Raw genomic sequence first — 68926 nt, 5'->3', positions numbered from 1 at the left:
CCAAAAACGAATGTGGCGACTTTTATCTCAGAATACGCCAATCTGTCATAACCCTTTAACTTCAATGGAACCAAATGTTATGGCCTGAAAGTCAGCTAAATATTTTGATAATACCCTAAAACTGAAGATTTGATTCAAATGGAAGGGTCCCAAAATGAGTTTTTATCAAAATAGGCCAAAAACGAATGTACGACTTTTAAATCAGAATACGCCAAATCTGTCATAGCCCTATAACTTCAATGGAACCATATGTTAGGGCCTGAAAGTCAAGTAAATATTTTGAATAAAGCTAAAAGTGAAGTTTTAATTCAATTTGAAGGGTCGCAAAATGATCTTTTATCAAAATAGGCCAAAAACGAATGTGGCAACTTTTAAAGCAGAATACGCCAAATCTGTCATAGCCCTATAACTTCAATGGAACCATATGTTAGGGCCTGAAAGTGAACTAAATATTTTGAAAGTAAGCTAAAAGTGAAGTTTTAATTCAATTTGAAGGTTCAAAAAATGATCTTTTAAGAAAATAGGCCAAAAACGAATGTGGCGACTTTTATCTCAGAATGCGCTAAATCTGTCATAACCCTTTAACTTCAATGGAACCAAATGTTAGGGCCTGAAAGTCAACTAAATATTTTGATAATACCCTAAAACTGAAGATTTGATTCAAATCGAAGGGTCCCAAAATGAGCTTTTATCAAAATAGGCCAAAAACGGATGCGGCGACTTTTATCTCAGAATACGCCAAATCTGTCATAACCCTTTAACTTCAATGGACCTAAATATTAGAGCCTGAAAGTCAGCTAAATATTTTGATAATACCCTAAAACTGAAGATTTGATTCACTTTGAAGGATCACAAAATGATCTTTTATCAAAATAGGCCAAAAACGAATGTGGCGACTTTTATCTTAGAATACGCCATATCTGTCATAGCCCTTAAATTTCAATGGAGCCAAATGTTTGGGCTTGAAAGTCAACTAAATATTTTGATAATACCCTAAAAGTCTGAAGTTTTAATTGAAATTGAAGGGTCCAAAAATGATCTTTTAAGAAAATAGGCCAAAAACGAATGTGGCGACTTTTATCTCAGAATACGCCAAATCTGTCATAACCCTTTAACTTCAATGGACCTAAATATTAGAGTCTGAAAGTCAGCTAAATATTTTGATAATACCCTAAAACTGAAGATTTGATTCACTTTGAAGGATCACAAAATGATCTTTTATCAAAATAGGCCAAAAACGGATGTGGCGACTTTTATCTCAGAATACGCCAAATCTGTCATAACCCTTTAACTTCAATGGACCTAAATATTAATAATAATATAATACCCTAAAACTGAAGATTTGATTCAAATGGAAGGGTCCCAAAATGAGCTTATATCAAAATAGGCCAAAAACGAATATGACTACTTTTAAATCAGAATACGCCAAATCTGTCATAGCCCTATAACTTCAATGGAAGCATATGTTAGGGCCTGAAAGTCAACTAAATATTTTGAAAGTAAGCTAAAAGTGAAGTTTTAATTCAATTTGAAGGATCACAAAATGATCTTTTATCAAAATAGCCCAAAAACGATTGTGGCGAAATTTATCTCAGAATACTCCAAATCTGTCATAGCCCTTTAACTTCAATGGAACCCTATGTTAGGGCCTGAAAGTCAACTAAATATTTTGAAAGTAAGCTAAAAGTGAAGTTTTAATTCAATTTGAAGGGTCGCAAAATGATCTTTTATCAAAATAGGCCAAAAACGAATGTGGCAACTTTTAAAGCAGAATACGCCAAATCCGTCATAGCCCTATAACTTCAATAGAACCATATGTTAGGGCCTGAAAGTGAACTAAATATTTTGAAAGTAAGCTAAAAGTGAAGTTTTAATTCAATTTGAAGGGTCGCAAAATCATCTTTTAAGAAAATAGGCCAAAAACGAATGTGGCAACTTTTATCTCAGAATACGCCAAATCTGTCATAGCCCTATAACTTCAATGGAACCAAATGTTAGGGCCTGAAAGTCAACTAAAAATTTTGAAAATACCCTAAAACTGAAGATTTGATTCAAATCAAAGGGTCCCAAAATGATCTTTTATCAAAATAGGCCAAAAACGAATGTGGCGAGTTTTATNTAACTTCAATGGAACCAAATGTTTAGGGCCGAATCAACTAAATATTTTGATAATACCCTAAAACTGAAGTTTTAATTTGAAGGGTCCCAAAATAATCTTTTTCAAAAGCCAAAAACGCTGTGGCGACTTTATCTCAGAATACGCCAAATCTGTCATAACCCTTAACTTCAATGGACCAAATATTAGAGCGTGAAAGTCACTAAATTTTGAAACCCTAAAAACTGACGATGATCAATTTGAAGGGTCACAAAATGATCTTTTATCAAATAGCCAAAAACGAATGTGGCGACTTTTATCTCAGAATACGCCAATCTGTCATAGCCCTTAAATTTCAATGGAACCAAATGTAGGCCTTGAAAGTCAACTAAAATTGATAATAACCTAAAAGTCTGAAGTTTTAATTGAAATTGAAGGTCAACAAATGATCTTTTAAAAATAGGCAAAAACGATGCGGCGACTTTATCTCGAATACGCCAAATCTGTCATAGCCCTTTAACTTCAATGGACCTAAATATTAGAGCCTGAAAGTCAGCTAAATATTTTGATAATACCCTAAAACTGAAGATTTGATTCACTTTGAAGGTTCACAAAATGATCTTTTATCAAAATAGGCCAAAAACGGATGTGGCGACTTTTATCTCAGAATACGCCAAATCTGTCATAACCCTTTAACTTCAATGGACCTAAATATTAGAGCCTGAAAGTCAGCTAAATATTTTGATAATACCCTAAAACTGAAAATTTGATTCACTTTGAAGGATCACAAAATGATTTTTTATCAAAATAGGCCAAAAACGAATGTGGCGACTTTTATCTCAGAATACGCCATATCTGTCATAGCCCTATAACTTCAATGGACCCTATGTTAGGGCCTGAAAGTCAATTAAAAATTTTAAAAATACCCTAAAATTGAAACTTTAATTCAAAATGAAGGGTCCCAAAATGATCGTTTATCAAAATAGGCCAAAAACGAATGTGGCGACTTTTAAATCAGAATACCCCAAATCTGTCATAGCCCTATAACTTCAATGGACCTAAATGTTAGAGCCTGAAATTCAGCTAAATATTTTGATAATACCCTAAAAGTCTGAAGTTTTAATTCAATTTGAAGGGTCAAAAAATGATCTTTTATCAAAATAGGCCAAAAACGAATGTGGCGACTTTTATCTCAGAATACCCCAAATCTGTCATAACCCTTTAACTTCAATGGAACCAAATGTTATGGCCTGAAAGTCAACTAAATATTTTGATAATACCCTAAAACTGAAGATTTGATTCAAATGGAAGGGTCCCAAAATGAGTTTTTATCAAAATAGGCCAAAAACGAATATGACTACTTTTAAATCAGAATACGCCAAATCTGTCATAGCCCTATAACTTCAATGGAACCATATGTTAGGGCCTGAAAGTCAAGTAAATATTTTGAAAGTAAGCTAAAAGTGAAGTTTTAATTCAATTTGAAGGGTCGCAAAATGATCTTTTATCAAAATAGGCCAAAAACGAATGTGGCAACTTTTAAAGCAGAATACGCCAAATCTGTCATAGCCCTATAACTTCAATGGAACCATATGTTAGGGCCTGAAAGTGAACTAAATATTTTGAAAGTAAGCTAAAAGTGAAGTTTTAATTCAATTTGAAGGGTCGCAAAATGAGCTTTTAAAAAATGGCCAAAAACGAATGGCGACTTTATCTAGAATGCAAATCGTCATACCCTAACTTCAATGGACCAAATGTTAGGGCCTGAAAGTCACTAAAATTTTTGAAATACTAAAACTGAGATTTATTCAAATTGAAGTCAAAATTATTTTATCAAATAGGCCAAAAACGAATGTGGGACTTTTATCTCAGAATACGCCCAAATCTGCATAGCCATAACTCAATGGACCTAAATATTAGAGCCTGAAAGTCAGCTAAATATTTGATATACCTCAAATGAAGATTTGATTCATTTGAAGGGTCACAAATGATCTTTATCAAATAGCCAAAACGAATGTGGCACTTTTATCTCAGAATACGCCCAATCTATATCCCTTTAACTTCAATGACTAATTTAGAGTGAAAGTCAGCTAAATATTTTGATAATACCCTAAACTAAGATTATTCACTTTGAGGATCACAAATGATCTTTTATCAAAATGGCCAAAAACGGATGTGGATTTTCAGAATTACGCCAATCGTCATAGCCCTTAACTCCAGGACCAAATATTTAAAGTATAAATATACCTCAAACTGAAGCTTTGATTCTGAAGGTCCCAAAATGAGCTTATATCAAAATAGGCCAAAAACGAATATGACTACTTTTAAATCAGAATACGCCAAATCTGTCATAGCCCTATAACTTCAATGGACTATGTTAGGGCCTGAAAGTCAACTAAATCTTTTGAAATACGTAAAAGTGAAGTTTTCATTGAAGGGTCACAAAATGATCTTTTATCAAAATAGCCCAAAACGATTGTGGCGAATTTATCTCAGAATCAAACTGTCATAGCCCTTAACTTAATGGACCCTTGTTAGGGCCTGAAAGTCAACTAAATATTTTGAAAGTAAGCTAAAAGTGAAGTTTTAATTCAATTTGAAGGGTCGCAAAATGATCTTTTATCAAAATAGGCCAAAAACGAATGTGGCAACTTTTAAAGCAGAATACGCCAAATCCGTCATAGCCCTATAACTTCAATAGAACCATATGTTAGGGCCTGAAAGTGAACTAAATATTTTGAAAGTAAGCTAAAAGTGAAGTTTTAATTCAATTTGAAGGGTCGCAAAATCATCTTTTAAGAAAATAGGCCAAAAACGAATGTGGCAACTTTTATCTCAGAATACGCCAAATCTGTCATAGCCCTATAACTTCAATGGAACCAAATGTTAGGGCCTGAAAGTCAACTAAAAATTTTGAAAATACCCTAAAACTGAAGATTTGATTCAAATCAAAGGGTCCCAAAATGATCTTTTATCAAAATAGGCCAAAAACGAATGTGGCGAGTTTTATCTCAGAATACCCCAAATCTGGCATAGCCCTATAACTTCAATGGAACCAAATGTTAGGGCCTGAAAGTCAACTAAAAATTTTGAAAATAAGCTATAATTAAACTTTTAGTTCAAATGGAAGGATCCCAAAATGATCTTTTATCAAAATAGGACAAAAACGAATGTGGCGACTTTTAAATCGGAATACGCCAAATCTGTCATAGCCCTATAACTTCAATAGATCTAAATGTTAGAGCCTGAAAGTCAACTAAATATTTTGAAAATACCCTAAAACTGAAGATTTGATTCAAATTGAAGAGTCCCAAAAATATCTTTTCTCATTAAGTAGGCCAAAAACAAATATTACGACTTTTATCTCAGAATACGCAAAATCTGTCATACATAGCCCTATAAATTCAATGGAACAAAATGTTAGAGCCTGAAAGTCAACTAAATATTTTGAAAATACCCTAAAACTGAAGATTTGATTCAAATTGAAGAGTCCCAAAAATTCTTTTCTCAATGGCCAAAAACGTATATCACGACTTTTATCTCAGAATACGCCAAATCTGTCATAGCCCTATAACTTCAATGGAACCAAATGCTAGAGCCTGGAAGTCAGCTAAATATTTTGATAATACCCTGAAAGTCTGAAGTTTTAATTCAATTTGAAGGGTCGCAAAATGATATTTTATCAAAATAGGCCAAAAACGAATGTGGCGACTTTTATCTCAGAATTCGCCAAATCTGTCATAACCCTTTAACTTCAATGGACCAAAATGTTAGAGCCTGAAGTCAGTAAATATTCGATAATACCCTAAAAATCTGAAGTTTTAATCAATTGAAGGTCCAAAATGATCTTTTTCCAAAATAGGCCAAAAACGAATGTGGCGACTTTTATTCAGAATACGCCAATCTGTCAGCCCTTAATTCAATGGACCAAATGTTTGGGCTGAAAGTCAACTAAATTTTGAAATACCTAAAAGTCTGAAGTTTTAATTTGAAATTGAAGGTCCCAAATGATCTTTTATCAAAATAGGCCAAAAAACGAGTGGCGACTTTTATCTCAGAATACGCAATCTGTATAACCCTTAATTCAATGGACTAAATGTTAGAGCCTGAAAGTCAGCTAAATATTTTGTAATACCCTAAAGTGAAGTTTAATTCAATTTGAGGTCACAAAATGATCTTTATCAAAATAGGCCAAAAAACGATGTTGCGACTTTTATCTCAGAATACGCCAAATCTGTCATACCCTTAACTTCAATGGAACATGTTAGGGCCTGAAAGTCAATCAAAAATTTTAAAAAAGCTAAAATTGAAATTTAATTCAAAATGAAGGGTCCCAAATGATCTTTTATCAAAATAGGCCAAACGAATGTGGCGACTTTTATCTCAGATACGCCAAATCTGGCATAGCCCTATAACTTCAATGACCTAAATGTGAGCCTGAAAGTAGCTAAAATTTTGATAATACCCTAAAAGTCTGAAGTTTTAATTCAATTGAGGGTCACAAAATGATCTTTTATCAAAATAGGCCAAAAACGAATGGCGACTTTATGTCAGAATACCCAATCTTCATAGCCCTTTAACTTCAATGGAACCATGTAGGCCTGAAAGTCAACTAAATATTTTGAAATACCTAAAATGAAGTTTAATTCAATTGAAGGTTGCAAATGAGCTTTATCAAAATAGCCAAAAAAGAATTGGCGCCTTTATTCAGAATACGCCAAATCTGTCATAACCCTTTAACTTCAAATGGACCTAAATATTAGAGCCTGAAAGTCAACTAGATTTTGAAATACCCTAAAGTGAATTTGACTTTGAAGGTCCACAAAATGATCTTTTATCAAAATAGGCCAAAAACGAATGTGGCTACTTTTATCTCAGAATACGCCAAATCTGTCAAACGTTACTTCAATGGACCTAAATTTAGGCCTGAAAGTCAACTAAATTTTGAAATACCCTAAAACGAAGATTTTAATTCAATTTGAAGGATTCACAAAATGATCTTTATCAAAATAGGCCAAAAACGAATGTGGCGACTTTTATCTCAGAATACGCCAAATCTGTCATAACCCTTTAACTTCAATGGACCCTAAATATTAGAGCCTGAAAGTCAGCTAAATATTTTGATAATACCCTAAAACTGAAGATTTGATTCACTTTGAAGGATCACAAAATGATCTTTTATCAAAATAGGCCAAAAACGAATGTGGCGACTTTTATCTCAGAATACGCCAAATCTGTCATAGCCTTATAACTTCAATGGAACCAAATGCTAGAGCCTGAAAGTCAGCTAAATATTTTGATAATACCCTAAAACTGAAGATTTGATTCCAATCGAAGGGTCCCAAAATGAGCTTTTATCAAAATAGGCCAAAAACGAATATGACTACTTTTAAATCAGAATACGTCAAATCTGTCATAGCCCTATAACTTCAATGGAACCATATGTTAGGGCCTGAAAGTCAACTAAATATTTTGAAAGTAAGCTAAAAGTGAAGTTTTAATTCAATTTGAAGGATCACAAAATGATCTTTTATCAAAATAGGCCAAAAACGAATGTGGCGAAATTTATGTCAGAATACTCCAAATCTGTCATAGCCCTTTAACTTCAATGGAACCCTATGTTAGGGCCTGAAAGTCAACTAAATATTTTGAAAGTAAGCTAAAAGTGAAGTTTTAATTCAATTTGAAGGGTCGCAAAATGATCTTTTATCAAAATAGGCCGACAACGAATGTGGCGACTTTTATCTCAGAATACGCAAAATCTGTCATAACCCTTTAATTTCAACGGAACGATATGTTAGGGCCTGAAAGTCAACTAAATATTTTGAAAATAGGCCAAAAACGAATGCGACGACTTTTATCTCAGAATACTCCAAATCTGTCATAGCCCTTTAACTTCAATGGAACCATATGTTAGGGCCTGAAAGTCAACTAAATATTTTGAAAGTAAGCTAAAAGTGAAGTTTTAATTCAATTTGAAGGGTCGCAAAATGATCTTTTATCAAAATAGGCCACAAACGAATGTGGCGACTTTTATCTCAGAATACGCAAAATCTGTCATAACCCTTTAATTTCAATGGAACGATAGTTAGGGCTGAAAGTCAACTAAATATTTTGAAAATAGGCCAAAAACGAATGCGACGACTTTTATCTCAGAATACTCCAAATCTGTCATAGCCCTATGCTATAACTTCAATGGAACCAAATGTTATGGCCTAGTCAACTAAAATTTTTGAAAATAAGCTAAAATTAAACTTTTAGTTCAAATTGAAGGGTCCCAAAATGATTTTTATCAAAATAGGCAAAAATTAAATGTGGCGACTTTTATCTCAGAATTCGCCAAATCTGTCATAGCCCTATAACTTCAATGGAACCAAATGTTAGAGTCTGAAAGTCAACTAAAAATTTTGAAAATACGCTAAAATTGAAAAATTAATTCAAATTGAAGGGTCCCAACAATGATCTTTTATCAAAATAGGCCAAAAACGAATGTGGCTCTGTATCAGCCAAATAACTTCATTAGAACCTAGCATGAATGACATTACATGGACCAAAAAGTTTGCCCACAGCCTAATTTTAAAAATAAAACTGAAGACAAACAATCCTAAAATATTCCAAAACTACACTTGGCGAATTTTAGTAAAAATTACGGCAATTTGTAATTAACTGGCCTGTAGCTTCAATGGAACCAAATGTCGAAAATAGATTAAACTTCGGATGTTCTCAGTTTTTTGAGTTTTACGCCTCAAATTGTTCTTAAAATGTTTTTATTTTCACAATTTCCTGAAATTTGGTGTTTTAGAGTCCACAAAGCCTTAAAATGTTCTCAACTTGTTCTTAATATTTTGGCCATTGAAACCTCATGTTCTCAGTTGAACTCATGTAATTCGAACTCCTATAATTCGAAAACTCACCTAATTCGAACAGATTCTATGGTCCCCTCAGAATTTACCTTGAAAACCTTACAAGAAAACTCCTAGTACCATCAAGAAAGTTTTATCATGTAATTAGAATTTTCGAATTTTTTGAGTTTTTGAAGCTGGCAAACTCGATATTTTGTCAATCGAACGTTTTTGACGTTGTTTGCCAATCGAATAATGTTTTCTTTTTTACATTCGATTGGCAAGCTCGTCTATACTGCTTTTGACTTCCATTTCTTATCAAGACAAGATGGGAAAAAGAAAACATAAAAAAGTCACTTTAAAAATGAAATATGAAGCTTTCCGTGATTTGGAGGATAGTATGTCCAATAAAGACGCAAAAGTAAACCTGGGAAAGACTTTTTTCATCGCATTAGGTCAAAAATACGAAAACTCATCTAGTTCGAAACTCGTGTAATTCGAACAAAATTCTCGGTCCCTTGAGATTTCGAATTACATGAGTTGAACTGTAGTTTGGTTTTATAAAAAAAGGTGTACATGAGACTTATAAAATTTCAATTCGTGAAAGGTGTATTTGCGTAAAGAAATGCGTAAAAAATGCGTAGAAATTACAATATGTTGAAATTAAGAAATTTAAGAAAAGTAGGTAAAGATAAATAAATAAGTAAACAAAAATAGGAATAAATAAATAAACTGATAACGAAAACAAAAAAAAACGAAAGTAACAACAAAATTAAAAAGTAATGACAAAAAAGTAACAAAAAATTATAAGAAAATGGAAATAAATAAACAGATAAAATAAAGCAATGTGTTTCTGTATGCCTGATAGTAATATTGGCAAACCTGTGATGGCGATTATTGTAAAGGAAACAGCGCCTCTTTAGCTTTCCTTTTGAGATTGATATGGCGCATCGTTGTCAATATTGTATAAACGCGTCAGCATTCGAATTTTATTGTTTGGAGATCTGTATTTTGGATTTTGTTTGTTTTGGCGCTTATTCTTCTCCTTCGATCTCAAGTTCTTCACTTTTTCGGGAGGTTCGGGTTCGAGTTGTAGTGGTTGTGCGAACACCAACTCCGCCTCTGCAAAACAAAAAGAAAATATTTTGAGTATAAAAAATATATACATAATATGTACATAATAAGACATCTAGTACTCGAATTTGGGCTGAAATTTTAAGAATGGAAACTGATCTTAATTTTTTCTTAGGTTTTTGCAAGAAATCGAGTCAGTAATTGATCATAAAGCTTTTCTTATAAAATGAATGTAACACAAAATCCAAGTATAACTGAATGAAAAGACTCCCATCTAACCCCCTATGATAAACGTTAAACAATTTTGGTAGGAAAGCTCTCATTGGGTCATTCCATTTTATATCCTTACAGGGGGTAGACGATCTTTTCCAGGGGGTAATCCGAAGAAGCTTTTACCAGGGGGTCTAAGAATTTGCTTTCCAGCTGGGGGGGGGGGGTAAAGAAATACTCTAAAACTTCCAGGCGGTAAAAGACTGGTTGTAGTTTGACCACTTTCTCTTTCAGGTTTGAGGAAGAACCGTTTTTTTGCAAGTTTTGCCATTTTCCAGGGGGTATTTACATATTTTCAATAATATTTTTGCCACCTCCTGTATGAATTTTAAATGGAACAGCTCATTACCTCAAACGTTGTCTCAAAGTGTTCACTTCACGTTGTGCTGATTCAAGACTTTCGTTATTCTCATCCAAATCGCGTTGAAGTTTTCGTTTTGTGCCATTCAATCGAGTAACCTCTTCTTCACTATCATCCAATTGGCGTTTCATGTTCTTCACGCGGGCGGTCATCTTCTCAAGCTACAAATAAGGGATGTGAATTAAAAAAAGAGCTGCTACCGCAAGGATATTATTTTAAGTTATAAAAAAACTGATTTCATGCATATACATTAAACTTCTCTTATATTAAAAGGCCCAAATACACCAAGATAAAGACATCGAGTTTGACAGGAACCAAAAAGGTCAGGTTTGACCAAAATTGTTGATGCTAGTATCCAGCCTACTTCAGTTCGAATCCTCGTAAAAATTATAATCATCGCAGATAATACCTTATCGGGGAAAAATATTCGTCACTTGCTGGTAGTTGGTAAACGCATTAACACCGGGGAAAATTTTCGTCGGGGAAAAATATTCATCACTTGGCCAAAATTTCGTCACTTTTCCCCGCCGAAGTTTTCCCCGATAAGGTAACTGTTATGCAGTCAGCTTTCTCTAATTCGACCTTGAAAGGACCAAAAAACCTTTCGAATTTGATTAAAGAAATCATGGAGAGTAATTTAAACACTTTCCAGCTGAGGCGAGGGGACCAATATTTGAGTTCGAAATACAGAAAGATTCGAATAATAGAGGTTCGAATATTCATGATATGCATCACTGCAATGTCTTCGATACCACAACATAGACTTAACAGCCGATTGGTTGTAAGTAACGTAAAATCAGTCAATACGTCACTTGCAACCAATCAGCTATTGGATCCGTGATATAATGTTAGAAGACATTGCAATGGTACATATCATACACCCCCTTCTCACAGAGCCAGTAGGATTTTTTCAACTAGTGGGGATGAAAATAACGGGCTGAAACTTCATGGGGATTGATATTCCCGTATTTTTTATGGCTGGGAATTTCAATTCTTTTGTTTTCATATTTCAAGTCAGAAAATGCAGCGGGGTGGGAAAAAAAGCATCATATTGCAGTGAAGATTGGTTTATTTGATTATTTTCAGTGGTGACAAAAATTGGAGGATAATTTTCCACCGGAGACGATATTTTGGACAATTTCGCAGTGGGAAGGTTCCCCTTCTGTGAGAAGGGGGTGTTGTAATGTTAGAAGACATTGTAATGGTACATATCTTACTTGATTCTTGTAGTTTTCAGTATGGCTTCTCTCCTCTTCGATTGTGATAGTGATTTCTTTGACTCGTTTCTCAGATTTCCTCAAGACTTTGTTCAATTGTTGACGCTCTTTTGCTTCTTGATCTAATTGGATCTCCAAATTGGTGACCTTAAATATTGATTGAAAACAAATAGAATTTTTTTGAGACTGAGAGATGTAATATTTTGATATCTGAAGATGCTAAGAGAATGTCGACGTTGTATCATTTCACCAAAAGTTATATTGCGAGTCTGCTGGTAGCGTGGTTATGAAATATAACTTTAAGTGACTTTATAGTAGTGATCGATTTGAAATATTTCAAAAATTTTACTTAAAGGAACAATATAAGTACAGTGTTGACGCTCACTATTTCGAAATCGAATGGGAAACTTTATTTGTTCGAAATAAAATATTTTGAGAGGGTTTTTTCTTTTACGGGAACTGAAAATTAGTACGAATTACAGAAAGATTCGAAAAATAGAAGTTCGAATAAGCGAGAGTCAAAAAAGTCAAAAAAAGTGTCGCGAGAGTGGAAATCTTGGAAAATCTTCCTCAACAATAATTTCAAAATTTCCTGAATATAAACCTTGCTTTCCAAAGTTGCGACAATTCCTTTGTTTCTTGATCTCAAGCTTGATTCAAGATCTGCCAATTTTCCATGTAAATCTTTGTTTTGTCTTTCTAATTGCATTCGAGTGTTGTCCAATTGTTGAGCTTCAGCACGCTCTTGGTTGAGTTCCGTTTGCATTTGCTCAAGGTTAAGGTTGGCTCGTCTAACCTGTTGTCAATCAAAAATGAAAAAGTTTAGTTAGTTTTTCAATTCGGCTCAAGAATTTATCGAACTCTACTGTTCTTGATATACAAGCAACAGCCTTTCAAGACCTAATAAGTCTTATTATTATATACCTGTAGGCAAAAACAGCCATTGAATAATTCCTGATATACCATGGCTATTATACCACGGTAGAATTTTCTTTTCAAATTTTGCTTTCGAAGTTTGATTTTTTTTGTTGCTCTTGTTGTTATCAAAGAAAATTCATTAAAATAAATCCCTTGTCAATTTCATAAAACCTCTCAAGACCTAATAAGTCTTATGTATCAAACCTTATACCCGACATTCCAAAATAATAAGCAGCATTCTATATATAAAAACCTTCATTTTCTTTTGTCTCGCTGTCCCAAAGTATTTTAAGAGTGTTTTTTAAGATAATTTTACTTCATTCTGTCTTGCTTTACCGAAATATTTTAACAGTGTTTTATAAAGAAAATTTCACCTTATCTTGCATGAGTTCAGTTTGTGTTCGTTCTTCTTCCAAATCTTCTTCAAGGGCGGCAATTTGAGCCTCCCATCTCTTGCGTTCTTCAGCGAGGGCGGCTTTCACGGCGCTGTTAGAGTTCAACTCCTCCAAAAGTTCATCACGTTCAGTTTCGATTGCTCGGCGAGCACGTTCAGCGGCCGCGAGATCTTCTTGCATTTGAAGGAATTCAGCTTCAAGGATTTTGAGTTTCTTCTCGTTTTCTTTGACTTGATTAGCCAAATCATCTCTTGAAGCACGTGACTCGTCCAAGTCCTTTTGTACTTCTTTGAGCTGAGACATGTACTTCTTGAGGGCCTTAGTTCCTAATGGAAAAAGGGGATAAAAGTAGTGATTGAAGTCACTAGAAATTGGTGATCATATCTTTCAAAAGCTTAAAACTCAAAGCATAAATCTCAGACAGATTTTTATGCTGTTCAAGGGAAGATTGATGGGAGATTTTCGAAATTTTGTCATTAAGGTACGAACTATTTGAAAGGAAGGAGTAATAGCAAGAAACGGACCTTCTTCCTTGATCTTGTTAGCATTCTCAAGTTGATTTTGGTAATCAGAAACTTGTCCTTCCAATTTACGTTTAGCGGCTTGTGCAGATTGTCTCAGTTTACGTTCCTCTTCCAGTTCTGCCTCCATTTCACGTAACTGAAAAAAAAGGGAGAGAAGTTGCAGGTAATTTGGTGTTATGCATTTATTCATTATGTTTTTGTTCTTAAAAGGTAATACACATACTAGAATTAAAGTTTGAAATCATAACTTTTTTTGTATTCTAGCGAAGCAACAAGAAATTTCAAGCCATTTTTATCGTTTTGAATCAAAAAGTTTCTAGTCTATTCAAAGTGCTTTGCCTTTGCCTAAAGCTGTTAAGGGCGGTGGGCGGTAAAAAAAGCGTGTTCGGTGGTGACTTACTTGTTTGATCAATTGGCGGCGTCCTTCTTCAACGTTGTCTTCTTTACCAGCCAAGTCACGCTCGAATTGTGCTTTTGCGGCTTGCATGTTGACCTAAAAATATGAAATTGATACAGATGATTAAATAATTTGATTGTCAATACACCCAGAATCCTTTGTTAACTAAATGAAGATTTTTGGGCTTAAATTTTCATACAGTGTACATACTTATTACGTTTATACACTTATACTCTGAAAAAATTACATTTTTTATAGAAAATTTTATTTTCTTTACTTGCCTCGCTATCCCAAAAAAATTTTAACAGTGTTTTACATAATAGAAAATTTTATCTTCGCTTGCCTCACTAACGTAATAAAACTTAACATCGAGTTTTGTATAGAAAACTTACTAACTGCTTCATTTGCCTTGCTTCCCCAAAAACCTTTAATATTGTTTTGTATAGACAACTTACCTCCAATCTTAGTTTAGCATCTTCGGTAGCTTGTAATTCATCCTCGAGTTCTTCCATTTGAGTAACTTGTTCTGCCAACTGTTGTTCTAACAGACGTTTCGCTTTTTCCAATTCGTGTACGGATTTACCGACGTCGTCCTTTGTTTCGACCAAATCTTGGAGTTCGAGTTGAAGAGATTTCTTTTGACGGTCAGCCTAAAAGAAGGATAATCAAAGTTGGCGCTCTCTAATTCGATTTTTCAATGGGAATAGGATTTTCATCGAATAAATGAATAATTTTAAATAAAATCTTTAGGGAATAAACCAGATGCATGAATTTTGGCCTCGTTTTTAAACAACTTCGATTATTATTAATATTATATAGATAAAAAATGCATAAGGGTCACAAAAATGTGGTCTGAAAATGGCCATTATATAGAAGTTTGGTTCTACACTTTTCAAGATCTGCCTTTGCCCCATCAACAATCCCTTTCCGCAAAGTGCAGATGTGTAAAGTTTATTACAGATGATCAAAATTTACTGAAAATTCATTTCCTACCTCCGCAAGTCTATCTTCCAATTCTGAGTTCTGGTTTTGGAGTGAAAGGCACTTGGTCTCATTTTGGCGCGCCAATTTCTCCATATTGTCTCTTTCGGCTTGCATAGATTGAACATTTTTGCGTTCTTCAGCTAATTGTTGATCAAATTTGCGTTGTTTGCCGGCCATCTGGGTGGCATTTTGGCGCTCACGTTCCATTTGTACAGTGACGTCATCGAGCTCTCCTTGAAGACGTTTTCTTGCTTTGTCAGCTTTTTGGAAATCTCCTTGACTCTTTTCCAGATCCCCACGGAGTTCTTCGTTTTCACGTTTTTGTTTCTGTTTGGCAACCTCAGCTTCTTCTAAAGCAGCGATTTGGACTTCGATTTCTTTCTTTGCTCCATCAAGCTGAATTTAAATCAAAGATCGTTTATAAATAGCATACCGCAATGATTCTAAAAATAGACACCAAAACTTACTGTTTGTCCATCATCCTTTGCATTAATTGCTTTTGCAAGTCAATTACACTCTTTGACATACAAAAGTAATAACTTGCACGCATTACGAATCAAGATGAAAAGGATTGTGGGATTGAATTTTAGTCAAATGTTGAAAAATAATTATGACGTTTGCATAGCGGTGTGCTATTCATCCCCATTTCAAAAGGTCAAATCAGGTTCGGTTAGTCTTGTAAAGTAAGTAATTGTTTTGAGTCCAGTATTTTTATCACGTAGAAAGGCTCCCAACTGTCACACAACGTTATTTTAACGTTTATCTAACGTTCACTGTCACACAACGTTATTTTAACGTTTATCTAATGTTCATATAACGTTAAATGAACGTTGAAAAAACGGTGTGTGCCAACTGGGGAGACTTTTCGTTAATTAGTAGCCTAACTCTAGTTTTTATAGCCTGGAGATCAATACTATGATTTCTTATTTTATATATTGATGGCGAAATGAAAAGCATGGTTTGGGCTGTGAGTTTGAATCTCCAAAATAACAGTTGAAAACACACTCAATAAAATGTTTGTTATAATTTCACAGGTCATACAACTTTTAAAGTTAATTCATTTTAATTTGATTAAGTGAGGAGTGGACAGCGCTAAATTCCAATTTCCTACTGTGAATTTTTTGAGGCGGAAATTTACCTCACAGCCCGAACCCGCCCAGTATACATCAGTTTATGAAAATACAGGACGGTGATCTCCTGTCTATAGTTTTTACAAACACAAACGAGTGAACTTACATGCACTTGTACTTGTGAAAGTTGTTTTTGTACAGCGGCTTTTTCTTCTTCCTCCTCTTCCAGTTGTTCGCTTAGGCGGTTTGCTTCGTCCGCAGCTTCGCGTAGTTTTCCTGCAAAGGAGAAGCGATTTAACAGGTAAGCATAATTGTTATACGATAACGATAGCCAAGATACCTTGCACTTAATCTCTACAGAAAAAACTAAATTCTGCAATGTCTATGCAAGGGAACAACATTAAGACGTAACACTTTAGCGGCGCGGTCAGCTTTTGAGGAGACTGGTAACGAAAATACAAGGAAATTCTTCTTGACGACGGTATAGAAAACACAAGTGTAGGAGCGCTTTTGTGAAAAATGTAAGATACTCTTGTATTGAAGCGATAAAAAAACGTCAAAATAGTTAAGCTATTCGAATGCTAAAATCAGTTTGTACTCCACCGCAGAAACTCGGAAAAAAGTATGTAGGGTTTTGGCGGGATTTAGTTGTTAGCCTAAAAATGAAGAACGGAGGAACAAATCTTGCTTGAAAATTAATTTCCAGTCTCCTAAAAAACCGATAAGGGTTTAAAAGTGAATAGTCAAATTACCTTGAAGTTGGAGTTTGGCTTTGGTTTCGGTCGACAACTGTTCTTGGGTGTCTTCAAGAGCTGCTTCTGCTGCTTGTTTGGCTCTGTCAGTGTTGGCTTGTTTGGTTTCAATCTCTTCCAATTGAGTATTCAGTTGGTCACACTCCTTTTGCAACTTGTTAGCAGATGATTCGAGTTTTTGGATGGATTCTTCTTGACTAGCCTTGACGGCTTTAGCTTCGTTGAGAGCAGAGTCTAGTTGTTTGACTTTTTTGTCAGCATCGTTCTTCATTGAAGTGACACGTGATAAGTCAGATTCAAGTTCAGCATTTTCGCTTTCCAATGCTGCTTTGGCTTTTTCTGTGAGAATGAAATTATATATAAAATTTACAATCAAATTCTATTACTAGAAAACAGATTGGACATAGAGCCAGCCTCTGTGAAGAAGTTAGCTCTATGTCGATCTTCCAAGCTTTTTGCCTAAAGTAATGTTACAAAATTGATCAACAGAAACATTTTCATTTTCAGTTACTTGGTTCAGAAGTGACTTTGACGGTCTACCTCTTCGAATAGGCTTATCGTTATTAAACAAATGACATATGAATTTTAAAACGACTTAATTTCAAACCAGCTGTTTACTATTGGTCAAGCCTGTAAAAAGGGATGAATCAAATGCTATTTACTGGTTAAAAATATTGGGGAAAAAACATTGAGTTTAAAGCCTTTGTGGCTAGAAAGGAATCTTTAATCTTTCTCAAACAAGAAAAAGTAAAGACTTAAGATTTGCACCGTATTTAGAATGACCGATTGAATCTAGCCACTTTCTTTGTTTTTGCGTGACATTATTTTTCAAAATCTTGTGGTAGATTTTTACTTTCAATCCGGCGTTTGTGCGAAAAAAACTGTAGGTCACGTGTTTTCGAAAACTGTAGGTCACGCGTTTTCGATCGGAAATAAGTGGCTTGAATTCCCATCCAAGAGTTTCGGATCTAGCCCCTTCAGGGCTTTGAATCATCGAACCTTACCGACAGAATTTTTGTTCTTCTTGATTGAGTCCAATTGATTGTTGAGTTCTTCAGCAACTTGATTATGTTTTTGACGAATGGAAGCCATTTGTTTCTCGTGCTCTTTTGCTTCTTCTTGTACCTGAAAAAGAATAATAAATCTACGGTCATTGACTGGTTAATTTTACAGTTGACTTTCTCTAATTCGATCTTCTTGACCAATAGATTTCTTCGAATTAGGGAAAGATTCGAATTACAGAGAGAATTTAACACTACCTTCCAGCTGAGGGGAACAAAGAAGGGGGCATCTGATTTTGTTCGAATTAGAGAGATATTCGAATTGTAGAGTTTTTTTGTGAAGGTTTCCTCTTGACAGGACCTGAGAAAATTAGTTCAAATTATAGAAGGAATCGCATAATAGAAGTTCGAGTTAGCGAAAGACCACCGCAGTTTATTCAAACTGATATTATTCCGTAACAATTATCGTATTATCATATAACACCCATATTACTGTGTTACACGGATTATAGAAAGAACACCAACCTGCTGTCTGAGTTCTCCAATTTCTTCTTCTCTCTTTCGTTGAAGTTCTTTTTGTACATGAGTGGCATCTGATGAAACTTCCAATTCGCTTCGCAATTCTTCGAGATCCTGGAAACATTGAAATTGTAACAATTTGAAATTGAGATATCTAAGAATGGGTTCTTACAAGGTTCTTTCATCAAAATTCTATCGTTTTCTTGCTAAAAGTAAAAACTGCCTCACCAACCCAAACTAAAAGAACAGTTATTCAATAAAAACTTACATTCTCTAAATCACGTTTAGCGCGATCCAGTTTCTCCTTAACCTGCCTTAACACCTTACTTATTATCAATGTAACTTGTCTCACTAGCCCAAACAAAAATAACAGTTAGTCCAACGTAATTTCAATTTAATTTGTCTCACCAACCCAAACTAAAATAACAGTTATTCCAACTTACATTCTCTAAATCACGTTTAGCGTGATCCAGTTTCTCCTTAACACCTTACTTATTATCAATGTAACTTGTCTCACTAGCTCAAACAAAAATAACATTTAGTCCAACGTAATTTCAATTTAATTTGTCTCACCAACCCAAACTAAAATAACAGTTATTCCAACTTACATTCTCTAAATCACGTTTAGCGTGATCCAGTTTTTCCTTAACACCTTACTTATTATCAATGTAACTTGTCTCACTAGCCCAAACAAGAATAACATTTAGTCCAACGTAATTTCAATTTAATTTGTCTCACCAACCCAAACTAAAATAACAGTTATTCCAACTTACATTCTCTAAATCACGTTTAGCGTGATCCAGTTTCTCCTTAACACCTTACTTATTATCAATGTAACTTGTCTCACTAGCTCAAACAAAAATAACATTTAGTCCAACGTAATTTCAATTTAATTTGTCTCACCAACCCAAACTAAAATAACAGTTATTCCAACTTACATTCTCTAAATCACGTTTAGCGTGATCCAGTTTTTCCTTAACACCTTACTTATTATCAATGTAACTTGTCTCACTAGCCCAAACAAGAATAACATTTAGTCCAACGTAATTTCAATTTAATTTGTCTCACCAACCCAAACTAAAATAACAGTTATTCCAACTTACATTCTCTAAATCACGTTTAGCGCGATCCAATTTCTCCTTGGCAGCTCGCTCATTGTCAAAGTCTTCCTTAAGTTCTTCAAGATTAGATTGTAGTTCTCTTTTTTGTTTCTCGGCAGTGACCAACTTAGCTGTTTCTTCTTCACCCTTTTTGACGGCGACGTCCAATTCTTGCTCCCGACGTTTGACGTCATCCTCTAAGTCGGCGATCTTTGCGCTACCTTCCGACAATTGATGTTTAAGGTCGGCTTCCTCCTGTTGCATTTTGCGAACTTCTTTCTGTAACTCACCACTGCTCTTATCACCTGTTTGATATAGATACATAATTTTTATAAGAACATAAGGCTTCGATGGTCAAAATGTTAAGAGTATTATATAGCTCTGTACCAAGAAAAGTTTGATGCTGATAGCATCAAAGGTTAAAAAGCTCATTTTTTTCTTCATTTTTCATCTTCACTTTCTATAAAGATTTTTAATTTTTTTTTCAGAAATTATAGTGCTCTGAATTTTCTTTTCAACGATATACCATATGTTTGAATTGAAGCATTCTTTGGGAAATAGCAAGCAAAACAAAGATTAGTGCACACTTAAAGCAAATTGATTTTGATCAAGATACCCAGCTGGCACAAAACGTTGTTACAACGTTTATCTAACGTTATATGGATGTTGTGAACGTTAGATAAACGTTAAAAGAACGTTGTGTGCCAGCAAGATACTATGAAAATTAAATTCGTTTTGATAGAGAAAGGTTGAACAAGTTCAAAGTTTATTTTCAAGATAAGTCCAAGTCAAACCAAATAGTCAAAAAGCTATTCGAAGGCTCAAAATTGTTGAAAGTTTATTTTCAAGATAAGTCCAAGTCAAGCCAAATAGTCAAAAAGCTATTCGAAGGCTCAAAATTGTTGAAAGTTTATTTTCACGAAAAGTTCAAGTCAAGCCAAGATCAAAATACACTCACCCTTGCTGATTTGTTCTTCCAACTCAGCAATGAAGGCTTCCTGTTTAGCTTTTGTTTTGGCCAGCTGTTTGGCTTTCTCTTCTTCTTTAGCCAAAGTGTCCGAAATTTCATCGACTCGCTCCTCCAAGTTCTTCTTCTCGTGTGAGAGTTTTGCATTGGCATCTTCAGCAACTGCTTTTTCGTCTTCAATGGCTTTGAGTTTAGATTCAACTTGTACTTTCTCCAATTGCAATTTCTGGCGTTGTTGCTCTTCTTCTTCCAAGCTGGTGATGGTGAAAGAAATAACAATTAATTTGATACCTGGTGACTGTCATTCTTCAAAAGATTTATTAACGTATTCAAGCTGCCCTCTGCTAGTTTAGGCCTTCATAAGGCATGTTAATACAGTGCGTTCGAAAAACAGCGGACAAATTATATGAAATATAATTCTTAAAAACGTCTCCCTCGTTTGACTTTACTAAAATTTAGCTGCACGGGATTTGTTTAATTGTTCAAATTCCCAAGGCAATTTAGATCATTTTCGAGAAGAAAAAGCAATAACATTCGTTATCAAAATTGATATGGATTTTAAGAAATTTTTTTGGAATAAATTTTCGCCCGCCATTTTGGGTCACGTCATAGAATTTTCAATTGAAGTCACGATTTCACAGATTTAAATCGCATATATAACCGTAAAAACGAAGGTATTTGAGAAAAAAATTTGAAATTTTGATAATAAGAGCGTCCCTTTAATTCCCGCCCATTTGTTTGAGAAAAAACGGTAAAATACAGTAAACTCTCTCTAATTCGAACTTTTATAATTCAAATCGTTCTATAATTCGAATTAACTTTCAGTTCTCGTCTAGCAGCAACCCTCGTAGAATACTTCTCTCTGTAATTCGAACAAATAATATTTTTCGTTCGAATTCGAATTAGCGAGAGTTTACTGTAGTATATAAGATTCATCCAAAAACATACCTTTCTTCAAGATCTTGAATGCTGTTTTGCAATTTCTTCTTTTCTTCCACAACTTTGACCATCTTTTCCTCCTCTTCTTGTGCTTTCACCTCGAAATCGGCAATCAAGTCTTCCAATTCAGCTTTTCGTGATTGCAGGCGGTTACGTGCCTCCTCGGCTTCTTGGCAAAGTTCGATCTCAGCTTGAAGTTGTTCAGCAATAGAGTTCTTCTCCTCTTGAAGTTTTTCATGAGCCTGTTTGAAGCGAGAATGTATCAAATAAGGTTATACTTTAAGAAAAACTATATAAGAACACAAGGGTTCGATGGCCAAAATATGAAGAACAAATTGAGAGCATTTTAAGGATACATAGAAGCAAATTGAATCTTTCTTCCATAATGACGGGAAACAAGGAAGTTTCATGAAGAGCTTATAAAAATGGGATAAGCAGTTGCTTTTCTCTTATTCGATCTCCAAGGGACTAATACTTTTCTTCGAATTAGAGAAAGATTCAAATCATGGAGAGAATTTTACACAACTTTCCAGTTGCAGGGGCCAATGTTTTAATTCGAATTACAGAAATATTCGAATTATGGAGGTTCAAATTAGAGAGAGTTGAATGTACCTTGGTCAATTCAACATGTTGAGTCTCCATCTTATCGTGTTTATCGACAAGGCTCTTGTACTCTTCTTCTTTGACTCGCTTTTCGTCATCTTGACGTGTCACGCTCAACAAAGGCTTGACTTTAGTGAACAGTTTCCACCAGTCCCATGTACGGATCTTCAACCATGCACGGCCGTTACGTTGAATGACTCTGTGTGTGGATAGAGAAGAAAAATACGATTACACGGCCGTTACGTTGAGAAATATCCGTAATGGGAGTCTGTTTAATCTAAAAACTAGATCATCCATCCATCGCGCTCTGTTCTAAAGGATATGGTGAATGTGGCGACCTGACTTGGTTGTTCAGCGCAAAACAATCAAAATCTGTGTCCCTTTTTGCTTGAAAATGACTGTATTCTAATATTTATGTTTATGATTGGCTATTGATTTTGATGTGATTATTTTGCTTAGACTTGCCAGATTTGGACGCGCGACGTTCCATAGTGAAGTTGTATCATATTCGAACATACCTGATGGCAGACAGTTGTTGGATCTTCTTCTTATAGTTGCGGCGGGCGATGTTACCACGACAGTAAGCTTGGAATTGGATGATGATTTCAGTCAACTTGATGTCACGTTCTTCTTCAAGATGAGCAAGAACACCGGCACGGAAGAAGATTTTGGATTGACCAACACGGTAAAGGTTGGAATCCATGTCAAGGTTCTCAATCTATGAAGAGGAAGGTGAAAAATTGAAAATCACCAGGTGTCAGAAACTTAGCAATAGAAATAAATATTAGAAATATTAGCCTCAGTTTGTATGGTTGACTTAGTTAAGTTAGCAGAGGAGACAAGGTTCTCAAACAAAAAGGATGTTGAAAAGATGTTCAAATGATTGAAAGTCACCAGGTGTCAAAAGTTTTATTGACTTAGATTTAAATGTACGAAATTCTATTACTAATAACTAGAAACAAATAGACATATATTGCCGATAAAGATTTCTATATATGTATAAACTAGAAAGAAATCGCCAAAAGTATTAAATCTGATGTTTATAGGTAGAAAAGTATTTTCATTAAATTTTAGTGTTGCAAGCAACTGAATCTGGACAGAACATCAGATAATCGGGACAAGCTGGAGTTTTTACAAGCTCTTATTTGATTTGGTTGGTCGTTAACCAATAATAAAACAATTTTGTTACTTTTTCTAAAGAACGCGTCATCTCTATCACTTCAAATGACCAATTAGTGAAGTATCTTATAAAAACTCCAGCTCATCCCAGATAATCAGACGACGATACGAAAATTCTTCTTCCTCCAAGGTTCATAACCTAGGGTGGAAATGGGCTTTTCCAGAAAAAAAACGTATACCCCCTATTGAGGAGGTCCATTTCCATTCCAAGGGGTAAGGTTTGATATGTGGCGGTATTCCATAGGGAGATACAAAAATCTGTCAAAAATAAATGGAATTCCATGGGGGTAGCCTTTTAAATCCTACTAAAATTCAGAATTCCAGGGGGGGTTTAAGCCTGAAATTGCATGGAATTCCAGGGGGTTGCAGCATTTCTAACCACAAAATGATGGACCTCCTCAACAGGGGGTGTACGGTTTTTTCTGGAAAATCTTAGTGAATCTCTCTGTGTGGGTGGATTTCCACCCGCAGACGGAAAAAGTTTGTAACACTAAAAGAAAAACATACCATTTTTTGAGTAGCTTTACGTCCATCCATAAAACCTTTGGGAACGATACCAGGGCACAAGATTTCATAACGTTGTCTGAACTCTTGGAAGAGAATTCTGTTGGGGAAACCTTGACGACAGATACGGATGCCTAAGAGAAAGAAAAAAGGATCGTGGGTAATTACGGATGCCTAGGTAAAACATCCATAGAAGGATTTATGGGTATTTACAATAATTGTCAGCAATGTACATTGGCAACGTTGCATGTATTCGTTTGAAGCTACCAAGGTTTTGGAATTTCCAGAGATAGAAACGCGAAAAAATTATAACAGAATATACTTTTATCTTAGCTTGATTTGTCATTAGCTAGAGATAACGATTATACTTTGGGATGAACTTTTTCGTTTTAAAAGATTAATTTCATGCCCAAATGTCAAATTTTTTCGAGTTATTCACCTGAACCAGTAAATTTTGGCTCAGGCTGGGCTATTCTTAATTTTAATGAAATTTTGAAGTTTGAAATATGTTAGAATCAGTACTTTGTAAGTAATTTCTTAAATCTGAGGCTATAAGAATTGTTATTTCTTTGCTCTCATGTTTTGGACAATTTTTAACATTGTGTTGTTATAAAATTTTCTGATAAAGAAGCGTGTATAGCCGAAAAGGGTTGAATATATGAAATATGTGATAAGGAACAAACAGTGGATGAACATGCATTGCGCAAGTACACGTTTTTTATAAGCATAACGTTTAAAACTAAAGCATTATGGAGCGATGGCCAAGTGGTCAACGTCTCAAACCAGAGATTCGCAGTTCGAATCCCCGCTCCTTCCAATGTTCCGTTCAGTTCATAGATAGCCAAGCCGGCTGGCCGTGGACCCCGCAAAAACAATCGAAAGACTGTCTAAAAGTCCTAGATTACTGGGCTATCCACGTAAAATATCGACTCCATTGTTTAAGAACAATAGAATGCTAAGCGTAACGCATGCCTGATATAGGGGTAAACACTTGCTTATCAAAAAACAAGTACAAACTTTTACGAATCGGTAGGATAAATTGAAAGGTATTTTACCTTCCAAGACACCATTGCATCTCAATTGATCAAGGACCAACTGGTTGTTGATTTTTCCAGCTTTCTTTTGGTAGTTAGGGATGATACATCGAACAAAGTTGGGTTTGGTGCTGTTCAATGTGTTCATCAAACCGGCTAATTGTTCCTAAAAGTACAAATAAAGTTCGATTTCAGCATTCATTGTCACTTGCCAATTCGAACAACTACAGAATTTTCTTCGAATTACAGAAAAGTAATTCAAACCACTTTCCAGCTGAGGGGACCAATATTTTAGATCGAATTATAGAAAGATTCGAATAATAGGGGTTCGAATTAAAGTGAGTTGACTGATTAAATCAAATGCATGTCTATATTTAACATCAAATGTCAGGTCTGATAAAGATTTTATTTGCTTCCAAGTAGGGAGGGTATCCTATAAAAAGTACGCTACGAAGCAACAAAAGTCAGGAAAGGTACTTTCAAGACTTTCCTTCATTTTCCAAATACAGCTTTGGAAAAGGCAAATTATCGACCCCGAAAAGTGAAAAATACACCGATCCCATCAAAAAGGGACTGAAAGGTACCTTGTAAAGTTGAGATACAGTACGGAACATTCCTTTTTTGGTTCGTGAACCTCCTCCGAAGCTAGAGTCCATACCCTCGGTGACACCCATACCAACAACATTGTCTGGAGTAAGAAAAGATGAAAGTGTAATCCTAGACGATGCTATCGTCCGTGTAATACTATATTATTATGATATTATGATGTAACATAGTTGCATATCATAAAACGTAATATATTGCGCGGCGGAAAATAGTCAATGTTTATATTTTCTGTGTCTGTGAAATGAGTCTGTGTTTACGACATTGAGCCCACCCGACGATTTTTCGCCCGCGCGGACAAAATTTCCGCCCGACTGCTAATTTAGGTGTTTGATGTTAGTCTTTATTATTCGAATTCGTCTTAGATCATAGCATAGTCTAATGTAATCCTCTCTCATGCTACAATCTTCGTCAAAATATATTGAGAATTTTGGTTTTTCGTTTTTAGAAATTTGAAGATCGGGCGGGAAAAGTGCTTTTGAGCTATTTGTTAAATGTATCGCACTGAAATCGAAAAGTCTAAACATTCCAAAGGTAGAAAAATTTCAGATCACCTTCTCGGAGACTGGGAGAAAATCGATTTTAAAAAGGCGTATTCATGATATGCACCATTGCAATGTCTTCTGCCATTACATCACGGATTACGATTGGTTGTAAGTGACGTAAAATCAGTCATTACGTCACTTGCAGCCAATCAGCTGTTGGGTCCGTGAAAGACATTGCAAAGGTGCATATCACGAATAAAGAATCAAACGAAGAAAGAGCTTACCAAGATCTTTCCACAATGCTGAGACGAAAGGTTCACTAGATTCAACCATCAATCCGACGACGTTGTCGTTCAATGGATCCATGTTCTTTGTCAACCATTGAGCGGCTGAGTAGTCGACGCGTCCTATTGGTCAAGTGGAAAGACATTAAATCAACTTTATTTACAATTTTAGTTCTTCTTAGTACCAAACGAGCAATTTTAGTATAAATATATGTGAAGAAACATAAAAATTTCTGTCCAACTACAGGGTGTCCCTAATTAAAGTATCGAGTTTGAACATGCGATTGAGTAGAAAAGTTTGTGTGTGTTATCGCTAAAATATAAGAACGTTCTCCATCACACAGGCTTATTACAACAGGTAGTTACAACGTATAAATTTATTGTAATTACAAAGAAAAAAGAGGGAGAGCTTAAAATACAATTTTGTGAACACGCACATAAAAGTTTCTACTCATAGTTGTTTCGACTCGATACTTTAATTAGGGACACCCTGTATATTCACTCTGTTAGGGTTCCAACTATATTTACTCAGGAGATTTGGGTGACAGAGCAGCATATGCATTTCGTCCTTATTAGGACTCGTCAGCACTGCATACTGATCAGAGATCTGACCACAAGGAGAGCAAGTATTGAAAATACCAAATAAAATCAAAAAGGAAACATAAAAAGGGACTAATATTTTTATAATTATATACGGTTATTACATCTCTGAGTTGTTTAAGTTGATAAGAATGAGAAATGCTGTTTTGGATTTTGTATATTAACTTATTTTATTTGGCTGATGATTGCAGCCTATACGGCCTATACGCCTATACGGACGGCATGAAACTTTGACCACGAAAAACTACAAGTTGCAATTTTCGTGTCCTATTTGAAATTGATACAATCATGGACAAAAGGTTGTGGACAAATGAGATTTCAGTGAAAAATGATGAGAAATAGAGCAAAATGACTCTTCAATGTGTCTGAAAGGGGAGGGAAGTTAAGAAAAATACTTTTGAAGTCGTTGAATTGCTTTTGAATTGCTTTTGAGGGAACCACAAGCAAAATATCAGCGTTTTGATACTGGTGTAAGCCAGTTAATCAAGCCCTTGTAGTTAACCCTTGTGGTTAGACTGCAGTGGGTGACTTTGAAAGACTTTGGATGGGTTTGGAAAGCACCCAGAACCTCTTGGGAACTTGTTTTTGATCGATTGTATTTTGCAAATATTGCAGAAGTCTACAAACCTTTTGTCCATGATTGTAGAGAAAAAGTTCTAAGCACCAGGGTACATTCAAATTACTATCAGAAAACAAGATTTAGTAGCTCAAACTCACCAGCATAATGAATGACACAGAAATCGGAATTCGATCGGAAATCGGGTTTCAAATATTTCGGATGTTTGGAGTGAGATTTGTGAAGCTTCTCAACCAATGATTTATCAGTAGCTTTGGGGAACCAACATTCTTCATCCAATAGTGATAAGACTCCCATTGGTTTCTCAATTAAATCGATGGTCGGTTGAAGATCCAGACCGAAATCAATGAATTTCCAGTCAATTCCTGATGAGAAAGAAAACAATGTCGAGCTTAACATATTGGTGGAGGATTCAGAGGGTGCAAAATACCGGAATACAAGTAATTCTACCATATAATATCGGCGTACTGACCAAAGATTTCTCTAATACCGTCTTTATCAATGGAATGACTTTAGATATTTTGACGTCATTATTCCTGGTAAACTGCTTGGGCTTAACTCTCATCACGCTTTAAAGGTTCATAAGTGTGTAGACAAAGTTAAAGGTTCTTACACGATTTTTTATAGGAACCAGTAAACCAAGCTATATGTTCTTACGATGTTCTTAATATGCTTAGTTTATTTACTTAAAACCCTTTTAAAATCAATTACAATCAGTACTGCTTTAATAATTTTTGAATTCCGAGGCTCAGATTGTTCTTAATTTGTTCTTGGCTTTCGGCCGATTTTCAGCCTTATGTTCTTATAAAATTGCTCTAATGAAGAATGCATGTAATTGAAGAAAATGAATCAAAAAGCCAACCTTCTTTCTGGTACTCCTCTTGCTCCAAGATGAACATAGTGTGGTTGAACAATTGTTGCAATTTCTCATTGGTGTAGTTAATACAAAGTTGTTCAAAACTGTTCAATTGGAAAATCTCAAAACCAGCAATATCCAAAATACCAATGAAAGAATTTCCGTCACGTTTTCCTATTGTAAAGAAAATATCATTCATTCATTCATTCATTCATTCATTCATTCATTCTCAAGAAATGCTGACGTGTTCTATAAGTTGCCTTCGAGTTCCTTCTATATAATAGAGAGGAAATATTATAATAAATCGTCACTTTCCCAACTGGTGAAATATTGAATGAATATAAAAGTGTTTCATATTTCTTTTGATATGTTGCCAACTTCTTTTTCTGGCTCAAAATAGGTTTAATTTCTTGTTGTTTAGCAAATTCCAAGGCTAACCATCCTTATAAATGTTGTTATCAAAAACATAGCTTTAGGATTAGATAATAAAATATACCTTTGTTCAAAGATTTATTGATGCGGGAGACGATCCATTTGAACATACGTTCGTACGTGGCTTTGGAGATGGCTTCAATAGCAAACTCACATTGAGCTTTCGTTTGTGCTTTGTGTGTATATTCACGACCGACCTAAAGTGTGTACGGAATGGAAAAGAGTAATTCAAAAGTCTCTGGGAGAGTATCGTATATTCACGACCGACCTACCTAAAGTGTGTACGGAATGGAAAGAGTAATTCTAAAGTCTCTGGGAGAGTATCGTATATTCACGACCGACCTACCTAAAGTGTGTACGGAATGGAAAGAGTAATTCTAAAGTCTCTGGGAGAGTATCGTATATTCACGACCGACCTACCTAAAGTGTGTACGGAATGGAAAGAGTAATTCTAAAGTCTCTGGGAGAGTATCGTATATTCACGACCGACCTAAAGTGTGTACGGAATGGAAAAGAGTAATTCAAAAGTCTCTGAGAGAGTAGACTGGAGTCGTTTATAATGCATGTAATACTAATAATAAACACAAATAATGATACGGGATTTAGTTTGTATAAACGACTGGAAGAATCCGGTGTTCAACCTTATAGATACCGGGCCTAGCTACGCAGAAGCTTGCGTAGCGAGAAAAAATTTATCAAGCAACAACAAACTCTCAAAATAAAATCAACTCAAATGAAACGTTTTTAACACACAAATCCACACACATTTTATTTTCAAGAATTTTTTTTGAGCGGGAAAAAATTTTAATTGCGATATTGACACTTTTTTTTTGTTTGGAGTTAGTGCACAAAGGTTTCTAGACAACTAAAATTTACTTTTTTGCTTTATTTCTAATATGTCTGAATTAGTCGTCTAGCTTGCTAGACTACTGAGAGAGTATCATAGTTACAATTGAGTCTCTATAACTCGAATGTCACCTTAACTCGAACAAGTTTTGTGGTCCCTTCAGTTATCAATGCCTTATAACTGAAATACTCTATAACTAGAACAAATTTGTGTTCCCCGTGCACGTTAGAGTTATGGAGAATGGAATTTGGTTTCAACTATTAAAAGACCCATGGCACTTTGTAAGATCCATGTTGACATAGGGTCATTCCATTCCATATCCGCAGGGGGTGGACGAACATTTCCAGAGAATAATCTGATAAAAAATTTCCAGGGGGTCTTTTATCCTTTTTTCCAAGGGGGTAAAAAGTTACTCTAAAATTTCCACGGGGTAAAAAACTGATTTCAGTTCGTCTACCCACACTTTAGGGTATGAAAAGAATCTTTCCAAGGGTACTTTTGCAAATTTCGCCATTTTCCAGGGGATATCGACTCATTTTCAATAATTTTTTTTGACTTGAAAAGGCTCGTCCACCCACCTGTATAGTTTTTAATGGAACAGCCTATTGTGGCCGAACAACCATCAAGAGTGCGCTAAATATTACGTAGACCAAATTCACGAGAGTATATTTGGCACATTGATATTTGGAGGTATGTCTAATGAGTATTTGACGAAAAACTTACCTTGACTCGTGGTTTCAATAAACTCTTGGTGAAGTCAGTGACAGCCATTCCCAAGAGATGACAAATCTTTTGAGCAATGGTGTTATCTGGTAAGGTAGCTTGATCAGATTTTCGTTCTTGTTTAAATTCCATGTTTCCAAACAACATCAATGCGGAAATGACCTATGACCAATAGATATTATTTTAACAATGAATTCTATGAATATAATTTTTAATTTGATTGACCTATCAGCTCCTTATGCTTGCCTGGTACTGTCTCCTAAGGTACCAAGATTTTGTTCAAGTGATGCTAACGGAAAGTTCAAGTAATCAAGAATCAACACACAACGTTATTTTAACATTCCTCTAACGTCTATATGGACGTTGTGGACATTAGATAAACGTTGAAATAACGTTATGTGTGACAGCTGGGTTAATCAGGATTTCGGCAAACTTAAAGGGCTTTAGAATGTAAAAACTAATGAATAATATGAATAATACCAAGATTGCACCAAACCTTTGGAAAAAGTAAAATGCGAGGGAGAAGAAATTGAGCCAAACGGTTTTTTAGGAATATATTCACGATATGCACCATTGCTATGTCTTCCATTCACCCAATAGCTGATTGGTTGAAAGTGACGAATTGACTAATTTTACGTCACTTACAACCAATGAGATATTGGTTCCGTGATGTAATGTCAGAAGACATTGCAGTGGTGCATATCATGAATTATTGAACTTTACCTTGAAAATTGGATCAAGTTCTTCTTGGGTCATACCCATGTCTCGCATAGCTTCCAAAGTTAGTTTGAATTCAACGCGATCATCCATGTTGGCAAGGGATACGTTACCGTTAGAAATGAAATTGTAATCTTTTGGATCTTGCAACAAAAATTGTTCTATAAAAAATATTGAGGAAGTTATTCAACAAACTGTAGTTAGAAATGTGATTGTCCCATGCCGAGTGATTTCCTGTGTAACTCGTGCACCCCTGTCTTGTAGCCCTGCTGGAGCTTTTTCCACAGCAGGGATAAAAATTATATTTTGAAATCACAATAGGGATAGAAATTCTATTGTTCCAAGGTTAGAAAATCCAGTGGGGATGGTTTTGGAGTGCAATTTTTAAACATTAAGTTTCGAATGGGTATGAAATCAAAGTTATTTTTCCAGTTGGGGCTGAAATCCTGGTGGATTTTTCCCACCGGGGACGATAATTTTGCGGAACTTTCCACTGGGGCCGGGGTCCCATGGGTATTTCCGAATGGCAATCGTGGCTGAGTAGGATGGTAGATCAAATTTCCGCAAGTAACATTATCGCGAGTTGTTTTTTTCAAATGCTTTGTTTGCTGGTAGGAAGTCCTCTTCAGGGTGATTATATCCACTTTAATTAAATATGCTAGGGGCAAAATTCTTGACAAATAAGTAAAAACCCCGCAGTCTTACTTTTGACATCATCGCTAGCTCCCAAGCACAATTGATAGAAGATGTGGAAAATTCTTTCTTCAGGTGCTTGACGAATGAGACGAGCTTTCTCCAGCAAGTATGATTCGATGTTAGCTCCACAAATGAATCCAGAGTTATCGAACATAACACGAATGAATTTACCCTGTGTGTGAGAAGGAAATTAAATTATTATTGATATTCATGACGTTATCTTTTATACGGAAACACGCGAAAAACACCGGGCGTTTGCAACCAGTTTCATTGTTTAAATCCAGATGTACCCTGTGTAAGCGAAAGAAAATTTTCCCTATATATTTTATGAATTTTTCAGTCAACATGCTCGCTGCCGACTCTAAGTATAATAGAGGGGTCAAAATACCAGTAACTTTTGCTACAAAAACTTACAAAATTAAGGCCACGGGAGAGCCTCTCTAAAAGTCAAACTATTGATGAAATTCCAAGAGGGGAGTTTTTCGATTTCTGAAAAAGGGCTCATCAGCAGTTGTCGTGTTAGATGCTCTTAATACGTACAGTTTCTTTGCGTATGGCTGAAAATAGGCTTAATTGGCTACAAGTTGAAAGTGAAAGTTTGATTTAGAAGTGATTGAAAAATCAGCCCAGTAATGTTTAGTGACCCTTATCCCCAAATACAAATGACCCAGCTGGCACACAACGTTGTTTTAACGTTCAAATAACGTTATTTGGACGTTATGAATGTCATGGACGTTGTTTTGACGTTGTGTGCCGTCTGGGGAACAGTTCGCACAAGAAAGAAAAGTAGACTATACGTTTCCGAAGAATAACTTTACTAAGATTATAGACCTTATCGGAGTTTTTGATTTTTCTAAAAAAGTGATGCATTGTGGGATTGTTTCGAGTGAATTACAACAGAATTCCCTCGAGAAATACCTAAGAGATTTCTATTGTAATACACCCGAAACAATCCCACAATGCATCACTTTTTTAGAAAAATCAAAAACTCCGATAAGGTCTATTGTTCAAACACTATAACACCATTCAGATCTTTTAACAAGAGTGACGATAGATTACAAGGCACTTACGAAACGGGACGAGTTATCATTCTTGACGGTCTTAGCATTACCAAACGCTTCAAGGATGGGGTTAGCTTGCAATAATTGATTCTCCAATTTTCCTTGCGTCTTATCATCAGCATCTACAGGACCAGCGCTGGATCGTCCAGCAACAGAGGTCAAATATTGGATGACTTTCTTGGTGTTCTCTGTCTTTCCAGCACCAGATTCACCTCTGTAAGGAAAATTGATAAATTATCTTTATGAATGAATACAGCTATCAATTCATGATATGCACCACTACAATGACTTCACGAAATTATGCAACTTTTCTGTTTTTGTTCCACCTAATACGTCACTTTTTCTATTGTTTAAGTGACGTATTGGGTGGAAAATTTTAGGTTCTCAGAAGACTCTCCACTGGTGCATATCATGAATTCTTGCCGCTTTCGAGGAGACTTGTAACGAAAATGCAAGGACAATTCTTCTCGAAGACGGTATAGAAAACACAAGTGGCAGGAGTGCTCTTGTGAAAAATGTAAGATACCCTTGCATTGAAGCGATAAAGTAACGTCAATATAGTTAAGTTATAGTTTGCGCTCCACCGCAAAACTCAGGGAAATGTCTCTAGATCTAGATCTAGATCTTTGGCTAGACTTGCTTGGATTTGATTTAGTTGTAAATGATTGAATTATTGAATGGTGAATTAGTTTTATTTTCTGGATGTGATGCTTCTATTCAGCAGTCTAGTGCTTGTAACCAACCGAATATATTGAGCAGTGGAATTATTTTTTCAATACTGAAAGTATCATGTCTTTTTCAAACAATTTTCAATTAATGGCTTCTTATATCACAAAATTATTTCTATGAATTGAAGACATGGTTGATACTCTCGGGTACTTAATAGCCGGGGGGGGGGGGGGGGGGCCGCTAATTAATTTTTCGAAAATTTTCCACCTAGGACATTCTTATTCCAACCCCCCCGCTTATTGATTTTCGGAAAATTTTTTTTTGAAAGTTCCCTCTTTTGCCCTAATTCTGCTGTATCAGCCTCCTTTTCGAACATTTTCCACCCAGGACATTTTTATTCCAGCCCCCCCCCCCCCGCTTATTAAATTTAGAGATTTTTTCCAACCCCCCTGCTTATTCTAAACCCCCCGGCTATTAGGTACCCGAGAGTACTCATTTTTCAACTACCCGGAGTCTTGGTTAAAAAAGTGGCGGGAAGTGAAATCTTACCAAAACGACGGTAGATGGGCTTACTAAAGATATTTCAAGGACATTTTTCCTTAAAAAATTGAGAATGAAATAAGACAGGAACATACGTGCAAAGAATTGATTGATTCTCACGATCTGAAAAAGAAAGAAAAAATGGAATGAAATTTTAACAGTCATGTTACAAAGGTCTTCAAATCTAAAGAGAAAATGCAGAGTTGGATGTCTTAATCTCAGTAAAACTGGCAGGCTTATAGGAGAATACACAGAAGAGTCTTTTGAACAATGTTAAGAGATGCCGGTAACATGCCCGTCAGAAGTAGCGGGGAGACTGGGGAGACTTCAGCCCCCCCCCCCCACTTTTGACCAAATGAGATTTTTTTCTCAAATTCCTTGCGAATTTTTTCTCATTTTTAGCCTTCAGCCTCCCCACTTTAACGGTTGTTCCGCCGGGCCTGGTAACTAGTGTGCTTCTATCGTGATATCGCAAGAAAAGTAAACAAAGGAGTAAAGTAAGTAAGTCAGGTGAGAAAATAGCTTCTGCTATCGATATAGAAATTAACGCATACCTCCCAACATTGATCGGAAGGCATTATCAGCAATAGCGTAGACGTGAGGTGGTACTTCATAACGTTTTTTGCCTTTGTATGACGCTACAACTTTGTCAGTGTAAATTGGGATGCGTTTGTATGGGTTGACCACAACACAAAACAAGCCTGAATAAGTCTATAAAAAAATGCAATGCGTGGTTTTAATAAGCATATCTCGGCCTAGAATTGGATATCAATATAATAACAGTTGACACACAACGCTGTTTCAATGTTCATCTAACGTTATATGGACGTGGTGAGCATTAGATAAACGTTGAAACAACGTAACGCTTCATTAAAAAGCAAGGGTACGAGTTTGAGTTGGATTTAAAATGAACATAAGATATGCTACTCACATAGATCAAATCGGAGAAATAACGATCTTTCAAATTGTGCAAGACGGAAGCTTCATTTAAACATGTCAAATCGGCCATATCTTCGACTTTGTCGAATTTGGGCGGGTTCATACGTTGGATATCATCTTTGTGGAATGTGGCTTGTTTGCCAGAATCGTATTTGACGACGATCTTATCACCCTCTTCCTATAAAGAAAAAGAAAATGAATGTTCAGTATTATGGGAAGTGCTTCTTCTTTAGGTCTAAAAATAAGGTAAAACCTAGTTGTATTAAAATACAACTTCAATTTTATGAATTGTTTAAACTGAACTATCGATTTTCAAGTGGCCAGAATTTTTCTTTGAATTACATAGAGTAATTTATACTACTTTCTAGCTGAGGAAATCAAAATTTTAGTTCGAATTGGAGAAAGTTTCGGATTACATAGAGTATTCTATAATACTTTCTTAGCTTAGGGAACCAACAATTTAGTTCGAACTATAGAAAGATTCAAATAGAAGAGGTTCGAATTAGAGAGAAAGTTAACTGTATGTTTGAAAATATTACAGAGTTTATGTATTGGAGGATATATCGAGAGCGACGGTAAGTGAAATCGATGCAAAACAAAGTCGATAGTTGATGTACGACTCTATATCGCCTCGACGGTGATTTCGGAGACATGTCAACTTTGCTTTATACCGTCCCCCTCAATTTATCTCGAATACATAAACTCGCTATTATTACCTTGAGAATGGAGGCAGCAACAAAACCTTGTTCTTCGTCAGGAACCCAGCATAGTTTCTTGGCCGCCCATTCTGCGTGTGCGACTGGATCAGAGACTTGTCGCTTGTCTACCATCAACACTTTCAAATCTTCATCTATCTTCGCCATTTTGGAGAAACGAAATCCTGGCTAGCTAGGCTAGTACACGATTCGTTATTGTGGTTTGCGTGTGTACGTGTTAACACTGGGAGAGTGTAACATGTACTGATTTTTAGGCCCGATGTTTAACCCCTTTTTTAAAATTTGTTAGAAAAGCCCATCCTCTTTTTCTTTTGTTCCGAATTGTTATTCCTTCAAACTTAAAAAAAAATTGCGGAGGAGAACATCCAAGTCATTACTTTAAGCTTGTTGTTATAAGCATAAAAATATTTTACCTTACAACAAAAAACACGTACCATGACCAAAATATGTGTCTTTTTTTCATCTTTTAATATTTTTACTTCAATAATCCATAATTTGGATAAGGCAGACTGATTGTTCGAAGGAGATACATCAGTCATTACAAGTTTTTTATGAGAACATCCAATTTTTTTGAAGCCTATAGATGTTCTTAACTTTATTTCAAGCCTAAAAAATGTGCTTAACATGTTCTTACTTTCACCATTTTGTGAGCTTTTTTGTCCCTTTTTCCTAAGAAAACGGGTGTTTTAGAGCCTGCAAAGTCCTAAAATGTTCTTAACTTGTTCTTATATATTTTGTTCTTATAAAAACGTGTAGAAGAAAAAGCTACAAATATGGGATAGAACAATTAACCTCCATCTTGGTGCACCACTACAAGTCACATTGTGTGCCCAGCGGTTGAAACCCATTTTAGGCCTTGGGGAAAAAGAGGAAATATTTTGAAGCCAAACAACTTGACACAGTTGTCAAATGTTATGACTAAAGTAAACAACAATAAAAGCTAACTGAGAAATGAGGAAATCAATAGTCGAAAATGGAGCAAATATCTTTCTATAAGAAATTTACTGTAAATTTTGTCACTTTTCTTTCAAATAGAATTCACAGTTCTGACTTTAGAGGCTGCAGTGCTACGGGAGTGGGGTTAGGTGGTCTTGTTGTTTAGTGGCACTGCAAAACAAAATAATATGATTCAAAAAGCACGAACATACCTAGGAGTAAGCACAATAGCACACTCAAATAATTTAGTGCAAGTGCATCTAAGTCTATGTCCACCATCATTTCAAATCATAACGAAATAGTAACATATAGATGAAATGACACAGATAAAAGCTTGGCTATCTGAAAATGAAAATGAGCCTTACAAAGGGTCTAATCTCTAAAGAAAAGTACGTGAGATAACGTCGTTATGTACTGAGGAAAGTTAGTTCTGATGTTCTTGTAAGATATAGAATCAATAGTCGACTTTAATGAGCAAAGTCATTTCTTGATGTTCTTATAAGATTATACAAGAATCAAGAAATAACCGATTTTAGAATATCAACAATTAACGATTACATAAGAGTATTGATCCATTTATGGTCAGGTCATCGAACAAAAAGATGGTGAATATCAAGGATAAATGAGGAAATCAAAAAACTGTGATAATAAGGAAAACATAGAATAAAATCACATAGAATGTCAACATGAACGATGTTATCACCCGTTACATTGATAGTAAAAGCGGGGAAATATAATACGCGCGGAGTTAACAGACTTTATCGCGGCAGACGGTAAAAAAATCGGCGGTAGAGTTTCGAAGAATTGCAAACTCTACCGATTGTAAATTCCTTCTGGCAAAAAAACCTGTTTGTGAATTTTCTTGGATTTGGGACTTACTTCTTAGATAGTGATTTGTTTTAGACTATAGCTTAGTCTAATGTCAACACTAACAGACTTTGAATCAGTGGAGAGATATTGGGAATAATAGCATGGTTGCAGAAGGGGGTGGCGACTACCCCTCAAGCGGCCGATTTATTGGGGGCGCCGAAAGACACCTTAGAATTAGTAGGTTTCCGCCAAAAAGAAAAAAATAACTCAAAGATTTTAGTATTCCCTTCGCTCGCATAATTTTTGCAAACATATCCTAAATCCAAATTTTCCCCAATTTGCCCCAATTTCGGTCGACCAGACGCGCTACTGGTTATGAAGTCAATATTCATTTAAACGATCAAAAGATGACATAGTTGACAATTATAACGCAATTGTTGTTTTTAGGGAGAATATCTTGATCAAAAGTAATTTAAGTAACCATACTACATTTTCAGTTTTGAGCTAAATGAGATAATGCATTTGGGTTTAGATTCTAATTCATTTAATTTCTCCGTCTTAAAGTCGTTTCTCTTTAGCAAATCAGTTTCCAATTTTTTTAATGTTTTTGATAAATACTGTCTAATGGTGGTCTTTCTTTAAGACTTCGATAGACTTTTACATTTTTCTCAAGGGGTGATATGATAAGGCCCAGAGTTCAAGTGACTAATTTTGCGATGCGGTGGTGAAGAGCTCATGAAAACTGAAATATCACTGATTTTTCGATTCGGTGGGGACTGGCTGCACGGCGGCAGAATAGTACTGATTTTTCGGCCGTTTGGTGTCGCGGTACTTATCCTGTTCGATTGAGGGGTTAACTGGAGCTGACTAAAGCGGTTTGATTGCGTGGATGTCATATTACTGATTTTACGGTGTTGCGATTTCGTGTTTAGTTGGTAAGATGTATGTTTGATATCAATTTGAATTTGTCGAATACTTTTCCCGCTTAAGAACATCTTCCAATACTTTAGAACTGTTTTGTTTCGCAAACAATATGTAATGAATATGTAACATCCTTGTAATGAGTTGATAATACAAAATGCGTATTGGAATAATATGTCGCTGGTGAATAACATGGGGATGCCTAAAATGTAAGGCGAGAAGTTATGAATGTGTAATATCCTTACAATGGGGACACCTAAAATGTAAAACAATATATGAAATACTGCAGGAAAATAAATTGTTGTGCAATTGTTGTATAAGCGCATAATACTCATTTGAACAGCATCATAACACAATCAAAGATAGTGAACTAGAGATACAAAGTCTCTACCCAAAAGATACTTTTTCGCTATAAATTTTTGTTGAAAGATAACCTACATTGTGCAGTTGGCTCTCTCTAATTCGATCTTCAAGGGGCCAAAAATTTTCTTCGAATTAGAGAAATTACAGAAAAAATATCTTATACTAAATTCTTACTGAGGGGACCAATATTTTTATATCGAATTATAGAAAGATTCGTATAGGAGAGGTTCGAATTAGAGAGAGTTGACTGACTTAACAAAATTAGAAAATCACCTGTCAGCCATGTTAAACTAAAGATGCAACAGAAAATCAAGATGATTCGAAGGCGGTGGAGCGCTTGGTTTCTCTCCTCCTTTGACATGTTCCGCTTGATGGCTTTCTTCTTTGTCAGCGCGCGCATGATGAAGCATAAAGCAACCACATTAATGAAGAGAGCTAAGCACACAGGTAAGATGATACCAATGTAAAGAGCAAGTGAAGGCTCCATAAAACACCTGAAAAAAAAAACTCATTTTGATAATCACACATGACAAAAATCTGGAAAAGACGAAATCATGATTTTAAGTTCAGTGGCAAACCAACGGATCCGGCGAGACTAAAACTCACAACCATGCCATTCGCGGGCATTTGCTCTACCATTGAGCTACGGGTCCATGTGGAATTGCCACTCAGTAGAGCTGGAAGAGAATTCTTGTCTACTGACTGGACAGAGACAGTGAATTGGGAGAGATCATCTCCACATTGCTAGTGTGTTGGAATCCACCAACTACTGTATTCACTTCATTTTAGTTCGAATTAAAGAAAGATTCGAATAGTAGAGGTTCGAATTAGAGACTGTACTAATTAGTGTAAATTTGTCTTACATTTGACCAATGCCATATTGCTCATAGAAAATAGTGAACATGATGCCAGTGTATATCAAGGGTGTTCCTGAAGAGAAGAATACGTGGTTATTCTTTAAGAACCAACTTTATAAAAAGATAAGACTTCGACAGCCAAAATATTAAGTACGAGTTAAAACATTTTAAGGCTTTGCAGACTCCAAATCACCCAATTTCTTTGGAAAATGGACGAAAAAATACTCACAAAATAGGAAATAATATTGTAACATGGGCTTAAAAGTCAAAAAATTAAGAATATCCGAATATTCAAAAATCTTTAACTTTCTTTGTAAAAGAACGTGCAATCTATAACAAACGACCCTATCGTCTACACAAGTTCACTAAAGGATATAATAGTTTGGAGGCGGAATAAATTTACTGCCACTCTACCGCCCGGAAACCGCCCTCGCGGCTGTAAACTCTGTACATATATATTTTCCCACATTTATTGAAACAATAACGATACTGTTATATTTCTTTTGACTATACTCACCCCAGGCGACGAGTGATGTTTTCCATAAGAAACTGTTGATCTTGACTTTGAGTGGTGATATAATTCCACGTGAGGTGTGAAACGCTGAAATGAAGATGAATCAATAAAGAACGAAGGAGCGAAGTAATGGGCCATTCCATTAAATTTCCATACAGGTCATGGACAAACCTTTTTAAGTCAAAAAAAAGATTCCTAGAAGTGTGTGGATACCCCTGGAATATGGCAAAATTTGTAAAGAACCCTTGGAAAATATCTTTTATACCTTAAAGTGACGGTGAACGAACTAGAATCAGTCTTTTACAAAATAGAAATTTTAAAATCATAAAATTTTCTAACTCCTGAAAAATGAAAAAACACTCTTTTTAGATTAGACCCCTGAAAATTCTTCTGGAATAACCCCCCTGAAATGTTCGTCCAAACCTGTATGGGTATAATATGGAATGACCCAATGAATTACTTAAAATCTACTGTGAAAACATGTGTTTTAAAAACAAGGGGGTGGTCGATATATAAAATTTTATGGAGAATGCTGTGATGGTTGCTAGAAAATATAGCCACAATATGCATTACTCAAAATTTCTAACTAGTATAAAAGCCTGTTACGTGAGAGTTAGGCAATGGTTCTGGTACCATTAGAAAGGTATTTTTATAGTCTTTCTAAAAACATTCGGTTAATGGCCTTTTAAAAGTAGTGGTTAGGAGTTATAGCCGTAATCTGGAACGTGTATACACGGCACTCGGGTTTGAAGGGTTAAGGTATAGTGACAATATAGGAATTCCAAAGAATGGTTAAAATAATACCTTCAACCAAACTCCAAGAGAAAACAGTCAACAAGAAATATTGCATTAGAAAAGCTATTCCTTTACACTCTGTTGGGTCGTCTGTTAGCCTGAATCCGCTGTAGACGAATGTGACTGACATCAATATCAAGGCTAGACACAAGTTGATCAGAATCTTGGGCTGAGCATTTTCACGAAGCGTCCTGTGGGTAGATCAGAAGGGGATTTAAACGTTTTTTTATAAGTCCAAACTATATAAGTAAAACGGCTTCGATGACCAAAATATTAAGAGCAAGTCAAAAACATTTTAAGGCTTTGAGGACTCTAAAACGTTCAATTTTTAAGGAAAATGGGCAAAAATATACACAAAATAGTGAAAATGAGAACATCTTAAGAACATTTTTAGGCTTAAAACTCAAAAAATTAACCACATTCAAACCCTTGAAAAATATTGAATGTTTTTTTTAAACGTCTGACTTAACATGAATGAAACTAAGAAATAGTGTGCTGCCTAAGTTGTCTTGGTTATAGCTTACACCTCAGTTTCTCATTGGAGAAACAACTTTTTCAAAAATCATAAAGTTTCTCTTCGCTAAATAATGTATTGACTGATTTAAAGATAAATGAAAGTAGAATCTTACGGGAAAATAGCGAAAGTCAATATCGTTAATAGATCACCACAGACAGAGATTCCCAGACCAATGTAACTGATGTAAGTCAAGGCTGTTTCATGCTCTTCTTCTATGGGTTTTGAACCTCTTAAAAAGACAGCAAAATTTGTCAAGTGGGTCGATTGGCAGGTGGTGAAATTCTTGTCCCGAGTTTGTGATGCTTCACTGGACATGCCATTGTTTGACCATCCTATTAAAATGAATAGAGGATGCCTTTAATTGCTATGTAATGAATCCGGGGAGGCACTCAAGGTAAATGACTTACGTACGGCCCTTAAGAGTACTTTTCCAGGCTTCCTTAAGTGCACTGTCTAAGGGTCGACACGATCAAAGATGAGAAAAATTGCATTCTAAGGGTATAAAAGTTGGAAAATCTGACCATCTTTTGCATCTCTTGATTTCAAAGGCCTAATTTTGGATCGCACGTGCGGTCGCTTTTGAATCGAGTGTATCCCCCCCTGGGTAATGAAATGATGGCCAAAACTAACATTGGATTGGATAGTGGAAAACATTGTTAGTGTCCTGAGGGTTGAGCAGGGCGTGAAAAAAAATTATAACTCTAGGTTAAAAAGCTAGCCATTATAAGAATATTTAACGCCTCGAATATCTAAGTTTTAAAGCCCCTGGCAGCTGATAAGTAAATAAAACAAGCATACTAAGAATAATTTAAGATCATTTGAAGCCTATAAATGTTCAAAATTTATTTTTCTCTAAAAAATCAAAAACATTACAGACTATTTCACACCAGAGACGATCATCAGCCTATAAATGTTGAAAACATATGAAGAGCCGAACTTCAGCCAAAATTTGTACTGGTTCAGACAAAAAAAGTGTTCATATAAAAAGGTATTCTTATAAAAAGGTGTTCTTATAGAAGAGTGTTCTTATAAAAACGTGTTCTTATAAAAAAGTATTCTTATAAAAAAGTGTTCTTATAAAAAAGTGTTCTTATAAAAACGTATTCTTATAAAAAAGTGTTCTTATAAAAAAAGTGTTCTTATAAAAAAGTGTTCTTATAAAAACGTATTCTTATAAAAACGTGTTCTTATAAAAAAGTTCTTATAAAAAAAGTGTTCTTACTCTGCGTTGTCTCATTCCAAAAAGAACAAACAAGGTGTTTGCTCCCATCGATCATATCCATTTTGGATGTCCGGAATTTCAGAATGACCGGAACTTGTAACCGGTCGATCTTTTGATGCCGGAACTCTGCAGACATTACACAACTATTGATATGGAAATCTAACAATGGAAAACAACCATAGATTTTAGATTTTAGGAAAGTAATAACTAATAAGACAGAACTTAGGTATGACGAACTTCGCCAGCCAAAGATAATAAAAATTCCGACTTCCGAGTGGATTTTGATTACTCATCGTATGGCACGTATTCACTCTAAATGCCATTGCTCCGAAAGAAACCTTGCGCAGGTTGGTGGGCCGCTTTCATCTTTTTTCATCGAGAATTGGGATGATTACTGAATGAACTTTTTTTGAGCACGGTGATTGGCGAAAACAAAAGAATTGCACTAAAATCAAGTGCTAATGTGTAAACATAAACGTTATGACCGAGTCGCTTTCGCTTTCAACTAAAAAAGAAACCCATTTTTGAACGTTTTGGGTGAACAACCAAGTTAGATCATCACATTCGCCATATCCCTTTAGAGCAGTATGCGCACAATAGAACGATTATGAGATTAAGAATCCGCCGGTTCTGTATCCACAGAAATAGTTTGTCATTCGCCAGTGTTACAAAAACAAAGCAAAACCATAGATTTATAAAGCCCGAAGGGCTAGATGTCGTGCTTCGGCTGAAAAGTGCCCAAGGTTAGGTAGGAAATCCTACCTAGGTCACGTGACATTACAATAGAAGCTTTGCGGGCTTTCGAAAACAATAGCAACAATATTTTTCCGATATTAAATTTTTTTTGCCTGTGATGGCTTAAAGCACGACATCTAACCCTTCGCAATTTATAAATCTGTGAGCAAAACCCTTGAATACTAACAAACCTTGATTAGATTTGTTAAGCCTGGAGAACAATTTACTTTCACGATAACCAACACTGACCAAGGTCACTTCTTCGAACCCTCTGTCCAGTACCATCTTTGAGAAGACTTCACGAGGAAGATCAATCGATGCGATACTATTTTCACCAAGTTGGCCATTTGAACGTTGCATTGTCACCAAGTTGTCCTCTAAACCTGATTTCGTACGAGAGAAAACTTTTAAAAAGACTAATAAGTATAAGAAATTATTTCAGATAAAAGTAAGTGTGAGGCTTCGATAATAGACTTGCACTAATATGGACTGTGTTCGAATCCCAAGCACTTCCAGGCAGGTTAGGAAAGCATGGTGATAGACTTGGATTGACCGACCGATTGGCTTCAAATGGGCATCTACTTGGAGACGCCCTTCCCTACATGATAATAAATAAGCCCTGTTTCATTTAAAGCCCACGTATAGGTTCTGTCGTGTATAAAGATTTTAAAGTTGGGTATCATTGAAAAGAATATTAGCTCAGAAATTTAGACTCTTCAGGAAACAAACCTGTAGTGAATATCATCTCATTTGGTGGATGTGACACGTTTATGGATTGACCAATCAAAGCAAAGTTCGTCCGATTAAACGAAATCTGATTGGCTGACGATTGTCGAAGATATTGATTGGTAGATACTGTTTCACCTAACGAGCCAATTAGATCGACCAATCTAAATTCGAGGGAAGAAGATTAGAAAAAACAACACAAAAATATTATGGACGCAGTAGTGTAGTGGTTGTCAGTCTTGTACTCCGCAGGAGGTCTGGGTTCGATTCCCACTCGGTGCTGTGGTTCACTTGGCAACTTAATGTACCTTCACCAATGTCAACCCATGTCATGCGAAGAAAATTTGGTATCATGCTCTGACACAAGGGTGTTTGGAAATTTGACCGACTCTGTGGTGTGGTTCCTATACTTGCCAGGTTTGACCATGCGAGGATGCACTGCTCTCCCGATTCGATCGAGTATAATTACACGAGGGCGAGTTGGAAGAGTCAGATAAGCATAGTGATTTTCCTATCATAGGATAATGAATGCTGTCCTTGATATGGCCTGCTCCGTTCATCAGAAAGTTCAACTCTTATGTCAATATTATTCATATCAATGAATTTGTAAGAATTCCAAAAAAGTGCAATGTGTCTGGCAGTCAATATACCTTTCTGAAGTGCCAAACATTTCTTGACTTTGTTCCAATAGAGTTCGTGGTTCCCCTAACAAAAGATCAATTACTTCAAAGACCAAGTTCTCACTATTGGCGATTCTGGGGATGAAAGGTAAGAACATCTCCGATAGAGTAACGACGTGGTTGATTTCATAGGGTCCAGTAGGAGGGCCTCCAGTTTGTGCACTTCTTTTGACAACTGTTGTCATGGTTTCATTTGCATTTTCGATCGTCATATTTTTCTGAAAATAGAAGGAGGGAGAATTTTAAAACTATCTTGTTTCTCAATCTCGACCGCAGTCGGAGGCTTCTCTTTCGATAGCTATATACTCGAAAGGTAGGGGAGGGCGCCACTCTTGCTCCACTTACCCTTGATCCTTCATTTAATTGCTGAGCATCAAGCAGAGAGTTATCAAGTACCATTTTTGCACTAAGTATGATAGCTTGGGTTGAACCCATGACCTTGCGCATCGTAGCCGGATGCTCTACCACTGCATTATGGTTAAGTAAATGAAATCTATAAATTACAGACAAAATTGAAGTCACTAGTACAGTAGAGTCTCCATAACTCGAACACGCACATAGAATACAAATTTGTTCAAGTTAAAGAAATTTCGAATAATGGAGTAAGGTTTATGAGACATTGTTAACTGAAGGGATCATAAAACTTGTTCGAGTTAAGGAGACATTCGAGTTGTAGAGGTTCGAGTTAAAGAGATTCCACCGTATACACAAAGCTGTAACCAGCAAACTGACAATGTTCTCGTGACATTTAGCTTCCCACAAACTAAAATAATATCATACAGTGGAGTCCCCCTTACTCGAACACATACGAGGAACATAAACTTGTTCAAGTTAAAGAAATTTCGAGTTACGGAGTGAAGTTTATGAGGCATTGTTAACAGAAGAGACTAGAAAACTTGTTCGAGTTAAGGAGAAATACAAGTTATAGAGGTTCGAGTTAAAGGGATTCCACTATATACACAAAAACTGTAACCAGCAAACCTTAACCAAAACTTCCAAGATTTCTGTCCAATTTTGAGATTGTGGTGTTTGCTCTGTAAGTAATGGTGTGATAGTGCTCGCCAAGTCGGCCACACAACCCTTGTAATCAAAAGATGTGAATCTTCCATATTCTTTATCTTTATCAAGAATACATGATGCTACAGCGCTCCCTTTGTTGCTTGTTGGGCACATGATGGTGATGCTCTGATCAGTACCTGTCAAAGGCCATCGATATGATTTGCCATGGTATTCCTCTATGACTGCACGACACGTGACTATAAAAAAGAAGGAAATCAAGCTTGGAAAAAGTAAGGAAAATAATCTTGAAAAGTTATTGTATTTGAATATAACCATTTACGTATATTCAAAATTTAGCTCACTGTTTCAAATGGATTCTGACATTCAGTTTCTTTGTTATACTCAGAAATGTAGGGTTGGGCTTTTTTCTGTACAATAAGAAAAGAATCAACAAAAGTTTTCTAGAGCTCATACATACATATTTATTACTTTGTTCAGAAACTTACACGGCGTTCTGATCTCCCATCCATAAAGATGCTGGTTAAACGTCTGATCTTTTTTAGCATTGGATAATTTCTGTTCAAGATCCTTCACCCAATCAACATAAGACATGTTTTGAAGCTCAGCTGTGGCTTTTGTCAATAACAACACCATGTCAATGACATAATAGTTATAACCAGTGCCTGACAGCTGTTGAATTCTGAAAAATAATTGCCGAATAGTTAAATTATACATAGACTAGTAAACTAGTTATTAAAATGGTTCTTTATACGTTTATTAATAAGAACAAACTAAATAAGAACTTAAGGCTTAGATGACCGCAAAATATTAAGAAGAAGTTAAGAACATTCTAAAACACGCAATGTCTTAGAAATGTGGATCAAATTACTCGCAAAATAAGAACATGTTAAGAACATTTTTAGGCTTGAAGTTCATCTCTTTCTCTCTCAACCCGACTGATAAAGCTCATAAATTGCAAATTTAGCACAATAAGCTCGGTATACATAAAAACGTCTTTACAAATAATGTATGATGAAAATTTATACACCTTTCAAAGCATATAGACTAAACATCAATCCACTAAGTGTATTAAAAGGACGCACTTACCGGCTATCCGTATATTTGATTTGAATATTCAGCAAGTTGACATTAGTGTATAGCCGCGTAATCTAAAGCAAGAACAAGAAATATAGCAATTTCGATATTTTTAAGATTGCTCTCATAAGTTAATAATTAAATTAAAGGTTTTGTTTTTACATAAGTATTTCCGTTTCATATCAGACACATATTTCATATCAGGACAGTGTCTGCCTATTGTTATATTATGCTTATATAAGCAAAAAAATGTTTTTCTTTTCCTCTTTCTGACCAATCTTGCTCCACATCCGTGTCAATTCAATGTGAAAAAGCTTGTGAATTAAAATTGATGAGTAAGCAAACATTATCACCCTTATTTAAAAACAAAACCAATGGTTTAATTTGCTTTTCTAACTACAGTCGGAAGATTCAATTCTTATAAAGTATATTCTTATAAAAAAAAGCGTGTATGCTATCTCTAACAAAAGGCAAAGAAGGGCGTTGTTGATTTCCATCATTAACTTTGATTACATTCTCCGATTTCTGATCATTGAGCAGAGAGACATTTGCAGACAATACACGGGTTTCGAATTAAATCTGGCGCGAGAGAAAAAATCAAGTAAATAAAAGGAGCGATAAGGGGAAATGCCTTATAAAAGGTTGATAGATTTCCTTTCTTCTCTTTTGAAAGCCAGGTGTTCATTCAAAAGATGTTTTTCTATTTTAAATTCAATAAAAGAAATATGATTAAACGATTGACTTTTTATTTTAATGTTTTTTGTTTTCATAATGACCCATAAAGTCTGTCAAAATGGAAAAATGAGCTAAAATTGCTTGATACACGGCCAATTTTCGTTCTGTTTACTTGGTATTTTTCGTGCAAATTTACATGGGATCAAAGCTAAAGCTAAGCAAAAATTTAATTCGAAACCCGTGTATTGCACAGCGTAGCCGAGTGTTCTATCGTTTTATAGTTGATTCTCGCTAATTAAACTCCGTTTAAGGAGTTACTTAAAATTAGTGTTTTTCATTTGTAATTGTGCGTAAATCCAATCAATCAATCACGATAGTCGGGTTCGATTTCCCGATCTTTCCGGATTTGATTTCTCGATTTGGTTTGTGTTTGCACTCGCACTCGCACTCGCACTTACTAGTATTAAGTTTTATGTTAGATATATTATAAAAAGGCTGACCAATGACAATTACCGGAGTTTGCAGCCGTCATTACGGCTGTTTTATTCGAGCTCAAACGTGAAATTTTATCAATTCGAACTACAGAGAGATTCGATTTATAGAAAGTATTTTGAGAGGGTTTCTTGTTGACGGGGACTGGAGAAAAGTTCCAATTAAAGAAAGATTCGATGAAATTTTACTGTAAAGTAAGGCTGGCACAAAGACAAAATGTAAAAACAAAGAGTGAGATATCTTACGTGTTGAAGTATGTTTTGTTCAGTGAATATCTTCATAGTGCTTCCTTTGGGTAAGTCCGCCACTTTGATCCTCACCCTGAGAAAGCCTTTAAAGACATCTGGAAAATCAAAATAATTTTATGAGCCGTAAGAGATAATTCTGACAAAAACAGTAGTTTAAATTACCCCCTGTCGAAGAGATCGAGTCAACCATGGCTAAGTGATACAAATGTTATATCTATTTGCGCACCTTTTAGTGTAATAATTTCAGACTTATCTAGCATCATATTCGAAAACTACGAAAACATATTCGAAAACTACAACTCTTTCGAATACCCTTCCATGCAGTTTTTTAGGTTGAGGTTATAAAACTTAAGAAACTTGGAATAATTTAGGTTGAGGTTATAAAACGTAAACACAGAATGAAAACCATTAAGAAGATGTATATACAGTTGTGTCTCATAACTCGAACACGCAAGGGGAACACAAATTTGTTCGACTTCAGGAAATTTCGAGTAAGGTTTATATGGCATTGTTAACTGAAGGGGCGAGAAGACTTGTTCGAGTTAAGGAGATATAGAGGTTTGACTGAAAGAGACTCATACCTTTCAAACTCAGTAGAAACGGTTCTGAGTAAATAGTGTCTAGGTTCGTTTTGGGGAACTGAACACGACATCGATGCATTGCAAAGGAGTCATAACTCGTTGTTGAGAAGATTTTCTTGCTGTCCGAAAGACGTTTATAAGAACCAAGGCTTGTCCGGTATTCGATGGATACGGAATACGGGAGAAAAGTGTCCGGATAATTGCATTGAATAGTGTAAGAGGTTTTCAGTAATGAAATCGATACTAGGTATAGATCGCCACCTGGTTTGAGAGTATGGGTCAACTTGGATGAGGTATCTAAACAAAGATTGGCAGAAATTTTATCTTAACTTGCCATCAGTGTCTGTCTCAATAAAATCTGCAACGGGGAAAAAAAAGGTTTTTGTCTCCGAGACATATCTTAGATACGGACATACGGACGATAGGGACAGACTTTAGATAATCATTCGATTTTTCATTGGAGTCTGCGGTACATGAACCTTTTAAGGGCCCATCTCTTAAGTGGTGATTTAGAAAGACGTCCGGAAATAAAGACCAAACAGATAAATTGAATACAATTTTTTGAGGATTTTAGAAAGATTCTCATAATTAACTAGACTGGAGGAGCTTTCTTACCATGACAACTTTGATATCGTTCTTGGAGAAGACGACTAGCCTGTGTTCCAACATCAATTGTACATTCTTCAGAGGCTAAACGTAGTTGTTGTGATTTGGTGTAGCAGTAGGGTTTCTGACAAAAATCTTGCACGTTATAATACTTGAACAAGGAAATATAAAACTGGGAGATATCAGGATAGATTTTGACTGCAAATTCAGTAGGACTGCTTTGTACAAAAGTATTGAGATTGACGTTAGACTCTAAAGAAGTAATGACTTTTGAGGTGTAGAAAATCTTGTCCAGATGGTAAATTGTAAAGTTGAAGGGGATGGATTTATGTCCAACGTTTCTAATGGTTAACGTATCCAGGACGATGGATTCACCAGCGTGTTTTAAGACCTGAATTTTGAAGAAAATCGTTTGTATCTCTGGTTTATAATCTGTGGCAGATAGAGATTTAAATTCTGGAAGACACTGTATATTGTTCAGATGTTGAACGGCTAAACAGGGTGTGGCTATCGTGAAATGAACTTCCAGTTTCCTGGTAACAGGGGGGTTGATATAGATTCCACTTTTTGGCACAGTTTCAATTTCAAACTTAACAATGATTAAAGAACCGTTAATTGCTGTTTGTTGGTTAAATTTCGGTGACGTTTGAATATAATTTAAGTTTTGGTCGATGCATAAAAGTTGTTGTGTCTGTTTATTTGAACATTGTAGATTCCTTGCTGATACGGTTTTCATTGTTTTTTGAGGATTCTGATATTCCATACTGGTGACACTCCATTTTGTTGGTTTTTGATCTGCTGGTAATAATGGGATGAGCTCATCGAACCAGAGAATGTTATATTTTGTTGGTAAGTTGTTGGTTATCGTCCGGTTGTGGATCGTATTGTTACCCTGTGCACAACCTAAAAGTGTAAAATTATTAATAACCACTGGACTCTAACTACTTGATATTGGGTCGGGATTTCTATATAAAAGGAAGCATGCATGGAACTATATTTTGAAGTTAATCTTCCACGTGAAATAATAACTTTAAATTATTCTTTCGGTTCTAGATTCAAGAATATTGCTGAGAATCAACAAGTATTTTTAAATAAAGAAGAAAAATTCTTACCGAGCAAAATTGATATAATAGACAAACAAAGAAGCAATCTGCCACACATCTTTCATAAGCTAAAATGTTAAATGAAACGATTTCATTAGATATTATAATCTTTGATTTTAATTCAGGGTTGGTAGGTAAAAATACGATTTTTGTGTATAAGAACATATTATATAATGAACTTATGCTTCCATTTCGGCTAAAATACTAAGAACGTATTAAAGACATTTAAAGGCTTTGCAGACTCTTAAAACGCCCGATGTCTTAGGAAATCGAACAAGAACAATCACAAAAAATTAAGAAACTTTTAAGAAAATTCATAGGCATAAAACTCAAAAGGATAGGAACATCTTTTAACTTTAAATATTTTGATATTCCTATAAAAAGTCGTGTAGAAATCAAACTTATAAAAGTTCAAGTACATCTTCATAATAATTGCAACGAAAAAAAAAACGAGTTAATTAAGTGAAAAACCCACCTTTAAGGGCTTAAGTTGGTGTGAATTGTCTAGCTCAATAGTCTGGATTGGAAAATAATCCCTAAAATTGACTGGAAAAAAAAAGTATTTGGATTACTGTTAAGTCGCAACAAAATAAATGAAGCGAAGATATGATTAGTTGAATTTAAAACATAAAACTTTAGCTTGGGGTCAGGCTAAGACCATGTTCGCTCTAAACGAAATGAAACCATTCTATTTGTTAGAACTCACGTAAAAATTGAAATTAACCAATAGAATGACTTCATTTCATTTCGGAGCGGAACGGAACCGTTACGTGCAAACGTGGTCTTATTGTCAATTAAATGTACGTTCTTTATGAAATAAAACCAGGACCCCCGAAAAAAAAACAGGGATAGGTCCCATTGCATTACGTCATGGGCCCTAATCCATACTTACGTAATTTGAACGACATCTGTACTCATATTTTTATCATCATTTTTAATTCCAATGCCTAAGTCACAAATTCAAAATTACATTTTTCTGGTCCAAATATGACTGAAAAAGGGAGAATATTTGCAAAGTAAAACCAAGCTGCCACATAACGTTCATTTATACCGTTATATGGACGTAACGTACGTCAAATGAACGTAGAAACAACGTTATGTACTAGCAGAGATACACAAAACATTTGAAACGAGCAAAAATAATTTTCAATATGTCATTTCATTTGAAGGCACGACACAAAGGCAAATGAGAGGGCCTCATCGTTATAAAAAAGGTAGAATGGCCTAAAAAAGTCTGTTATTTTATTTACTAGACTATTTATACCCTATGCTAAATGAGGGGGAATCCGTCCCTTAGTAATTATTTGCTCAAATAAACACGGCTCACGTAGTTACATCAAGATTTAAAACCGATACACGTTTTTTATAAGAACATCTGAAACAGAACATCACTATTTTTTAGTATTTTTGTGCATTTCCCTAAGAAATGGGCACCTTAGAGTCCACGCAAAGTCTTTAAATGTTCCTAACTTGTTCTTAATATAGCCATTAAAGCCTTATGTTTTTATGTAGTTTGTTCTTATTAAAAAAACGTGTAGCGCAATAACTTTCACAGGAAAGTCTTTTTCTGAAGACTTGAGACTCAATAAAGTATAAGCCCCAAGGGCTAGAATCGAATCTCCTTGGTAGGATTTAAAGCCTGTTAAATCCTACCAAAGTTGCGCGGACTAGCGCGGTTCACCAGGTTTTTACACAAATGGCAGATTGAAACTAAAATTTACAATTAAATTTCGAAAAATATATCACTCGAAAACAAAGAAATCGCTAGATTCAATCTGTCATAAAAAATACACATATTTTAAGGCTTCACTTTTTCTTTCCTGAGAAAATAAAAAATTCACTTCTAGCCCTTCCGGCTTATACTTCATTGTCGAGACTCGCTTAAGCCCAAAGGTTGTTTTTAGTTTCTCAAAGACTGCTGTGACAGTATCTCACTTGCGAAAAGCAATTTCAATTAACAAGGCGTTTGAGATAGATTGCCGATAATGTAATGCTATGATATTTGAAGCCATATACCATATCAGGTGTATATATAAGAATTCTTTAAATGACATAAATAAAAGAACAAATATATCCGACAAAGAACAATTACAAATGTGGCATTGTTAATATTGTGATATAACACTGTCCTTCCCTTTCTTTTGGTATGTTACCCACAGAACCGGTAGGAGCCTCTCTCACTCATGGGCCCCGTCAATGGGATTTTTTTGCAGACCATGCAACACTTCTTTTAAAGTTATTATTTTAAAGTTACTATTCTACGCAGTTAGATAACGTTTTAAGGTGTTTTGAGGGTGTAAAAAGTGAAAAATTTTCTTCGTCGCCCAACTATGGTGGATGACATTCTTTTTAAAAATATTGTCCCCTCAACCATACAAAAAAGCTCTCCGGGACCCATACCACTGGAAAAATTGACCTAGTCAGCCAAGTGGTAAATTAAACTCCAATACTTTTGTTCTCACTGAAAATAATTAAACAAACAAGTCCTTACAAAATATGTTGATATTTTTTCTATTCCCACTGAATATTCGGACTTGAAAACTATAGAATTCCAGCCATAAAAAAACATGAGAATATCAAACCCTGTCTCAGTAGTCCGCTACTGGCTAAAAAGGTCTTTCAGGAGAAAGGAATTTAAATACAATTAACTCTCGATTTTCAAGACACCAGGAATTTTTTTTGAATTAGAGAAACTTACAGAAAATATTTTACACTAATTTCTAACTGAGGCGACCAATATTTTAGTTAGAATTATAGAAGGATTCGAATAATAGAGGTTCGAGCTAGAGAGAGAATTTATTTTTTAGAGGGACTCAACATGAGACTTCGAAAGACTTGTTTAAAACACACATTTTCCAAGTAACGTTAAATGCCAATTAATAAGAAATTATAAAAAATAATAAAATTAGTCAGGAAGAAAAGACACTTATTCTGCTACTGGCAGTTTTATGCCACTTTGGTGACAATCGTCAGGCAACTAAAGAAAAGAAGAATAAAGAATAAACCTGTCATTAAATTGTAACCACTAAAAAAAGGAGGTAGTGCTTCTGCATAACTACAAGTACTGGCTATTGAAGACAGTTATTCGGCACCACCCAGCCCAAACGAAGGTATTTTCTTAAATAAACTATTTGTGAGAAAATGTCCATATTTTCTTATGTCGGTGCGAAAAATGATAGAAATAGGTTCTTGTACTTTGTAACATGATCCGAGGGAGGTGATAAGTTTTAGGATAAGAGAAAAATCGGGTAAATGCCTTCTTGAAGGGATCTTAAGGTTATTTGAGAAGCCGTAAACAACTTTTAATTAAAACTGGTCTCTTCGCATTTCAATCACGTAATCACGTAATTAGACATCCCGTTAACGGTTTTTTATTCAAGATATTCTTTACTGTATGTTATATAAAGGAGACGCACCTCTATGCTGAAAAAGCAGAATAGAAAAAATGTTTTCTCAAAATTTGTGATCGCACGTTTGTGATCGCACGTTTATGATCGCAAAAAATTGCTAGTGTTAGCAAACAGTATGAGTTACGTTAAATGTTCATTACACTGTCTGCACCCCAAAATGTAGGTGAACCCCAAAGTGACGTAAAAATATGAAATTTCAAAGTTGTATATTGATCATCTGAAAAACTTTGAGAATGAATAATGCACCAGGAAAGATTCTTATGGGGGTATATAAGTTGTAACAAGTCCATTTTTTTATTTCCAAAGCCTTTCTTTCGCGTCAGAAGAAAAACAAAATTTACCGACATTTTGGGGTGCAGACAGTGTAAATTCCTTTTATGATTTTGAGTATCTTGTATTTGTACCGTAGTTTGAAAAGAAAACTAGCCCTTCTTCTTTTACAAATTTGAGATGGGGTAGCAGCTATACCTAGTCTGTCATTTCTTGACAAAAATTCCAATTGTAAAGCTATAAAATTTAAATATTGTGATTTAAAAACTCTACTGAACACTACAATTAAGATCTTAAAGAATACCACACAAATCAACGCTAGGGACCGCAATGATTTTTTCAAATTGTTTTTAGCGCATTGAAACTATGCTCATTGGAAAGAGCATCAAAAAAGAAAAAAAATGAGGGGTCATTCATCAAAATCGGCCAAGCCGTTCTCGAGATATGAAATTTTCTATCTCCTGAAAATGACCCTTTTTTTGGACGACGAGTATTTTCGCGGGGTATTCAAACATTTTAACTTACTTACTGCTATCATCGCATTGAAGACAAAGTTTAATTTTTGGTTTGCCGTATGAATCGAATTTGCCAGATTGTCACTCTCCGTGGACTTTGATTAGTCAAACACCGCTTTTTTTGTAGAATTTCTCGAATACAATAAACTTTGAGCCCAAAAAAGACATTTTCTTTGCCGGTTGTTTTTTTGTTACTTTTTACTTAAACAATCAATATGTAAAAAAGGTTGAAATTTCAAATTTCTTTGTCTTGCGGGCGGACAGCTAAAGCCCTCAAAAGTGGCTTTTTCCCAGAAAAAACTGAATTTTTTTAGGATTTGATTGGGTCAATGAGACAAAAAAAACAACACGCGGATCTCTTCCAGTCCAAACTTTTATGTTCTTTTTGCGCGCTCACCTGTCTAAATCCAATTTTCTGTTGGTAGGTCGTCTGCCATTCAAAATTTTACAAAATTGCTCATATTTTCATAAAAAATAAAGTTATGGCCACCAAACTTTTACAGGACATTTATTTAATGATAAGAATGCTTCTAAAACTTACCCCATGGTTATAGGTGGTCTAAAACCTAAAAACAACATTTTGGTCGATTCCAACCATTTTACCCCCGTCTTTCGCGGTCCCTATCAACGCTCCTCAATTTTATACATTGATTTCCATATAAAAATGTTCGCAATATATTTGAGAGAAATACAGTGTAAAAAGCTAGAGTACACGTTTTTTTTATAAGAACAACCAAAAATTTGGAACCCTCGGTGTTCTTATTTTCGGCGTATTTTAAGTATTTTTGTCCATTTTCCTATGAAATTCGGTGTTCTAGAGTCCGCAAAGTCCTTAAAATTTTCTTAACTTGTTCTTAACATTTTGGACATCGTAGCCTTATGTTCTTATATAGTTTGTTCTTAGGTAATTTGTTTTGCCGATATATTTGCAAATGGATTAGAATTAAAGTATAGATTTCAAAGTTCGTTCAGATGTGTCAAGTCAACTAATCACTGAATCAATTGATGACGTAATCTTGCTTAACAGCAAAAAAAATAATTTTTCGTAAGATATAGAATGTCTTCAAATTTCAATAAAGCGAGTCTAAACTAATTTGATTAGTTGTTTTACGGGCCCGACCGACCCTGAAATTCTAAAAATCGAAATAAAAATAAAATTGATTTTGGTAGTACATTTTCATTTCCATTACCTTACCGACTGCCAAATTTTCATCGATAAACGTACGTATAATCGTATTCAGGCGATTAGGCGTTTTATTCGAGAGGGGGGGAGGCTCTAATGACAATCTGTATCAAGGACATTCTCTTATAAGTGCATTGTCAAATTTTATCTTTTTTGAGGGTAAATTTTCTTTAATTCTTTATTTAAGAATATGGTTCCTAAACAACTGGACTGATCCAACTTTCTTCTCAAAAAAATCTAAGACTATATTCATTATATAAAATATTTCTTACAAATAAAAATATACAAAAATGTCAATATTAAAAATGGTCGTTCCCGAAATAGGCTGTATAGACGGTCTGCGTATTTCTTCATTTTTAGAATCCAGGGTGGTCAATCATTAAAACAGTTAGTACCCGGAGGTTCAGGGGTCTTTGTCGACATCCAGCATTTCCAATTCATGGGAGCTTGAAAACATCCAAAAAAATCTACCATTTCTACTCTTACTCTAACACATCAAAAGAAATCATAACGCATCCATCCATTTTTACCAGAATACTTTACCACCTCTATACTTTCTCAACCAATCCTTCTCTAAGGAAATCGCTTCGGGCGTCTTTGCAATCATACCGTACGATACTGTGTGAGTTGGAGAGAAAATGTGAAGACAAACTACCTGTCTACAAATACAACAATCTTCCAAAGGACATCTCTCAAAAGCCTGCACTATGTCCATATTTGCGTGGATCTGATTTCGCATAAATTTTATGTATATTCTCTACGTAAACTGCCTGAATGGCAGAATGTTCTGGCATGTCTATTAGTTTAATTTCATGACCAAGCTTTTCAAGTCCTTTAAGTACGTCGGCACTTGGTGAGCGCTTGCTTTCTCCGCCCACTTGATTTGGAATGAGATGGTGGTGAAGGCGGGGGCGGATTATGGATTGCCCAAGCTCATCGTTACATAATAGCTTGAAAATGATTCCCTATAAATAAAATGTAGTATTTGTGTTTCATGTTACATTCTGCGTCTGTTACATATTGGAAGCAAACGTTCGAGTCTGTATAGGCAATCCCTTCACAGATATCTTATATAAAACACTAGATAGAGCTACTCGGTTCCTATTTTAATAATCCGCCATCTTTGATAAGTAGACCATAGTTCGGTGACGGTAATTTGATCGATTAAGCCCTATCTTTCACCTCGTCGCTTCGCGCCATTCAGTTTTTTTTAGCTTGATTTAACAAATTGCGGGTACCGAACTGTGACCTATTTTCAGCAAAGATGGCGAATTATTTTGTTTCACCTATACCTGCCGTTGCTTGGGGAGAACAGAGTAGTTCTATCTAGTGTTTTATATAAGATATCTATGGATCCCTTACGCAAATCGAACGTTTGTTTTCATAATGGCAGAAGTTACGTAATTCAATAAAACATGAAAATTCTCTAAAGTGCTTACACTATAGGGGTAGGGGGTTTTTGATTGAAATTCGAAATGAATTTTCTCTTTAGAATCAGAACAGAAACAAATTTCTGGAGAATTTTATTTTTATTTTCTGAATGGAGAAAGCAAAAAATTCGATGCATTGATATTTTGACTCCTTAGGATAATTCGATGTCGACTAATAATTGGAGGGAGAAAAATAAGTATTGGATTGATGATTCTTCCGTATAAAAAGTTCTGTCTCCTTATCGAGTGTCCAACTTTAGTATCCTTTGTATGGGCAGTTGAATAGAAATCAACTAGAGGAAAATTTTGTCCTCTAAATAGAGTTAGAAGTGTCCACCTTTCAGAATAACCTAATTAATTCATATTTGATATTACAGGTGACTCTCGCTAATTCGAACTCTAACGGGGAATCTTAAATGGTCGAGTTACAGAGAGGTTCGATTTATGGAAAGTATATTAAGGAGGGTTTCTCCTCGACGGGGGGGGGATAGGAATAAGTTCGAATTATAGAAAGATTCGAATATTAGAAGTTCGAATAAACGAAATTTACTGTAATGAAATTATCAACACAGTCTGATATTGATTTTATAAAATATTACGCTATGGAAAACAAGGTACCTGGGCGGTAGCAGTAATGATTTTCGGACCCCCTGATGCACCAATAACAAGTTTCACATTGCCTTCTTTATCTGTGATAATGACGGGGGTCATTGCGGAAACAGCGCGTTTGTTTGGTTTGATGAAATTTGTTTCGGCGGGCGGGTAACCAAAACGGGTGTAAATACCGGGCGTGTTGAAATCATCCATGCCGTTGTTGTAGACAATACCGGTGTTTGTTGAACGGAACGCAGCGCCGTACCTGAAAAAAAGGGAAAGATTAAGGTTAAACGTTTTTTTATAAGAACATCCAAAATTTCTTCAGATGTTCTTAACTTTTTAAGTTGCAAGCCTAAAAATGTTCTTAACATGTTCTTATTTTCCCCATTTTTTATGTGTTTTTGTCAATTCTCCTAAGAAAGTGGCTGTTTTCGAGTCCACGAAGCCTTAAAATGTTCTTAATTTGTTCTTAACATTTTGGTCATCGAAGCCTTATGTTCTTCTATAATTTGTACCTGATAAAAAGGTTACAATTAATGCCCATGACTTAGTTATTAGTTTTTTTCCAAGGTACTTCTAAACCACAGAATTCTGTAATGTAGATGTCGTGCTTTAAGCTCTTCCAAGCAAAAAAAGTGAAAATCGAAAACCTGCAAAGCTTCTTATTGGTCAAGCGCTGGAATTCTATTGAAATATCACGTGACCTAGGTAGGATTTCCCACCTAACCTCGACACACCTTTCAGCCAAAGCACGACATCTAGCCCCTTGGGTTTTATAAATCTATGATGTAAACCCGCATCGTATATAGTAGTCATTTTCTCTTATTTCTTAGTCAGAAAATAGTTTTCTACAATATCCCTATCGGACCTAGCGTTGTAAAATAAACATTTACCTATAATAGGTTAAAATTTCCATATTTTAATTACTTTTCTTTTTTGAGGTTCCTAGTTTAAAGTAAAACGTCTCATAATTTTAGTTTCCTTTTTCCGTTCTCCAATGTTCTTATATAGGTCATGACAGAGAGAGATTGCAAGCTTTTTTGTATTCTTAGCAGTGGGTTCGTCTTGCAATTCATAATTCATAATTTGTCGTTCTTTTAAACCACATGTAGTTAATTCCCGTGATAAACAAAGAGGAATGAATCCGTAGGGGTGTTACAGTCACTTTCGGTCGGGGTTGTGGACGGCGAAACATGAAGTTTGTCGTTCTTTATGAAGTTTGTCGTTCTTTTTGTTTATTTTTAGTAATGCAGGATTTGTTAGATAGACCCCCTCTTAGGAAACAATAACTTAAAAATAGTAAAACAAGTAGAAAAGGTAAGACGGGGAGACATTGCTACATCAGAATCGTCAGTATCTATGTTTCATTTTCTATGCAGAAGCGACGTGTGAGTAGACAGCTCCATATCAAAGTCTGTTTATTTAATTCACAGTGAAGTGGATTGACAATTCAGATTGCAATCAAGACATATTTGGTTCTCATTTTACTTGTGGTAATCTGAAATAACATTGCGACCACAACTTCCTTATCAAAATAAACATCATCAGCATCAAATTACGATTTGAAGTTGAGAGCAATTTCAAAAAACAATAGCAATTTTTGATAGCTTGTAAGCAGCCCTTAATCTCTGTAAATCAATATATTTGATGTGGCTTTCGCGAACGGAGGCTATCAAGATACCACTAATTGAGTTTGAAGCCCCGAAAGGGCTAGAGAAGAATCTTCAACCTACTTTCTCAAGAAAGAAAAAGTGAAGCCTTAAGTTTGCCCCGCATTTAGAAATTTTGTTTGAAAAACACACGGATCACGTGTTTAGGATTGGATTTCCCATCCTGAAGTTTCCGATATAGCCCCTTCGGGGATTTGAAATCAACGATACCACCTCGTTTAGACTGGAGTAGTTTATAATCCATGTTAGTACAGTAATATAACTGTTTTATGATAATACGATAACGATTTATCCTAACCTAAGCAGTGTAGAAATCAGACGAAGAATCTTATCAGCGAAAAAAAAAGCAAGATCAATAAAAAACCCAATGTGACAATTTTCAAAAAAAACATACCAATCATTGACTGACGAAGTATAAGAGACTGCATCTCCATTCGGCGCATAAATACTGACGTGCGTTGTCCCGTGATCCGTGGGCGGTTCTACGTTGACGCCGTAATATGAAATATTGTGCGTTGTATCATCGGTGATGCGTCCACGGATTTGGTTACCGAAATAAGAGCTGGTCATGTTTTCTTCCCACTAGAATGAGATTTGATTGGTTTTTAAATTGCAAAATTATATCCAAAAATGATAAAAGCTTTTGATGAAGTTTTGTCGTGTCTACTTCGCAACATTAAAAAGAACGACAAATTTAAAAAAGAACGACAAATTTAAAAAAGAACGACAAATTTCACCATTTACAACCTCGACCAAAAGTAACTGTACCACCCCTACGTATTCATTCCTCTTTGTGTACTGCGTATAATAACGACTAACATTTATAAATACGCATGTGTTTTAACTTTTTCTTGAAAACTAAACAATAGATGCGAAGTAGACACTTTCTCTGTGTTGATGCATTTTGAAGCTTAGCACTTTTTAAAAACTTAGTCACGGAAGCTTTGGAATTTCGAAAGCTTTCTTTCCCTTGGAGCTTTGTACAAGTATTAGATTTGAAACTCCCAATAAAATTGGTGAGAAAAGTTTGAGCAACACACGTGTCAAAGACATACCTTTAGGGAACTCATTTTAGCGGGAACTCATTTTTAGCGTTCGAAGAAAAGATCGAAAAGATCAGATTTCATCGAATTAATATTCGCGGTTTTGCCATATCATGGACAAATTTCGTTCATTTTCCTAAGGATTTTTTAAACTTTGTTAATGACAAATACCCAAATTTGTTAATTCGCGGGTACTGATTTTAATAAAAAAAGCAAGCGAACGTCAATCCCGCGTGACTGGGTACCCTTAAGGTAGGACGGTTAGCAATGAAGCCCTTCTAACTGCTTATTAGGCTCTTTTTACGCCCTCTTTTGCTTGCCGTAAATTTGCCGTATGCCTAAAATTAACGCCAATACGCCCATCAACCCTTAGGGACGCGGTCAGCTTTTTAGGAGACTGGTAACAATAATATTTCAGCGTAAAAAGAACCGTTAAGACATGAGAGATGAGTTCTACCTTTTGCACATCCATTTTGTCTTGGAAGTCTGGATCACCCTCTCTCGTTTTTTCAGCAAAGGCGAACTTCATTGCTTCCAATATCCGATGATATGTTTTAATCTCCTTCGGAGTGCTTGATAAATCTTCAGAAGAGAAGCCATAACCTAAAATGAAAAGTTTCCTCAAAATCATTGTACTCGCCCACCGAGCCTTGTATAGGTTCTAGAGGTAGTTTCTGAATCCCGGCTAAGAAAAATCCTTTTGATCAGAGTTTCAAAATTTCACACAATTTCATGAGTATCTTCGCTCACTCGTATATCAGAGTACTGGTATTGAATTCCCAAATATTTAAAAAAATAATAATAGAAATGACGCAATATTTTTGACAAAGTCGTCTACACTATAGACAATAAATGCTTTCAGGCCTTCATCTGAAGAAAGAGTTTAATGCTAGGAACAATGGAGAGCAGTTGACGCTCTCTAATTCGACGTGCCACTATTTGATATGTTTCATTATTCGATAACTTTTAAAGTCAACGAAACAAGAAACTCTCATAAACGACGCTCTACTATTATTCGATGAAAATCCAATTCCCTTGAAAATCAAATTAGAGAGAGTCAAATATACGACATAACCTACCTTTAATAACATTCATGATAAAACTGACGATAGGGCCACCAGTAGGACTCGGCATAGCATGCATTGTATAATCACCAAGATCTGTTTCCATGATTTTGCGATTCACTACTTTATAATTCGCGAAGTCATCTAAAGTGACAATCCCACCTTTAGCCTGGATATCTTGAACAATACTTTCGGCTAGTGATCCGTTGTAAAAATCATTTGGCTCATCGGCTATTTTTCGGAGAGTAGCGGCTAGTGCTTTGTCGATAATTGTGGATCCTAGCTCTAAGACAGCACCGTTTTCGAACAGAAGTTTCCTATGTAAAGAAAAGAGAAATTTATTTGAACCAGTAAAAAAATCAAGATATCCGATTTTTGAATTATTCCACTAAATGAGAAATTTTTAAAGGTTTTATCTTTACCTAAGTGTTCCCGTGTCATATGAGACACATATTTCATACCAGGAAAGTGTCTGCCTATTGCTAGATTATGCTGATATAAGCAAAAAGATGTTTGTCTCATGTTTATTTTTTCCTCTTTCTGACTAATCTTGCTTCACATCCGTGTCAATCCAATGTTAAAAAGCTTGTGAATTAGAATTGAGTAAGCAAACAATATCACCCTTATTTAAAAACAAAACCTTTAACATGAAAATTTGACGTACTTGAACCCTTCATCTTTCTTTAACCTGTGTCTCATACTTTCTGCAGCTTCATACATCCGTAAAGTCATGTGAAAACCATTCTCAGCGAGATCAATAGTAGGTTGAATGAGCTTCTCCCAAGGGGTTTTCCCATACTTCCGCCAAACTTCATGTAAACCCTTGACCTCACCTGGGATTCCAATTGATAAGCCACCTTGCAGAGAAAAAAAGAGTTAAGATACCTTAGGGTGGTTAAACCTCACGACTAAACATTTCTGATGCATTTCCAGGGTCTTCCTGCCGCCTTCACCGGGATATCACAATAAAAGATTTTTCTGCTGCGAAGAATTGGCGTTGACTAGATTAAGCTAAAGCTACGGTAACAATCTGAGCTTCGGCGTAGCTGCCAGAAACCCCCCATACCCACCATCTCTCGAATATATTTGATTTTCATAACCACAAACCCAAAGCTAATTTTTTTAATTGATTTTATTAAGATTTTCAAAAATTACACCATTTTAAAACAAGCCCGATCAATTTTTACCTGTGCTAGATTTTGAAGGGTCTTTCTTGAACATATCTACAGTGGATCGACCAGGAGCAGTTTCTCGGTAATCAAACGATTCCATTGTTTTGGAGCTCTTCTGATAAACCATCATTAAGCCACCGCCTCCAATACCTGTTGAATGCATGCTGTATAGTCCTAAACAGAATGCGGTGGCAACTGCGGCATCGACTGCTGTTCCGTTCCGTAAAATATCACGACCTGGGTTGAGCAAAATATGAGAAATGTCATTAATGTAAGAGAGCGCTAGCAGTTGCATGCTAAAGAAAGCTTTAGTAAGAAAATTCAGACTTTATCGCAAATTTAGCGGCTAAAATTCGTAAACTTTTGAACCAATTACATTCAAATATTGTGGTTTTGAGAAATTTTGATCTTGAATTTGACAATCAAAAAGGGGAACAAAGGACTCTGCATTGTGTCTGTCCCTGGGACATTCCTACACAAATAGATTAGACCAAGTATTACTTCAACACATGAACCCTTCATCTTACCTAATTCTGAGCAGCTGGCTGCATCCGTAGCGACGGCGCCATTTTGGTACAGTTCTGCATTAGCTGAGGATTTCGGGTTCCCATGGATATGACGTTTAGACTTGAAACAATACAATGTTATGACAACAGCAACGGCGATCGCTGCGCAAACAGTAAGGGTTGTTAGTGTGATTAATACTAGTTGTTTCTTTGATGGTTTTCTATGGGAAAAGAAAGTGTGTGTGTGGTAAGTGTTGTTGAATAACAGTAGTACAGGTTTTTTATAAGAACAAACTAAAAAGAAGAAACACGCTTTTTTATAAGAATATCAAAAATCTTTGAAGTCTTCGGTTTTCTTAACTTTTTGAGTTTTAGGCCTGGAAATTATTTTCACCATGTTGTGAGTATTTTCATCCTTTTTCCTAAGAAAATAGGTGTTTTAGCAAAGCCTTAAAATGTTAAAACATGTTCTTAATATATTGGTCATCGTGGCCATTTGTTCTTATGTTCTTATAAGACAAACGTGAAAGGCTTCAAAGACAAAAATGTTAAGAGCAAGTTGATAACTTTAAGGCTCTCAGGACTCTAAAACAACCAATATCTTCGGAAATTGCATAAAAGTACTCACAAAATGGTGAAAATAAGGGCATTTTGTAAGAACATTTCTAGGCTTAAGACTCCAAAGTTGAGATTTTTGGATGTTCTTATAAAAATACGTGTGAGCCCATTTAGCTTAAAAGAAATATGATCATCACATGGCTTCTCCGTTCTAAAGGACGTCAAGGGACGTTAATGGTGTTACAAAAGAGTACCTTAAAGGAAGAAATTTTGGTGGAAAGAAAATTTGGCGGATTTGGCCAGAATCCACCAAATTAAATTCCCGCCAAATTAAACTTTTTGAAAATATGATCTCTTTTTTGGTGTTTTTGCATTTTTTCTTGCTGTTTTTACGCCATTTTAAGGATACATTTTTCAGCAAACACCAAATTAAATTCCCACCATTCCTTTAAGGTAATTGACAAATAGCTCTAAACTAAACGCACTAATCACACATTAAACTATCTTGAAGAACGAGAAAATAAGACGTTGAACTTACGTTTTCCTTGGCCGTTGGCTTGGTCCGTCTGATAAGTTAGTGTACATTATTCTTTCTTGTTTAATAGTGGAGAAAGCCTTTGTAATTGATGTTATTGTGTTTAATTGTTCAGTGTACTCCTCAATAAATCTACTGCATAGTTTGCTCAAAAAGAGATTGTCCTGAACTATGGGTTTTATTTGTAGAAAATAAGTGTCACCGAAAAGCAAATCTATCTGGTGAAAAACTCCAATTAAATACGGACTAGATTAATTGTTTAAAATTAATTATATATTCATTAATTTGTTAGAACATTGCAAACACGGGTTTGAACAAAACTCTGGTCGATAAACATTGTTTCGGCTAAAGAAAGCAATATATCATTATTAGCCAATCAGAAGGCCTGATTTCTCCTTATCGACCAATCAGAAAGCTTGATTTATGGCCGCAAATTTTTTTCAACGCTTCAATGCTTTTTTTCTTGATGAAATGCTGAAAGTGAGTAAAACGAAGATGAAAGAAAATGGTGGAAAAAATGGTTTTCAATAATTTTTGATGACAATGAATAGTGTACAGACGCTTTGTAATTCTGTTAATTACTCTTCCAGATTCTTCATGAAGATGAGGTGCGCAGATAATCACATTAATTGACATTGTTTTCCAATGAAATTTTGAATAATAAAAATCCCCAAATTAAGGAATATTCGATCCCTGTTTTGGTCCTCTTGCGAAGAAATTACAGAAATATGCTCACAGCACCAAATGCATATATACATTCCAGGATAAAAAATATAGAACTTTGACTGAAAAAGATCTGTAAGTAAATTATTAAATCAAAAACTACTTTTACACTAAAACAGCTGGTTGAAACCTGGGTCAACTCAACATTGAGTTTAGCTGATTTCTTGTCCCCCCACTTCTGAAAAGTGAATATTCGATTCACAGGACATAGTTTCCGAAAATACTGGGATCAAAGGATATAACTTGAGTTTGTGCCTACTACTACCAGTTTTAAAATCTGATAAAATTGAAGAAAATTTGTTTGAATAAATATTTCGGTTTTGAACACATTGTTTACGGTATTATTTACAATAGAAATTTGGTGTGTTCATGATATGCACCATTGCAATATTTTCCACGGACCCAACAGCTGATTGGTTGTAAGTGACGTAAAATCAAGCAATACGTCACTTTCAACCAATCAGCTGTTGGCTCCGTGGAAGACATTACATCACGGACCCAACAGCTGATTAGTTGTGAGTGACGTAAAATCAAGCAATACGTCACTTTCAACCAATCAGCTGTTGGCTCCATGGAAGACATTGCAATGGTGCATATCATGAATTTATTCCTAAGTACTTGGCTGTACATAAGTGTGCATTTAAAAAACCGAAGCTGAATTTTGTTTTTCTGGCTACGGTATACTAGACAGTGCTGAATGTGGTTATAAAATCTTTATATAACTATTCCTACATATCTTGTACACCAAAAGATGCATAAAAGGGACAGGGCCCGAATTTACAAGGGTTGAACAACGTCAAATTTCAGAAGCCATTGAATTGACTGATTGCCCTTTGACGTCATTCAAATCGTGAAAGCTCGGACACAGTCGAAATGAATCATGGGTAATCAGGAATAATTGCGCCCCCATAATGGCTTTCCGTTGGTTAGACGCGATAACATCCAACAATTTTCACTCACAGAAAGTGGTTATCAGAGTGCGGTGGTCATAATTACCCATAATTCCTTTCGACAGTGAAATGGTCTTTAAATCAGTCTTGTTGCGTGAGGGTTGGAAGTGTATTCTATTTGAGAACGTTTGGTGCTCTTTGCTGTCGCATAAGAATACAGAACATGTCTCCTAACCAGCTTATCAACAACCACAAATAACTAACAATGAATTTGTTGCCAAACAGCTCAGCAGTGCATGCTAAAAGATTTTGCACCATTTTCATATTTCTTACTAGCATGTCTGCAAATCTATTACTTCACATCGGAAGCACATGCCATGGAAAGTTCACCCAAAAATAAGACAAAGGTATTCCTAAACAGCAAACCTGCATCTCCACTAACAAAGGGTGAAGTCAGCCAATAAGATTGAAGCCAGTCACGCTATTAGCCAATCAGAATAAGGCTTACGAGACACGTGATCTCCAAACACTGAGAGTCAGCCAATGAGATCCAACTAAGTCTTGCCATGAACCAATCAGAATGGAGGATGTAGATCACGTGACCACAGGTAGTGTAGATCTCGCTGAAAGCATTCTTCTTCTTGCTCGATGGAAAGCATCTGAACAAATTAAATAATTTTAGTAAATTGAAAAGAGAGGATTATTGCAGCAGAAATTTTACTGATGCTTGTGGTGATGATCGAATGGTTTGAGAAACGATGGTGCAAACTTATTCAATCATCTTCCATTTCTAACGGCGAAGAGAGTATCCTATACTAGACGTCGACCGCGTTTATTCTACGCAATTAACGTTTATTTCACTTTGCGAAATTTTCGAATGTTTTGAGCCCGGGTTTTCAGACTCTAAACATTCGATTTTTTGACGTCACTTTAAATTTTTGAAGCTCCTGCAGTAGCTAAAAAATCGAATCTTCGTCAAAGCACTTGAAAGGCTTCTATTTTTCGAAAATCGTCAAAGTGAAACTCGCTAAGAAGCGAGATGGAAAATCCTGGTTTTTCGTGAGGTGCTCGCTACGAAGAGTGGCGAAGTACAGGGATGTACGGAAGAGGTTAACTGACAAGATAATTGGTGCAAGGATTCTTAGAGGATTACGTCGATTAGTCAACCATTTTAGAAATTTTCTCTGGCCTCTTCGGGGTTGTAGCAAAGTATTTAGCACATACACAAAGACATTCTACTAATAATTTATAAAGATATTTATGTAGACCTTAAGAGTGTACAGATCTTAAAACAGGTTTATCTGGCACCCAGATGGTGAGATTTTCATACGACACGCTAAAGCTCTGAAGGTCGGGAAAATTTTCAACATCTGGAAGGTTTAGGTTACGGGATTTTGCAAGACCGCGTCTAGCCTATACAAGACGTCACCCGCGTTTTTTACGCAATTAACGTCTATTCCGCTTTGCGACTTTTTCGAATGTTTTGAGCCCGGGTTTTCGGGCTCTAAACATTCGATTTTTTGACGTCACTTTTAATTTTCGAAGCTCTTGCAGTAGCAAAATAATCGAATTTGCGTCAAAACACTTGAAAGGCCGTTGTTACTAAAAGAGGTAACGAGTGGTAACGAGTGGTAACGAGTGGTAACGAGTGGTAACGATGTGGTAACGAGTGGTAACGAGGTGGTAACGAGGTGGTAACGAGTGGTAACGATGTGGTAACGAGGTAACGAGTGGTAACCAGTTGAAAACGGTGGCCCTAAGTCTCCAAATTTGAATTTCTCGATTCTGGTGGTTTTGCAACAGATGCTGATGGCTCTTGAGGTTCTGCAGCAGGACCTGGCAGATCTGGTGAATGTGCAGTAGGAATTGGAGATTTAGGCGAATGTTATATTGGAGTTGATGGTTCTGGTGAATGTGATGGTAAACTTGGTTGTTTGGGTGAATGAAATGGTGGAATTGATGGTTCTGGTGAATGTGAATCAAAGATTGATGGTTCTGGAGGTTCTGCATTAGGAGTTGGCGATTCTGGGGAATGTGCATCAGGAGTTGGTGATTCTGGTGAATGTGCAGCAGGAGTTATTGGTTCTGGTGAATGCAATGGTGGAGTTGGTGGTTCTGGTGAATGCAATGGTGGAGTTGGTGGTTCTGGTGAATGTACACCAGGAGTTGGTAGTTCTGGTGAATGTACAGCAGGAGTTGGTGGTTCTGGTGAATGTACAGCAGGAGTTGGTGCTTCTGGTGAATGTACAGCAGGAGTTGATGGTTCTGGTGAATAAAATGGTGGAGTTGGTGGTTTTGGTGAATGTGCAGCAGGAGTTGGTGGTTCTGGTGAATGTGCAGCAGGAGTTGGTGGTTCTGGTGAATGCAATGGTGGAGTTGGTGGTTCTGGTGAATGTGCAGCAGGAGTTGGTGGTTCTGGTGAATGCAATGGTGGAGTTGGTGGTTCTGGTGAATGCAATGGTGGAGTTGGTGGTTCTGGTGAATGCAATGGTGGAGTTAGTGGTTCTGGTGAATGTACAGCAGGAGTTGGTGGTTCTGGTGAATGTACAGCAGAAGTTGGTGGTTCTGGTGAATGTACAGCAGGAGTTGGTGGTTCTGGTGAATGTACAGCAGGAGTTGATGGTTCTGGTGAATAAAATGGTGGAGTTGGTGGTTTTTGTGAATGTGCAGCAGGAGTTGGTGGTTCTGGTGAATGTGCAGCAGGAGTTGGTGGTTCTGGTGAATGCAATGGTGGAGTTGGTGGTTCTGGTGAATGCAATGGTGGAGTTGGTGGTTTCTGGTGAATGTGCAGCAGGAGTTGGTGGTTCTGGTGAATGCAATGGTGGAGTTGGTGGTTCTGGTGAATGCAATGGTGGAGTTGGTGGTTCTGGTGAATATACAGCAGGAGTTGGTGGTTCTGGTGAATGTACAGCAGGAGTTGGTGCTTCTGGTGAATGTACAGCAGGAGTTGGTGGTGCTGGTGAATGTACAGCAGGAGTTGGTGATTCTGGTGAAT

The 68926-nt window shown here is 35.8% G+C and overlaps 3 protein-coding genes across 3 annotated transcripts in view; all 3 read right to left on the bottom strand.

Annotated features, from left to right (window-relative positions):
- Positions 1-9520: 9520 nt before the first annotated feature.
- On the bottom strand, positions 9521-35750 carry LOC136812425 (myosin-10-like). Its single transcript, XM_067068919.1, has 33 exons — positions 35491-35750; positions 34767-34952; positions 34390-34546; positions 33931-33958; positions 32636-32840; positions 31575-31737; positions 30876-31030; positions 30153-30314; positions 28647-28779; positions 28157-28324; positions 27435-27659; positions 26118-26240; positions 25330-25433; positions 24767-24911; positions 23715-23845; positions 22547-22746; positions 22038-22227; positions 21435-21667; positions 20478-20740; positions 19523-19824; positions 18426-18533; positions 17904-18024; positions 16900-17238; positions 16314-16423; positions 15087-15473; positions 14549-14743; positions 14097-14189; positions 13697-13832; positions 13152-13498; positions 12464-12655; positions 11860-12006; positions 10631-10803; positions 9521-10059 (listed from the first exon to the last, which is right to left on the bottom strand). Exons 1-33 carry the CDS (start codon positions 35635-35637, stop codon positions 9972-9974), a joined length of 5856 nt encoding a protein of 1951 aa, XP_066925020.1. The 5' UTR covers positions 35638-35750; the 3' UTR covers positions 9521-9971.
- A 1931-nt stretch (positions 35751-37681) lies between these two features.
- LOC136812423 (adhesion G-protein coupled receptor G4-like) lies at positions 37682-51358 on the bottom strand. The gene is made up of 18 exons (XM_067068918.1): positions 51258-51358; positions 50375-50433; positions 49272-50165; positions 48657-48953; positions 48073-48170; positions 46673-46734; positions 46072-46265; positions 45548-45822; positions 44537-44784; positions 43890-44050; positions 43352-43543; positions 42426-42584; positions 41316-41535; positions 40696-40877; positions 39895-39978; positions 39384-39450; positions 38794-39014; positions 37682-38359 (listed from the first exon to the last, which is right to left on the bottom strand). The coding sequence occupies exons 2-18, from the start codon at positions 50421-50423 to the stop codon at positions 37905-37907; spliced, it is 3858 nt and encodes a 1285-aa protein (XP_066925019.1). The 5' UTR covers positions 50424-50433; positions 51258-51358; the 3' UTR covers positions 37682-37904.
- A 4610-nt stretch (positions 51359-55968) lies between these two features.
- The window catches only part of LOC136812422 (glutathione hydrolase 1 proenzyme-like), a 22282-nt gene continuing 9324 nt past the window's right edge, over positions 55969-68926 (bottom strand). Inside the window, exons 4-12 of the mRNA XM_067068917.1 lie at positions 64322-66590; positions 63247-63446; positions 62735-62956; positions 62212-62404; positions 61563-61864; positions 60941-61086; positions 59835-60022; positions 57792-58032; positions 55969-56708 (exon numbers count right to left, since the gene is read on the bottom strand). Coding sequence (XP_066925018.1) covers positions 56436-56708; positions 57792-58032; positions 59835-60022; positions 60941-61086; positions 61563-61864; positions 62212-62404; positions 62735-62956; positions 63247-63446; positions 64322-64368 — 1812 coding nt within the window. The 5' untranslated portion in view covers positions 64369-66590 and the 3' untranslated portion in view covers positions 55969-56435. The remainder of the gene's footprint in view (positions 56709-57791; positions 58033-59834; positions 60023-60940; positions 61087-61562; positions 61865-62211; positions 62405-62734; positions 62957-63246; positions 63447-64321; positions 66591-68926) is intronic.

This window comes from Clytia hemisphaerica, unplaced genomic scaffold (assembly GCF_902728285.1).
Source record: "Clytia hemisphaerica strain Z4C2 unplaced genomic scaffold, Clytia hemisphaerica genome assembly, whole genome shotgun sequence".
Taxonomy (NCBI): Eukaryota; Metazoa; Cnidaria; class Hydrozoa; order Leptothecata; family Clytiidae; genus Clytia; species Clytia hemisphaerica.
This window is presented reverse-complemented; position numbering and strand designations above follow the sequence as displayed.

Bases quoted from the DNA above. Each gene is read 5' to 3' on its own strand.
- LOC136812425 (XM_067068919.1), bottom strand. From the start codon at position 35,637: ATGGCGAAGATAGATGAAGATTTGAAAGTGTTGATGGTAGACAAGCGA. The intron at 19,825-20,477 runs GTGAGTGTATTT...TATATCAAACAG, and splicing joins GGAAGAACAAATCAGCAAGG to GTGATAAGAGCAGTGGTGAG. The intron at 10,804-11,859 runs GTAAGATATGTA...CCTTATTTGTAG, and splicing joins CTGAAAACTACAAGAATCAA to CTTGAGAAGATGACCGCCCG.
- LOC136812423 (XM_067068918.1), bottom strand. From the start codon at position 50,423: ATGTGTGGCAGATTGCTTCTTTGTTTGTCTATTATATCAATTTTGCTC. The intron at 40,878-41,315 runs GTAAGATTCTAC...ATCTACCCACAG, and splicing joins TTGACTTTCGCTATTTTCCC to GACGCTTCGTGAAAATGCTC. The intron at 39,015-39,383 runs GTAAGACAAATT...TTTTTTTTTCAG, and splicing joins CAATATGGCATTGGTCAAAT to GTGTTTTATGGAGCCTTCAC.